General features: G+C 49.9%; 2 protein-coding genes across 2 annotated transcripts; one reads left to right on the top strand and one right to left on the bottom strand.

Annotated features, from left to right (window-relative positions):
• Nucleotides 1–7,935: 7,935 nt before the first annotated feature.
• Nucleotides 7,936–12,077, bottom strand: LOC116943233 (putative transcription factor Ovo-like 1). Its single transcript, XM_032955929.2, has 2 exons — nt 11,813–12,077; nt 7,936–9,644 (listed from the first exon to the last, which is right to left on the bottom strand). The coding sequence occupies exons 1-2, from the start codon at nt 11,925–11,927 to the stop codon at nt 9,256–9,258; spliced, it is 504 nt and encodes a 167-aa protein (XP_032811820.2). The 5' UTR covers nt 11,928–12,077; the 3' UTR covers nt 7,936–9,255.
• A 17,515-nt stretch (nt 12,078–29,592) lies between these two features.
• Nucleotides 29,593–65,069, top strand: LOC116943235 (protein transport protein Sec23A-like). The gene is made up of 20 exons (XM_032955930.2): nt 29,593–29,760; nt 33,038–33,290; nt 33,974–34,031; nt 34,795–34,881; nt 36,274–36,510; nt 36,975–37,060; nt 37,200–37,344; nt 37,676–37,834; nt 38,252–38,367; nt 39,076–39,199; nt 40,568–40,648; nt 41,240–41,329; nt 54,092–54,198; nt 55,940–56,093; nt 57,621–57,698; nt 58,682–58,843; nt 59,402–59,488; nt 60,735–60,890; nt 62,347–62,412; nt 63,904–65,069. Exons 2-20 carry the CDS (start codon nt 33,070–33,072, stop codon nt 63,991–63,993), a joined length of 2,304 nt encoding a protein of 767 aa, XP_032811821.1. The 5' UTR covers nt 29,593–29,760; nt 33,038–33,069; the 3' UTR covers nt 63,994–65,069.
• Nucleotides 65,070–71,744: the final 6,675 nt, after the last annotated feature.

Genomic DNA, 71,744 nt, shown 5'->3' with positions numbered 1-71,744 from the left:
ACCGTATATCCATCCAGGCGGAGAGCGGATGTAGGCCGTGTCCGTCACACCACATTCCAGTCGTCCGTCCGAGGGTCTCGTGGGATCCGTGAGATCTGTCGTGACTCCGGCACGGGGAGGCCTCCTTCTCCAGCGCGTCGACACGTGGACACTGCTCTGGCTGGCGCAACGAGAGCCTTCGTAGTCGAAGCGTTCCCCGGATGATGATCGGCGACGGTGTCCACAGCATGAACACTTGACAAGTCGGCTTTGGTCGCGAGTGGCTGCACGCATTCTCAGCCCAGCATCTCAGCGGTGCCAACTCGGCACTCGGACCTCTGGGCCACGTGGCCACGCTTTAATTATGATTACTAAAAATAACACATCCTGTTTCCCTCTTCGTAATTGTGGACTATGCACCTATTAAATTGAGGTTTTTTTTTCCTCCCAAGGTCAAATTGCCTGCATAGTTCCGCGTGAGATGTGTAATATATGACAATGGCGAGCAGCAACACGAAGACAGGCGGATAGTAAACACGTCCATAAACAGAGAACAATTACAACCACTTCAAGGCAATTTTGGTTTCAAAGCAAACGTATGCCTCCATTGACGTGTTTCCTTATTGATGCTGGGTATCAAACGATGAGCCACAAATGAAAGTGCCGCGCTTGGACCATGAGCATTAACCGACAGAAAATAAGAGATCAATAACAGAGTGTGGCTTTGATCAATGTTTAATAGCAACAGGAGCAGCAGCAGCGGCGGCAGCGGTCATGATGAATCCACTGCTGGATACATACCTCCCCAAGGCACCGCTAACTCTCACGATCCTCGCGATGCAACAATTCACCCGGGATGCAACCGTCTCTACGCAACAAAAGGCGTACTGAGGTTGGCGTTCACTCCAAAGTTTAACGGAATGTCAACGTTTGGCATCGGCCAAGTTTGTCACACTCTCGCGGGCCGCACGGCGAGGTTACTCCGTCATCTAGGTGTATTCTTCAAGAGACAATTGTGCCCGAGCGTGGTCAGTTGATGGGGTTGCTTCATGGGGTCAGGACACGTTAACAATCTCAGGTATGTGAATTGGTGAACCCCAGCGGACGGATGTGTACACAACGAATGATGGTGGCGGTGGTGGTGGTGGTGGTGACGGTGGTGGTGATCGCGCCACCAACACAGCACAATCTCCTCCGTTCGCTCCCGGCCACGGAGATGCGTTAATTGGACTCCAGCTCATTGCCCGAGTGCGCGCGGATCTTGTCGAACGATAATCTTGCAGCGTAATGCATGGCTCTCCGGTCAAGGTGGAAAATGCAAGCGCCGGTGTTCATGATGAGCGCGGTGTTCGAGACGGCGTAATGTTAACTCCGTCGCCTGGTATGCAGGACGTCGTGTGGGTTCGATCCCGACCCTGACGCCTGCTGTATATTTGGAGTTTCCATGTTCGCTTCTCATACTCGTGTGGATTTTTCTCCGGGTTCTCTGTTTTTTTTCTTTCCCATCGACATTTAAATACATGAACTTCGAGTATGCGGCCTCTATAAACCTCCACGTGATGATAAGCCACTTCGTTGAGCTATCGTTTGTGACCAGATCGCGTCTGAAAAGAGCGACATTGCTCATTGTGGATTTCCTGGTAAAATACAAAAAAAATGTCTAGTTTTAGTAGTTTATAAAATGTCACGATCATTGTAACTTATCCTTCTGTTGACTTCGCTATACCATGCCCCGCATTGTGCTTGCGTTTGTTCGCTTGGGATATTTTTCAATACTGACCGTTGTATTTTCTGCGCAGATATACTTACGTATTCATTCTCTGTTTTCAGTGTGTGTTCTCAACAGTTCCATCTGTCTATAACCGGTGAAGATATTTTACTACTTTTCAACTCTTTGCCTACAAATGGTTGTTTCCAAATGTCCTTGATGTTTGCAATCCATCCGCAACGCCCCCTTGATTTTCCGTGGGTGCCACAGTCCGATTGATCGGTGAACAACCTCACCCATTCCAGAACGTGGGCAGCATAGAGAGAGCATTGGTTCCTCAAGAGGAATCAGGAACCTTTGACAACATTTGTGTCCGTTTGTTTGCAAGTGTCAATCCACTGCTGGATGAGGGCCTCCCCAAACCACCGTGCTGTTCGCGGAGGCTTTAAGACCAAATACCTCGCCACGCCGATAGGCACCGGTGTGCGTAGGCGGGCAGCGCAGACATGGACGCATAGAAGAACAGCATAACACTGGATGTTGCCACATTGGCCACACACGTAGGCACGCAGCCCCCACTATGCTTGACGATCACCCCATCCAAGCGATGTCCAGGCTCAACCCCGCTTAGCTTCCGACACCGAAGACAATCGCGTGGGTGCTGGGTGATTGGGTCATCGGCGTGTTTTACTTGCTCGGTGTACATTGCGATGAGATTTAATCCGGCAATAATGAAGCATATCCATTGTCCCGTCATCAATATTCCCAAGGCCGTGAGGGTGTCTGCTGTGGCTATTAAGAGAGCAGCTGCTTCAGCATTGCTAAAATGTAACTACAACACGATGTACGGTGGGTTTCTTTTTTTTCTTTTGGTACCTTAGAGAAATCGTGCCGACCGTGGCATTATTAAAATTTTATAACCGTTGGAAATGGCCAAGTTCCGTTATTGGCTGCATCGGGAGACGTGAAGTGGTAACTCGTTGAAATATTTAACGTGATAAAAAAACACACACACTTTCGTGCGTGCCGTGGTTTTAATGTAAACGTTTGAGTATTTGGTAATGGTAATATTTAATCTTAATTACGTCAGAAGAATACATATTTCATGATGCTTTACAATTGCCTTCTTTTCAAGCCATATATCCACACACCATGGTAGTGCAGGGCGATGCGGGCAGCAATATCCATTGCGGCACTGTACTTCTGTGCTGCAACGTTTGCGCTCGCAAGCCTTCATCAACCCGTACTGTCACCGCGTGGTGCAGTACGGTCAAATCGCCCCCCCCCATGACCGATAAATACAGCGTGGGGAGGCCCCTCATCCAGCAGTGGATTGTCGAAGGGCTGTACGTGTATACACATGTACACGCATCATAGTGCAGTGGCACGTAATTCTTAAATGCGTTATCGCATGGGCATTTCGCTCTTACACAGAGGGCATCGTTGAGAGTTACTGAGCCCAAGTCTGTTGAATTCTCATCAGCACCATGGGGAGTGGCACGTCGTTTAAGGGCCTTTCCTTTCGGATTTGTAAAGCATTATAGAAATGTAAGTATGATCATAATCACAGTAAATCACAGCCACAAGAGCATCACGCCAGCAAGCCATTCCGGTTGGCTACGTACGGCGCAAAAGATGTTCAACAATAATTGTTGGTTGGCATTGGCATTTCTAAAGTATTAAGACGCGTGTGCCGCCCTCTGGTGGCTGGCGACTGATATGGCATGGCATACAATGTCGCTCAAAGCTTCGTGTTTGACTATCCAGCCTCGTAGATGAATAACGTTTTCTTTAAATGAGACGTAAATGTTACCTCCATCACCCTGAGCAGCACGCGGTTAAAGCAGCATTTTACTTAAGAAATAAATGCCGTACACATTCATACCTCCCGCTGTGTCCTGCACACTGATCATACCGTATGTTCCAGATGATAAGACGCCCCCCCCCCCGCCCCCGACTCTGTTTTAAATCATACGTTCGTGCGGTGCGTCTGATGGCTGTATGCGCTAGTAGGTCTCCCGACTCAATTGAGAGGTGCAGGCTTGCCAATGGGGCGGCAGCAGTCGCTGAAGCAAAAGCCCCCGGGCGTGGGAGGAGTTTGGAGAGGCCATGGAGAGGGACCACCGGGCAGCCTCAAAGATATTCTGGAAAACCATCCGACGCCTTAGGAGGGGGTCGACGGGACGTGGCCCAGGGTGTTCTCAATAAGGGTGGTGGCGTAACGTTGAACTCAACCAAGGAGAGAGAGAGAGTCGAGAGGTGGAAGACCACTTTGAGGAGGTTCTCAACCCCGTGAACATGCCCTCGTCTCAGGACCTGGGGGCGTCAGATCGATCGCGTCTGCTGCAGTCGCTGAGGCGGTCGAGGGTCTTCGTAGCGGCAAAGCTGCTGGGGTGGACGAGATTCGCCCAGAGTTACTGAAAGCGCTGGACAGCGTATGGGTGTCGTGGTTAACACGCCTTTTCGATGTTGCATGGAAGGGGGGTACAGTAATTCTAGATTGGCAAAATGGGGTCGCGGTCCCCATTTTAAAGAAAGGGAACCAGAGGATGTGCTCCAACTACAGAGGGATCACTCTCCTCAGCGTCCCAGGTAAAGCCTATCCCAGAGTGCTGGAGAGGCGGCTGCGCCTGGTGATCGAGCCTCAGATTCAGGAGGAACAATTCCGATTCCGTCAGGGTCGTGGAACATTGAACCAGCTCTTTTCTCTCTCACAAATATTTGAGGGGTCATGGGAGTATGCTTCTCCAGTCTACATCTGCTTCATAGACTTGTAGAAGGCACGTGACCGTGTTCCCCAGAATGTCTTTGTGGGAGGTGCTGCGGGAGTATGATGCACCAGTGCCGCTTTTGTGTGCAATCCGGCCCTTTAATTCCTAGAGTGAGAGCTGTGTCGGTATTCTTGGTATTAAATCAAAGTCGATCACTGTGGGTGTTGGACTCTGCCAAAGGTGTGTCTTGTCACCACTCCTGTTTGTGATTTTCACGGACAGGATATCAAGGCGCAGCCGAGGTATGGAGAGTATCCAGGACGGGGACATGGAGGTGGCGTCGCTGCTTTATGCAGACAACGTCGTCCTCTTTGCCTCGTCAGTCTGTGGTCTCTAGCGTGCGCTTGGACAGGTTGATGCCGAGTGTGCAGCGGCTGGAAAGAGGATCAGCACCGGCAAATCTGAGGTCATGGTTGACTCCCGGGAGACGGCGTAGTGTGCTCTCCAGATGAGGAGGGAACAGCTGCCCTTAGCGGAGGAGTTTAGGTACCTCGGGGTCTCTTTCGCGAGTTTTGATACGTGAGAGTGGGAGATCGGCTGTCGGATCGGTGCGCCGTCCGCAGCGTCGCGGGTTCTGAACCGTTCTGTGGTCGTGAAAGCGGGAGCTGAGTTCTCGAACAAAGCTCTCTGTTTATAGGTCGATCTACGTTCACCACTCTCACCTATGGTCATGAGCTTTGGGTAATGACCGAAAGGATGAGGTCGCGGGTACAATGGGCCGAAATGAGGTTTCTCCGCAGGGTTCCTGGGCTCACCACTCTCGTTGTGACCGGGTGAGGAGCTCGGGAACCCGGGAGAGCCTCGGAGTCGAGCCGCTGCTGCTCCTCCGGATGGAAAGAAGCCAAGTTGGGGTGACTCTTACGACTCGTGCGCCTTTCGGCCACGCTTTCATGCGCGCGTGTCAGACGAGCGTCAGAGTGCACGTGTCTGTTCATTCGCCCGCTTGCCACGTGCAATGAGTAGAGAGCAAGGCTGGCGAACTACTTGATGGCTGTCAATGATGGTGAAGCATCATTCACATCATCTCCCCGTTCGCTTGCATGTATTATAACATCTATGACAATGTGAGGGACTCTGTGTTGTAGTGATATCGTAGTAGAAGTAGTATTTTATTGTGCAATTGTATTGAGGGACTCTGTTGTATTGGTGTGGTCTGGGACTATTTTTTGCTGTTGTTTTACTCCCTTTCTTAAGCTTGGAAATTGATGAACTTGCAGAATTTAAACTTATATACTATTCATTTATGTAAGGAGCGACACGGTGACGAGTTGTCATCTTCCTCGCCTGATCTACAGGAAGTCGGTGGTTCGATCCCGACCCTGATGCCTGTATATTTGGAGTTTGCATGTTCTCCCCCTGGTCACATGGATTTTTTCCCGAGGTTCATCCGGTTTTTCGCCTCCACATTTAGAAACATGCGCTTAGATTAATTGGCTGCCGTAAATTTCCACGTGATACGCCACTTTGTTGAGCGATCATTCGTGGCCAGGCTTCTGGAACGAAGCGAATAGCTCAGTGGGCTTTACCTGCAGCTGCAAACACCTGTGCATGCACCACACACACAACAAACACAAGCAATAACAACAAGGTTTTTACCTTTTTATCTGGCACAAAAACTGACACCTTTATACAAGGACTCATGTTTGCAATAACCACAACACAAGCAGTCGAAATGCAAACAAAAAAGACAACTCTGAAAATGATATGTACTGTCCTCATTATCAGAGTTGTCTTTTTTGTTTGCATTTCGACTGCTTGTGTTGTGGTTATTGCAAACATGATTCCTTGTATAAAGGTGTCAGTTTTTGTGCCAGATAAAAGTGTAAAAACCTATTACTATATCTTGTTAGTGGCAAAGGAGGTCTCATAAAATAACAACAAGCTCAATATACCCGTCAGTAACCCAGCCTCCAAAAGGAAAGACATAAAACAGGGCGACGTTTCGGGTTATGACCGTTCTGCGTCGTTTCTTTGTTGGTTTATTCTTGTGCGCCACTGCCAATGCAACGTCAACCAAAAGGTTCGTTTAATTTTCGACCGCAGAAATCAATGACTGATTTCGAATAGTGAGCAAGGATCGTGACCTGTAATTTTATCCGATCGCGTTGGATGTCGAACACGAGTCGCTGGCATCGTTTCACGTGGACTTACGTGAATAGAGCTTGTGGCATCGGTTGGAATGTATGCCACGAATTGCATTCTGTAACAAACTGTATCGATCTGCATGATGATGATGATGAGTGGATAGCCGATAGAGTCGATCACGACACCACTTTGGAGAGAAGGAACCATGGTGCAAGAAGCGTTATAAAACCCTGCAGTTCATTCCATGCCCCCAAAACCCTGGCACGTTTTTCTCACTCGGAATGTCAGCCAATCACGTCACGAGCCCTGGAGGAAATCGTTGAATCTAGATTCTTAGATAACTGCACGAACGCATGATGCGCCTGTGATCGATGCACCTGAAACGCGCCCGATCTTGTCGGACCTCGAAAGCCATGCAGGGATTTTGAGCCTGGATAAAGCTTGTGTGGGTGATCGCGCCGTACATCAGATTGTGTTTTATATTTATATATACAGTAATATATTAGATATTGTCGGGCATCAGAACCGTCCCGAGGGCACGGCGAATCGGTGCGACCGCCCCGAGCCCACGTTTTGGGGGGCCCGAACTTTGACGTAAACGTGCCAGATGTTAAACTTTCGGTTTAGTTTGCAGGCGTCAGGATGCCCCACACGGTGGGATTCGCCCCGTGCCCCGCACCATAAATCACCCCCCCCACTCCCCCATGGGCGACCCTATCCACTCCTGGTTTAATATCTTATGTTTCACGGTCATGCGATTTAACAATCACATCTATCTCCACGCCTGCCTGACGTCCTCTCGGGCATATTCACTCTTTTGGTAGTCACTCCGTTGTTAGTCTCGACCACCGGCCATCACCCCCCGTCTAGCGTGTCCTTCCCAAACCCCCTGTTCCTGACTCTCAATATGATGTCTCAAGCTCTATGTCTCTAACTTGCGCATGTCATCATCCGGTGCACGTATCCCCTATCCCGTCTCAGCGTGATTCGAACGAGACACACTTTTCGCAAAACTTGTCGCACTTTTAAGATGTTGTTCCACTTTTTTTGTCCGTGTCTATGTTTCTGATTCGCGCCACATAGCAAGCCGACAGCTAAACTAATTAAACGCAGCAACATAGCCATGTGCCAATCATTACGTAAGTTATAGATGGACGAAAATGCTGAAGTAAAAAAAAAACAAATAAAATAAATGCGCGCGCGCGTGTGTTACATACTGTAACGACTTTCCCCAGCACTGCCGCGGAAAGGGCCTCCACTAGTAGCTAGTTGGCCTATTCTTCCACGTTGGTTAGACGTAGGAGTACCCACATTACCCCCCACCACACGTGTCGTGTAACTCGATTATGTGATGTACACCCTTATCCTGCTGGGTGGACAGAAGCGGGGGGGGGGGGGGGGATTCCCAAAACGTGCCCCATTGTTTTTGCCACACCGTGGAATTTAATTATCTATAATCCAAATATTTACTTTTGGCCTCGTGACGTTATTAGCTGACTTAGTATTATTTGCACTGACATTCCACTGATTTGACATCTCTAATATACGAGTCGCGTGAGATGTGGTAAGGGTGCTTGTTCATCATCGGATCACCTGGAATGCGCCGGATCTCGTCAAAAGCTAAGCAGGTTGAGGCTGGATAGTGATTGGGCGGATGAACACCATGCGTTACACGCGGGGCTACGTTATGGGCAGTGAAGATCATTACAGGGAAGAAAAAAAATCCATTGTTGTACTGTACTATGCCCCCACGTCTCTGCTCAGTTCCTGCCAGTAGTGTGTTGACACTTGTAAGCACGTGCATTGTGTATCTCCTATGTAATACACTACCATTTGTATTTACATAGCATCTACGATGAACAGCATGACATTAAATAGGATGGCGCGGTGGCACTGTAAAGCCGGCTCCCTGAGTTCCATTGCTGACCACGGCTACCATCGGTGGTGAGTGATATCCGAGCCGATTATGGGCACCACTGCACCCAACCCGTGCTGTCCAGCGTTCTGAAGTATAGTCGAGGATCACCCACGAACCCACACCGTGTAGAGAAGCAGGCAGGCCGTCATCCAGCAGTGGACTGGCGTACACCGACACACACGTGTGCCTTCCTTGTTCGCCAGCTGATGACACAGTCACTCCCGCACAGGTTTCCGAACGCGCGCAATTATTTCACCCGAAATAAAACCAACCGGCAAACAAGCTTCGTTAGTGTTATTTTTAGTCAGCATCGGTTTTTTTTGTTTTGCAAATATATTTTAGTCATAGCCTTGGTTTGCCGGGCGGCAGTGGCTACGTCGCACGTGGCCTGTAATCCAGCACTGTGGAGGCAGCAGCATGCAACCAGGGTTGGTGGATCACACACAGATGCTGCGAAATTCCCGTCCCGTGGGCGTCGAGGAGCCACTATCCCGCAGCTTGTCAGGAGAAAGCGGTTACAGCAGAGCGCGCGGCCTCATATCATCTGTCCCGTCTGTGTGGGATAGAGCGTTTCCCCCTCGCACGCGTGGGGTTTTCTCCGCGTGTGATAAAGTGTGCACCACTTTGTGGGAAAGTCAACAGTGGTTGCTCGGATGCAGCAACTCACTCCCACCCACCATAGCAAACGTGGAATTTCTACCACCGGCTCGGGGGGCTGTGAACGGGACATGGGAAAAAATATCATCACTCTTGACTTTTCACTTTTTGAACTTCGTTCGCTGCTATGAACACCGTCACTTCCCAGCCTGCGCGCCGGTGTACTCTGCAGCCAGGGCAGCGGTGACGGTGGTGGAAGAGGAGGAGGGGGGCGAGGGGGAGGCGGCGGCGGTGGTGGTGGTGGTGGATGACAAGGAGGAGGAAGGGGAGTCGCTGGCGGTGATAATTGCCCTGCGTCGATGCTTACGCAGCGCGGCGCTGTCGGGATGCAGCAGGCGAAGGTGGTCGTGGTAAGATTCCGGGTCGCTGGCCGTGAAGCCACAGATCTCGCACACGAACAGCTTGGAGCGGCGCTCCTTGAACGAGTAGAGCTGCCGCAAGCTGTGAATCTTGTGCAGGTGCGACTCGAGCGAGCACCGCTGCGTGAACGCCTTGTCGCACGCCTGGCACTTGTAGGGGCGCACACCTGCACATCCGGGGGTGGTGGGTGGTGGTCAGTAGCGTCACGAGGGTAGGAGCAGGGAGTGCTTTGGCCCCCCCCCCTGTTGGCCAAAGCGACGAGTTGGGGCCCCCTTAACAAGCACCGTGAGATATGTTTTCAACAACAATGTCAAGGAACAAACACTTATTACGTGAAGACAGAGCGCCCCTGCAGCGTTAAGTGTTCGAGACCGTGAACGTGACGATGTGATTAGACAAGAGAAGAAAATAGCCTCTAGGTGCGACCGTGCGATACAAATCAAATATTGGGGGGGCCCCACCTGACCGATTGCCGTACCACCTGAGCTGAAAATGTCGTCACTGCGCCACTGGTGGTCACAGCGTCGGTGATTCTCGAAATGATTTAAGTTGATTTTGTCTAACCAGGTGAGACCTCAAGAGATCACGGAATGTATATCTCATTTTGCAAGCATTTACACTGGCGACGCATGTGCACGTGTGCTCGTGTGCAATACATTGGGGCGCAGTGATGATGGTGAATTTAACTCTGCACGTGGTCTACGTTGGGTGTGAATGGGTGGAACGATTCCCCCACTGACCATGAATCCAGGGTCACTATTCGGCTCAAGTGTTGATTCATTTTTTTCAGCAGCGCCTCTGGTGGCTGTAGCGTGAACCCCGCTGCATGTTTTAAATGTATTGTGCTTATCCAGGTGATAACTGATTTTGCAACAGTGACCTGGGGCTTAAGTATTCCAGTAGGGGGCGATGTATCATCCCAATCGAGTAATTTGTGGGGTTGTTTCGAATTTCGCAAATTTGGCACGTAATGACGTCACTGAAGCAGACGGCGCGTAGTGTTGCCATGGTTACTACACCGGAAGTACTAATCAGGGCGGCCGCTGGAAACCGAACCGTGAACCTCTTGCATGCGACCTTTGTAGAGACACAGAGTATGCAGTTGTCGATCGCCATCCTGCCACATTAACTAATATGGCCACAATGTGTACTCTGTTGAGTTTGTGGGATAAAACAAAGCTATGAAAGGCACGAGTATAATTATACACGCGGTATGGTAGGGTGATGTACAGAGATTTATTTCTCAATCGATATTTCCTTTCAAAACGCTGCTAGGCTGACTTGCAGTCGGCACTATTAACGTTAGGTAATACCATTGGAGTATCCTTCACGACGCCCCCTCTTCCCTCCCTGTGCTCAGTTGCGTTTCCGCTCCTCTTCCCTCCTGGCTGTCCTCCATTGGCATAAACTCCCACTCCACATCAAACAGGCACCTTCACGTAAGATTTTCCGTTCCTCCCTTAAGACTCATTGCTTTTCAATAGCCTATCCCTCTCCTACATCCTGTCATCTTCCTTAAAACCTTAACCCCCCCCTTCCCCTCCCTAACCTCGCCACCGTCTCTTTCCCATCATCAACCCTTCCTTGCCATGCCTTCCCCTCCCCAACACTCAAACCCCATCCATTTCCCCCATCAGCCAACACTAGTGTACCATTTATAATTCTTGTAAAGCGCTTTGACAAAGGCGCTACATACAATCTTACAACAGACAAGTACACGGCCCACAATAATCCTATATTCCTGTAATGAACATGTTTTTTTTTAAATCATAAACCCTCACAGGATGGATAAGGCGCTCCTAACATCACAAGTAGTCACTTGAGGCTGAGTCGACCATGGGCCAGGACCGTTTTCAAATAATCGTCGCTGGTGTTCGCCGTGAGCGGGAATCTAACTCGGTCCGCTGGTATCGTAACACCGTGCGCTAAACCACGACACTGCCGCTCCCCAACCGATGCTACGGTCGCAGTACACACACACACACATATACACAGCTGCCTAGAAATCACCTCTTTCGTGTGTTAGATAGCATATACACTCGTAGAAATGACAGCATCTGTCAGTGCGTCAGCATCCGTCAATCCACCTCCGATTAGCACGGTTGGCTACGTACGGTGCGAAAGAAGCTCAACGTACACACGTGCAATGGGTAAGGAAGGCCTCTTCACGCCAAAGGCGTGAGTGGGTGGGTGGGTGGCGGGCGGCTCCGCGCGTGGTCGACTTTACACACACACACATATATATACAAATTATTGACGTCCAAAAAAACAACATTGTCGCGACCATACTCCACCGCGCCGGCGCCGTGCCCTTGCCGCTGCACTCCTCCTCACCCGTGTGGGTGCGCACGTGCCGCTTCAGGTCGAAGGTGTCGTTGAAGCCCTTGGCGCAGAAGGGGCACACGTGTCGCTTGACGCCGCTGTGGCACTTGACGTGGCGGTTGAGCATGCGCTGCAGGTCGAAGTGCTTGCCGCACACGGGGCACGAGAGGAGGCCCGCCTGGCCGCTCGCCGCGCCGTTCACCTGCCCGGGCACGGAGCGACAAGGCCTAGAGGTCTGTATGCAATGCACGGTGACACCACCACCACCACCACCCCCCCCCCCGTTGTACGTCGCTTCGCAAGTACGTCGCCCGCTTTTTTGTGTGTTACTTTTAATACCGCCACTTGGTTTGCGCCGCCTCAAATCCCTTCACCCGCCCACCGTCCCACTTGCGTCGCTCGGAGGGCTTTGGTGCGTCGTGCCCGGTACTCGTGAGTGTCTTGCGCTGTCAGGCCTCACTCCGTTGTCAGCCCAACCAACGTTCGGGAAAATATTGAGGTGAGAAATTACGACCGAGGTCGGTGACACGCCATATATTTCTCGTTGCAGTAATACCCCCGATATACGTCTGCCCCTTTCTACGTCGTTTCGCAAATACGTCGTCGCTTTATCTTATGAAGGCCGCTACCTGATGTGCTGCCGCCTCAACCCACCCACACTTACGTCGCTGACGGCATCATCCGTCTTTTTTTGTATCCGTCGCCTCCACCACCTGTTACCCTGTAAATCGCTTCGATTTTACGTCGTTTCGATATTCGTCGTGGCACCTTTCAGGAACGCATCCCCGACATGAACCGGGGTATTGCTGTGTATAGATGTAATAGTATTGGACTCGCAGCCCGCACGTCCTGAAGACGTGACCGTCTGTGCCTCTCTCCCTCCCTCCAGACCTGACGTCCTGCCTGCCCTCCAGCCAGCCAGTCGGCAAAACTTTGGTTTCTCTTACTATAGTATGAAGCATGATTATTGGTGAGGTTTCAAGCAAAGGCTTGAAACCTCACCTTGAAACCTCACCTTGAAACCTCACGCATAATAGGCGACGTTTCGGAGAATGGCCCTTCAACTATGGTTAGCGACGTCCTGGTAAATTACTCTGCATATATAATAGGCGACGTATCATGCGATGGTCCTTATTCATTGCAGAAATATCATCTCGCCTCACTTGGCCGAGAGATAATATCTAATGAAAGGGATATGAAGAAGGGACATTGTCCGAAACGTCACCTGTCGTTTTTCTCTCTTCGTGCCAGTGTTATTGACGAGTTTGTTGAGTTTTTGTTCGGTTGCGAACCATTGCTTCTAGAGCATCGCATGATTGTTTTAACCATTCATGTTCCGTTTAGTTGTGTGTCTGTTTCCCACCATTCACCCCTCATTCTGCTATCGGCATCATTTAATGAGACGAAGAATCCATTCGAATGTCGCGCAGAGCACGCAGTGTACAGCTTCGTGTTCGAGAACGCCCCGCAGAGGCGGACACCACGGAGCTACTCCTGAGCGCCTATCGAGTGAGCTGTGATGTTTGCTAAAAAATAAAGTGCCGAAGTAAAATTTAGCAACATTGTTATAGAAGGGAAAATTAGCGCAATTAAGTGCATTCATCGGTGACTGCGCTTATACCATCAGCTCGCTACTCTTGAGAACCCAATTTAATCACTGGCGGCTGAAACCTCGATTCGAACCCATGAGATTGCGATGTACAAAATCAGTGCTGTGACCTCTCAGACAACTTGATACATCGTTTGTCTCCCTGCCCCCCCGCCCTGGTGCACTCGCCGTCACGGCCGAACCTGCACCGCCAACGGTGGCCACCACCACCACCACCACCGCACCTGCAGCTGAGTGTCCCAGGCCGGTGGGCACCCGTGCGCCTCCCGTCGAGACATCATCGATACCAGGCTCTGAATGTCCCGCCACTCCGCGTGGAAATCCGCGGCGGCCGCTGCCCGCAGCTCGGCGGGCACGGGCAGCGGCGGGGGGCCACGGGACAACACGCTGCCGTGCGGGTAGGGCGGCGCGGGAAGGGCCGCACGGGTAGGGCCGTGCGGGTAGGGCCGCGCGAGGAAGGGCCGCTGAGATGCTTCCGCGGACGAAAAGCGGACGGGCGGAGGCAGGAGGGAGAATCTCCGCAGGGACTCGAACGGACTCGCCGGGTACTGCGGCCGCGTCGGCGGCGCTAGCGGCGGTGGCGGGGCAGGGTCGGTGGGAGACGGGGACCGCGTGCCGAGGGATGGGTTCCCCATCGAGGAGCAAGGGGAGGACACCCGCACGGTGAGGTCGAGCGGCAGCTCCTCCGATGATTGCGGCAGCTCCTCGATGCTGCTGCTACCCGACGCTGGGAGGAAGGAGCGAGAACGGGAGAGAGGCGCGCGTGTTGATCAACCCGAGGGGCAGCGAGGCCACAGGCCGCCCGTTGCCTGTGGGGTCCGAGATAGAGCTTTGGAGGCGAGGGTTGGTGAATCACGTAGGGGAGTGGTGGTGGTTGGTTGCTTGGTGGTGGTGGTGCAATTGATTGATTATATAGACTTCCAAAGTGAAGACGGCCAATTTATCCGGGAAATCCATCGCAATCCATTGCTGTAAACGCGAATGGGCAACAGATATTTAATTCGGACTTCCATTTTTGTGCTTTTGTTCAATTATTGTGTCAGGAAATATGACGAACGTATGAGCCACGACCGATGACCATGTAACGGTATTGATAATGAAGGACTCAACTCTTTTGACGGATCATATATCCAGTGTTTACATTCAGCCGGAATAATCCGGAACGCAGTTCCAAGAATAAGTTTTGCAATACCACATTCAATTATCTCGTCTTATTTCGTCCATCTATTTTTTTCACGTGTTCATTAAAAAAAAACACACACACACATCGGGTACAATAATATCGGATTCTTATTAAGGATATCCGTACCTTGGCACTTTAGTGGCAGTGCCTAATCCCTACTCCAAGTAGTGCCTCATACACATAATCTCCACGAATCGCATATCGGGGGGGGGGGGGGGATTTTGAGTCAGAAATGAAGCCCTTCTGATATCGTGCGACAATATCGTAGTATCGCCATATCTCGGCAACCCCATTATTGACACGGGAGGTGGGAGGGTGGTGTCACCGACCTGTGGAGGGCGCGCCCTCGTCCGCACACGTCTCAGGAGAGGAGTCTTGCCAGTCGCGACACCACCTGCTGACCCAGCGCTTCTTCATCATGAAGGAGCGAGGCATGATGATGCTGCTGCTGATGATGATGATAATGCTGGTGATGTTGCTGCTGATAGTAATGATCTTGATGGTGGAGGTGGTGGTAGTAGTCGTCGTAATGATAATGCGTATTGCGGTTGTGAGGCTGACGATGTTGGTGTTGATGGTGGCGTTTGTCGACGGCGTTGTTCCTTTGGTGGTGTGAGTGGTATGTACTTATGTTGAACTTCTGTCGCACCGTACGTAGCGGTGCTGATGATGGTGGTGGTGGTTTTGCTGGTAGTATTTTTTAAAATGTTCTCAGCTCTTTGGTCAGTGCAATGACCACCAAGATAGTCTCCTTCTGCTGCTGATGCTGTTAATGTTTATGCTGCGTATTACTCTTTGGTTCTTTCGGCAAAGTATTCTTCTTCTTTTTCTTCTGATGATGATGATCACGATGTTCCTGCCACTGCTACTGCTGCTGCTGATGATGATGATGATTCTTTCCACAAGCAGAAGAGCGACTCGCATCCACGTGGGCCTCGGGCGCACGGAACTTGGGTACGCGTCTCCGTCCGTCCGTTCACGCGCACGGAGGCACGCGCACGGAGGCACGCGTACGGACGCGCGCAACGCAAAACAAGCGACCCACACCCCAGCGGTCGATTGCCAGTTGTGAAACTCGTCGCGAGCGATCTCAGGCGAGGAGACGAAGAGAGGCGCGGCCGGCCCAACCTCGAAGACCAAGACCGGGCCACCCCGGCGAACGAGAAAGACGGGATGGCACGACGCTTGGAGATCATACGACATGGTTCCCCGACATAACGGTGCCAATGCGATTGCCAAAGGGTGGCCACGCCACTACCGGTTACACCGGTTCATCATATTGGTTCGTTGCATCGCCCGGAGCGATTGCACACACACACGCACACACACACACAACTACAACGCATAACTTGACAGAACAGGTATAAAGTGTTGTTATTTACATTTTTGTATTCCTTCTCCCTGAAGTTCGCCGCTCATTATGCATGCGCAATCCTGAACGTCTACGTGTAACGATCACTCACGCGTGCACTGGATATTGTTAGGATAAAGTGTCGTCGTCTCAAGGCAAAACACATTACATTCATTTGTTCTGAGTCACGAGTGGCCAAAATATGAGAACGTGTTTACGCGAATTATGAGGTCCACTCCGGCTCCGTTCTTGCCCCAATAATGTGAATGCTTCCATTAAAAAAAGGTGCTTTCAGATTGCTTGGCTGCTATACATTTCCACGTGATAAGCCACTTCGTTGAGCTATCATTTTAGCCAGGTCGCTTCTGAAAAAGAGCTTTCTTCTTTTTTTGTCTCCTGATTGCTTGTGTTGCGATCGAAACGTCGTAGTTTTTGTAAAAAAAAAAATGGTCTACGTGACTTTACCGAAAGACCCAAAGAATAAGAGCTATACAGCTTAGCAGGCATATTAGTTGTATCTATATTAGTTGTATGTATTTATGTTGAACTTCTTTCGCATTGTATGTAGCCAACCGTGTTAATCGGAGGTCCGGGGGACGGACAACAAACTAAACATAAAAAAGCCGTTCCAAAGGAATTCGTTTTCAACCTAGTTAGTAATTAGTTGTTCGGGTCCGTATTTTTTTAAGCCACCTTATGAGCAGAGCACCCGAAGTGAGCCCTATCTCTGTCACATCCCACAAACTCGACAGGCGTGAGCCTGCGCAGACCTTGTAAGGTCGACGTGTTGCCAGCGGGCTGCAGAACCGACGTGGTGGGACATCAGGATGCAGTGCAGCCAATTCGATTGTTGTATTGTACTTCAATGCTTCCAGGCAAGACTGTTCCTGGGGGGGGGGGTGCGGGTTCCCGGGGCAAATCCCACTGTGCCCCCCCCCCCCCACCCTACAACGCATTCAAACTAAATCGGAAGTATGACATCTGACACCGTGACGTCGAAGCTCGGAGGCTCCCCCAAAGCACAGGGCCCGGGACGGTCGCTCCGATTCGCCGTACCCGAGGGACACCTCTGCTCCCAAGTCCTTCTTCACCAACTCGCATTGACCAGAGCGGGTGACAGCCGTACGGTAAAATAACCCTCCCCCCCCATCCCTCCCCCACCATGCATCGCATAGCTTGGAAATGCGCTCATCCAACAGTATGGGTTCACAAAACGTGTGCGCACGTAATATGCTTGTTTTGCATATGATTTTACAGAGGTGTATTCTTCGAGAAGAGGCGTGGGCTTCTGGGATTTTTACGGCATGCTTTTGGCCGAGGCGGGTAAACGTCAGGACGGGGAAGATGGGGAATCGGATGCGTGGTGGATTCCACGGAGCCATTCAGCCCAAAACTCAGGATTTTGTTGGATATCGAGTGTGCCAAATGAGACGTATTTGAGGAATTGGTGTCTTTTTTTTTCTATCCGGCCAGGTGGCTCAGCGGTAGAAGGAGGGAGGTTTCGAGTTCAAATCTCGATCGGGGTGGGGTGGGGTGACTCATCCCATCATCCCTCAGGGGTCGAAATAAAACACGCCACTTTGTGGCGATGTGGAATTACCACCACTGGCTCAGGGCTGTAAAACAGGAGGCGAGCTGCAATGTCTCATAACTCATTTGAGTTGTTTGCTCGCTTTTGAGTTGCATGGTCATTAACGTTTGCTGCTGGTTCCGTTTCTCACGACAGTGATCACGTCGTTTCAGAGTCAGCATCAGCGCGATGCGACCGCGATTACCGCATTCTCCGTATAATAAGACGCAACTTGTTATTGTATTGTGTTTTAAATCAATAAAATGGGGTGGGAGGAGGAGGTGCGTCTCATAATCCGATATGTGTGCGTCTGCGTCAGAGAGATCCGATGTGTGTAACTTAATTGACGTCGGGCGCAGGTGTGTGGTGCGTCTAACTTTTTTTTAAACCGGAGAATACGGTAGTCGAGGATGATATGGGTTCGACTTTAACCGTCTCCCACTTTGATGAGCACGTGACGTGTTGATGTAAGGGCGCTCGTTTACCGTTGACGGTCTCCATGTGAACGAGGAGTGAATGGCTTAAAGCGAGCACGTGCGTTGCATTCAAACGCATCAGAGAGGAAATCCGTCCACCAGGGAGACGGAGCGATGAAATCACCTCGTGCACGGGAGCTAAATGGAGTATTGACATCGCGGGGACGTCAGGGATGGTGGCCGCTTGGGGAGGCCTTCATCCAGCAGTGGATTGACCATGGCTGATGATGATGATGATGATAAGGACGTGCATCATCCATGTGACGAGGAAAGAGCGTTGTCTGCAATAACTCAAGCGAGCGTGGATAGGTGATCGCTTCCCGTTCACAGCCCTAAACCAGTTTTAGAAATGTCACATTCGCGGGCAAGTCCATCCAAAGAACAACCGTTGATGATTTGTACGTACTATGCATGTATGTTGAACTTATTTCGCACCAAGACGTAGCCAACTGCGTTAATCGGGGTTGCGGGGGAAGGACAACAAACTAAACACAAAAAGCAGTTCTAAAGAGATTCAGTTTTCAAACGAGCCTCCTCCACACAATGGTACCCATTTCATTGTCCACAGAGGAATGACTCCTGGCCACAGCTGCAATCAGTGGCGAGTGATATCTGAATCAGTCCTTGGCACCAAACCTCTGCTAGTCCGTACTGACCAGCGTGGTGAAGTATGGTCCAACAACCACCAAAACTGAAATGGTGTAAAGGAGGCCCTTTATCCAGCAGTGGCTTGACTAAAGTGGCTGTTATATTATTCATTACGAGAGCATCGCTGTTATAATACAAGCTTGTGCAGTGTCGCATGCATGTCGCAGTGGGCTCGGACAGTGATTCATTCATAGGTGCTCTGCCAAACTTTTAATTCACATTTTATAATATTCTTTAATCTGCAGTCAGTCAACGAGCTTTCTCAAAATGTCACATTTGATGCCAGCCTTGGCTCTGAGTGACGCCAGATCACTGCTGTTCTGAAATGCGTAATGGGCATGGCATTGGTCGTTGGCCAATGACATGCTTAAGCAAATAACTTTGCTAATCTCCGTGCCACACGAAAAAAGGAGAATATAAATGAGACATTACACAACACTAACGCTAACGACAGTTATTGACAACGATTGAAATTACCTGGATAAGCAAATGCAACTCGTAGTTGATTAGGTTAACAGTTTCAAAGGGATGGCGTGGTGGAGGTGCAGTTGTTGCTGCACTGCGCTTATGACCGTGTCCGCCTGAGTTTGATTCCCGGCCACGGCTAATGTCAGTGGCGAGCGCGCTCCCCCCCCCCCCCTTTCCCTCGATCCCACCTTCACCAACACACTCACCAGCGTGGTGAAGTATGGTCAAACTCTCATTATTAACATGGCACGGAGGATGTGTGTGGGGGGGGGGGGGGTTCATCGAACAGTAGATTGACAATGAGCTGTACATTCTTCTAATAAAATAAAAACGTTGATAATAATGAATCATAAAAAAAACACTCATACGTTTGCTTAAATAATTAATGACTTCATATCACGCTAGTAGTCAAGTAGACATTATGTTCAGCTGGCCCAGCCTGTCCACGTCTCCATGCGGGACACTGCTTTGCGGCACAGACCCTGGAGACAACAAAAACGTCGCCGATTTATTAATAGGCACCTCGGCAGATGCCACTTGGAAACAGCGCTCAGAACGGGTCGGGCAGCTATGTTTTCCAGTTTGTATTATTCATCACCGTACAGTGCTTGATGTGCGAGCACTGAGTGCACACCTTCGGTGTGGTGTCGACTGGAAGCTCTTGCGAATTTAACTCAGAGCAGCGATTGCTATCTCCTCCTCCGACACCGATGGACAATTCAGAATAGCCCTACAGAGCGACTGCGATCGCTGGTCTCAAATCATGGACCACATCATTCGCAGACAGAATTTAAGACGTTCGCCAAGTGTGAGTGTGTGTCTTGACTCCGCTTTGGGAGTTTATGGGTCTCTATGTGAGTATATGGGTGTCTACGTAAGTCTATAGCTGAAACCATAGACCACATAGTAACACCACTCACTGGCTTAATTTCAGATATTCACCAAGTGTGTGTGGCTCTCTATGTGAATCTATGGGTGTATATACAGTGAGGGAAAAAAGTATTTGATCCCCTGCTGATTTTGTACGTTTGCCCACTGACACAGAAATGATCAGTCTATAACTTTAATGGAAGGTTTATTTAAAACAGTGAGAGACGGAATAACAACACAATCCAGAAAAAAGCATTTTAAAAATGTTATAAATTGATTTGCATTTTAATGAGGGAAATAAGTATTTGACCTCTCTGCAAAATATGACTTAGTACTGGGTGGCAAAACCCTTGTTGGCAATCACAGAGGTCAGACGTTTCTTTTAGTTGGCCACCAGGTTTGCACACATCTCAGGAGGGATTTTGTCCCACTCCTCTTTGCAGATCTTCTCCAAGTCATTAAGGTTTCGAGGCTGACGTTTGGCAACTCGAACCTTCAGCTCCCTCCACAGATTCTCTATGGGATTAAGGTCTGGAGACTGGCTAGGCCACTCCAGGACCTTAATGTGCTTCTTCTTGAGCCACTCCTTTGTTGCCTTGGCCGTGTGTTTTGGGTCATTGTCATGCTGGAATACCCATCCACGACCCATTTTCAATGCCCTGGCTAAGGGAAGGAGGTTCTCACCCAATATTTGACGGTACATGGCCCCGTCCATCGTCCCTTTGATGCGGTGAAGTTGTCCTGTCCCCTTAGCAGAAAAACACCCCAAAGCATAATGTTTCCACCTCCATGTTTGACGGTGGGGATGGTGTTCTTGGGGTCATAGGCAGCATTCCTCCTCCTCCTCCAAACACGGCGAGTTGAGGTGATGCCAACGAGCTCCATTTTGGTCTCATCTGACCACAACACTTTCATCCAGTTGTCCTCTGAATCATTCAGATGCTCATTGGCAAACTTCAGACGGGCATGTATATGTGCTTTCTTGAGCAGGGGGACCTTGCGGGCGCTGCAGGATTTCAGTCCTTCACGGCGTAGTGTGTTACCAATTGTTTTCTTGGTGACTATGGTCGCAGCTGCCTTGAGATCATTGACAAGATCCTCCCGTGTAGTTCTGGGCTGATTCCTCACCATTCTCATGATCATTGCAACTCCACGAGGTGAGATCTTGCATGGAGCCCCAAGCCGAAGGAGATTGACAGTTCTTTTGTGTTTCTTCCATTTGCGAATAATCGCACCAACTGTTGTCACCTTCTCACCAAGCTGCTTGGCAATGGTCTTGTAGCCCATTCTAGCCTTTTGTAGGTCTACAATCTTGTCCCTGACATCCTTGGAGAGCTCTTTGGTCTTGGCCATGGTGGAGAGTTTGGAATCTGATTGATTGATTGCTTCTGTGGACAGGTGTCTTTTATACAGGTAACGAGCTGAGATTAGGAGCACTCCCTTTAGGAGTGTGCAGGTGTCTTTTATACAGGTAACGAGCTGAGATTAGGAGCACTCCCTTTAGGAGTGTGCTCCCTTTAGGAGTGTGCTCCTAATCTCAGCTCGTTACCTGTATAAAAGACACCTGGGAGCCAGAAATCTTTCTGATTGAGAGGGGGTTAAATACTTATTTCCCTCATTAAAATGCAAATCAATTTATAACATTTTTGACATGCGTTTTCTGCATTTTTTTGTTGTTATTCTGTCACTCACTGTTGAAATAAACCTACCATTAAAATTATAGACTGATAATTTCTTTGTCAGTGGGCAAACGTACAAAATCAGCAGGGGATCAAATACTTTTTTCCCTCACTGTAGATATAAAAAAACTATACCGCGATGCCGCCCCAGTAATTACAGTGATTAACGTGCAACTGTAATGCTCACGATATGTACGTAGTACAAGCGCAAGACGGGACAAAGAAACCCCCAAAACACTCGTTCTCGATGGCGTAACGCACGACACTGTCACACCCGCGGGCTGGCACGTTACGCGCCGGGCATCATTGCCGCTGGACAATAGCCGGCGTTCATATCACCGCACGAAGCATAACGAGGGCGACGTGCGCGTGTGATTCCTGTTACACAACACGAGCGCGCGTTGCGGAAAGAAAGCGTTTTGCTGTTCGTCTCGAAGTCAATTCCGCGCGCGTTGTGCGTGCGCACGCGGACCCGGCGTCCCTGTCTATCCGACCACTCGAGGGATCGAGAGTGTCGGACGCATGGCTGGCAGAGATGCCAGGCCAAAGGCGTGCCAGGGATGGGGAGGGAGGGAGGCTGGCTGGCAGGGAAAATCAGGCAGAGAATTGTTCATTTGTTTTGCTACGCGGTGGCAATGGCTCGTGCCTCACAGCAATGCGGACCAGGGTTCGGTTCCAGAATCGGGCGGACTTTATATGTTCTCCCTCTGTTCTGCAGTGTACGTGTGTGAGAGAGAGTGTGTGACTGAGTGTATGAGTAATTGTGGGTTTGAAGTTTGTGTGTTCTCCACCTGGTGTGCAGTATACGTGTTTGTGTGAGTGTGTGAGTGATGATTTCATAGGTGCTCGCTAACAGCACTTGCCCAAAACAGTCTGTTACAGGCTATGCGGGGGATCTTTGTCTTTATCATTATTTTATTTACTTAAAATCGCACGATAAAACGTTTACAAATGTGTTGGAATAAAGACACGCCGACACAATATGAAGCAGAATTCTGTTAAATGTAGGTTCCTAAGGCAAGTGTAATCATTGTAGCGGTGGCCTGGAATTCATAGTGCAATGTGAAAACTACTTCCCCCCAATCCCCCATCAAAACAAAGATAAAATATCCTCATAGCCTTTAACAGGCTGTTGGGGCAAGTGCTGTCAGCGAGCACCTATGAAGGCAGGCACAGCACACGAGAGAGAGGGTGGCCAGAACCAACACACGACCGCTTGTATCTCCTCAGTGGTGATGTTTACACATCCCACCAGGTACTCATTTGAGGCTGAGTCAACCTAGGGGAGGTCTAGGACAGGTTCGGATAATCGTCGCTGGTGTTAGCCGTGAGCGGTAATCGAACTCAGGTCGCCAGGTTCGGAGCGCAGCACAGTAACAACTGCACTACCCCTCCCCAAAGACAAAGGCAAAGATGCCCCTATAGCATTAAAATACTGTTGGGGCAAGTGCTGTTAGCGAACACCTATGAAGGCAGGCATGATACACGAGTGACACCACACCCGGCCGCCTTTGTCTCCCGAGTGGCGATGTGGAAACATCGCACCAGGTACTCATTTGAGCCTGCGTCGACACCGCTCCCCACAACAAAGGCAAAGATCCCCCGTATAGCCTTAACAGACTGTTGGGGCAAGTGCTGTTAGCGAGCACCTATGAAGGCCGGCTCGCACACGAGGGGGTGGGTGGCCAGCACCACGCCCGACCGCCTTTGTCTCCTCCGCGGCGATGTTTACTACACTCAGCACCAGGTACTCATTTGGTGCGCTCCCCACACCCACGCACAGATCTAAAAGCGATCACACGAGTTTCACCACCCGTGGGAAGCTGGCTGCGGGGCTGTGACGCTGTGCGCAGTGAAATCGCCCGGGGAATGGGAGCGGAGGTTTCGTCTCTGCCCAAAGGCACGACGGTGAATTTAAACTGCATTATATTTCACGTTACTGACACACTGTGTTGCTCCGGGTGAAACGGCTCGCAACACGAGTTCTAAACGTTGGGCGAGTTGATTAAATGTGCCGTTGCCAGGGATAAAACCCATTTCGCCGGGCTCGTATAGGGCCCACAGCTCCACCCCCAACTTAATGTTTACGGTGTACAATTCCAATTACTCTTATGGCTCTTCTCAAGTTCTATCTGAAGTGTTCAAACACTGAAACTAGTAAAAGGCAACTGCACACACTTGCCCATTGCAATCCACGGAGCCCATCGCTGGGGTACGGCGATTCGTGGCGGCCGCCCTTCGACGTCACGGTGTCATATGGAATGCTTCTGGCTTCGTCTTAAGGCCCCACATGGTGGGATTTGCCCTGGACCCCGCAACCCCCCCCCCACCCCCTATGGACAGCCCTGGCCATCCACGTGTCGTGCAGCATACCATTAGACGTAACAGGTAAATTCCCACCGAGCTACGTAGCTCGCTTTCACAAGCGACCTGGCCACAAGTGGCTTAACACGTGGCAATTTATAGCAGTAGCCAAATACTCCAAAAGCGTGTTTTCTCAAAGTGGAGGTCGGGGGTGGGTGGGGGGTGGGTAAAGGGCCCGGAGTTTGACATCAGCCATACGGGAAAATAAAGTCGAGTTTAAAGTAACGTGGCTTTAAGCGCGGAATGGGTTTCACGCCGTAACAGCATATTCGATTAAACGAGCTTGTTGTTATGCGTGACAGCTACGTCTGAATTAAAATATATTGCACCTGCCACAGCATGCAAAACTGGTACACTATTCTCTTTAAGGAATAACCTTTATTATTTGACGCTTTACAGAAGTGAAATCGTTCCAATGAATTCTATACATCTTGTTTCGTATGGCAGGAGGGAAAAGCACCAGTGTTGTGACGCGTTCAGAGAGTTGACTGCTCAAAGGAGTCGACAGCAGCAGCAGCAGCAACAGCAGTCGATGCCGTGTGGATCGCAGCGACACCGCCAGGATGATGTGCCACGGATGGCTGGCCGTTTTCGTCGGCGACGATGCGTCGTCATTTGACGGGTTTGGACTTCACCGCAGTGGCTGGTCGGGGGGATCCTTTGACGATCTTCTGTGCGTGCAAGGTGACGGACGAGCATCTCCCACGTTGACTTCGAGTGCGGTGTCGCGAAATCCGTAGCTGTCGTGGGAAAGAGCAGCCCCGCACTTGATGCAAGTGTACTGCGTAGGGGATACTTGAAAGCAGGATTGTGTCTTAGGGGCCGTCCATAAATGACGTCACGCGATTTTGGAGATTTTTTTACCCCCCCCCCCTCGTCACACGGCGTCACAAAAAGTCAGACCCCCCCTCAAATATGACGTCACAAAGCTCTGCCCCCCCCCCCACCCCCAAAACCATATTTCCATTTTGAAAATAAAACATGCTTCAAATCGCTTTAAACTATTGTCATTGTAGTGCGTATTTAATGTGGCGCTGGACTCTGATGTTGTAGGAGTGTTGTTATAACAATTAGTGTTGTTATAACAATTCTATATTTGTTTAAAGTTGCGCATTTTTACATTTCTCAAACCCTCCCCCCCCCCTCGTCACACATCGTCACAAATGTCTGACCGACCCCCCCCCCCAGGTGCGTGACGTCATTTATGGACGGCCCCTTAGTCTATGAGGCAGGGTTGGTCGGTGCCACTTGGGGTGGCTAATGCTACAAGTACGGAATGTACAATTGACAAATAAACCAACATTCGTCAATAATGTTAACAGAGAAGCAAAAGACATTGGCGACATGTTTTTAGCAATGACCCTTCTTTATAGCACAGCTACGATGTGCAATGTAGAAGGGCCATTGCTCGAAACGTCGCTGCTTATAAATGTATTTTTAAGCCCCTGTTAATTACATGTTGCATTAATATTGTTTTGTTCTCCAAACGTACAATGGTAACAATCTTAAACAATTCCCTATAAAAAGCTACCGCATTGACTTCGCTATCATACAAATTTGTGATTTAGAGATACGATCGTAGGAGAGAGAAAAAAAATCGATCGCATTTTGCCACGGTGGCTTATACCAACGAGCCACTTTTGTGCCAAAGGCTCAAGGCGAATGTGAATTGCTCCGAATAATGAAACACTGCTGAAACTGGTATCATTGCGCCCTCTGGTGACACCCAATATATTGTAACAGTATTTAGTTTCAGGGTTTCACTTGACAACAGGATGTTTGAAGTATTGTTTATCTATTAAAATCGAAGTGTCTCCCTGGAAATCCACGTTCCCATGTCAAAAGCCACTGGATGCTTAAGACGACCCTGACGTTCCATATAAAGCGGAATAAGCGGTAGAATTGAGATTGCATTAACACAGTGGGGTCAGACCAGGAGCCACCCTTGAGGCAAAGGTATTCAAAGCGGCATTCGATGTTTTCAGGGGAAAAAAAATAATCGGTGAAACTAATGCAGACGGAGAGAATGTGAGCATTCTGAATTTTTTTGTAAATTGTTATAATTCAATACTTAGTATTTATTACAGAAACCAACAGAATGTATATGAAGTTAACATTAAAATGTTCCTATTATTATTGATCGCACAGCATATTTTTACTCTTACTGCTCGGTATGAAACCAGTTTCTGAACACTGACGACAAATCGGAATGAAAATCGAAGACGAAATTCTCAACAACAACGACAAAGACAACACCCTACCAAACTAACCGCGCTTATTTCTCAATGAAAAAAAAATAACCAAAGGGTGCGACTTATATAAGTGACGGCACGGGCAGGGGTGGGGGGCGTGCTTATGAGTCACCACGCGTCAATACCGGTCCCACGGGGACTGGACGGGGACTTTAATCCACGTGGCAGGTCGGGTCGTGGTGACGTACCCACCCCAAAACGCCATCTGACACACAATTGTATTTCGCAGTTCACTTCGGCGGTAACCGTATTGTCCATATTGAACGCGACGTTCCGTAAAAGTCGGAATCTGTGGGGGGTGGTTTTGCTTGGGGCTGGAGGAATTCGATGAGCTGTGAAGCTCTTTCTCACGGATGTCCAGTAACGGGGGCACGGGGTCATAAAGTTACAACAAACAATACGACGACACAATGGGAGTGCAAAGTATAGGAAAGGTTAGCGAATCATGAAAAAAATGTTTATTTTACCAGGTAAAGCCCACTGAGTTATTAGATTATTTTTCAGACGCGACCTGGCCACAAATGATAGCGCAACGAAGTGGCTGACCATCACGTGGAAATGTACAGCAGACAAATAATCTAAACGGCAAGCTGCTTCTTAATGTGGAGGGAAAAACTGGAGGACCCGGAGAAGAACACATCCACGGGAAGAGAGAGAGGGAGAGGGGCATACAAACTCCAAATATACAGCAGCAGGCGTCAGGGTCTGGATCGGGATCGAACCCACACGCTCTCATGCAAACCAGGCGAGGTAGTCCACATCACTCCACCCCAAATTGTACCCGGTGTCAACATCTCGTCTGATACACAACTTCCCGGAACTTATCGATGCACACCCCCCCCACGCCCGCAACATTTGCTTACCAAAAAAAAAACCCAGTATACAAAAGGGGGAAATGTGCGTCTTTAAAATCTTGAGCGTGCGGTTAAGAGTCCGGGGCCCGCATTCGACAGCGCTCGGCCATCTTACTAAGGGGTGGCACCACTCGAGAGTCGAGTGGTGCCACAGGCGACGTGAGGGTCCAATTCCGCTCTTAAGGCCACGTTGCGTTAAACTTCTTCGTTCTTTCCACCCCCCCCCCCCCCGTATGGCTGATGTCAAACTCCGGGACCTTTAGCCACCCCCTCCCCTCTCTCCACTTTGAGCAAACACGCGTTTCGAGTACAGAATTTGGCTACCACTGTAAATTGCCACGTGTTAAGAAGTCACTTGTGGCCAGGTGGCTTCTGAAAACGAGCTACGTAGCTCAGTGGGCATTTGTACCTGGTTAGATTTTTTGAAATATATATTTAAATAGATATCCGCACCTGCCATGGTTTGTGCAATGGATGCGGTTTAGGGGCAGTCCATAAATGACGTCACGCGATCTTGGACGATTTTTGACCCCCCCCCCCCACTTGTCACACGGCGTCACAAAAAGTGAGACCCCCCCCCGCCCTCAAATATGACGTCACAAAGCTCTGCACCCCCCCCCCCAAAAAAAACGCTTCAAATCGCTTTAAACTATTGTCATTGTAGTGCGTATTTAATGTGCCGCTGCACTCTGATGTGCCTGCCACCCAACCCTTCGTGTGCCACAGTGCCGGCCTTCACAGGTGCTCGCTAACAGCACTTGCCCCAACAGTCTGTTAAGGTCTTCTTTGGTTCTTTCGGTAAAGTCACGTAGAATGAGAATAAAATAATAAAATAACACAATAAAATTCTCACGACGTTTCGGCCACAACACAAGCGGCCTTCTTCAGGTGAAAGGAACAGACCCGTCGGAACGACAGAGCTTTAATGAACGTTGTTATTTTATTTTATTATTTTATTCTCATTCTACGTGACTTTACCGAAAGAACCAAAGAAGATGAATCCTTGCAGTCACGAAAGCTTTAAATCGAAAAGTCTGTTAAGGCTATACGGGGGATCTTTGTTTCGTTTGTACTCGAGTGTGGTTGGGTGTTCGTGTGGCTGGGTGTTAGTGTGTGGCTGGGTGGATGTGTGAGTGTGTGTTAGTGTGTGTGTGGCTGGGTGTGTGTGTGGCTGGGTGTGTGAGTGTGTGGCTGTGTGGGTGTGTGGGTGTGAGTGTGTGGCTGGGTGTGTGTGGCTGTGTGTATAAGTGTGTGTGGCTGTGTGTTAGTGTGTGTGAGTGTGTGTGTGGCTGTGTGTGTAAGTGTGTGTGAGTGTGTGGCTGTGTGTGTGTGTGTGGCTGTGTGTAAGTGTGTGTGGCTGTGTGTGAGTGTGTGTGGCTGTGTGTTAGTGTGTGTGGCTGTGTGTGTAAGTGTGTGTGGCTGTGTGTTAGTGTGTGTGTGAGTGTGTGTGTGGCTGTGTGTGTGTGTGGCTGTGTGTTAGTGTATGTGTGAGTGTGTGTGTGGCTGTGTAAGTGTGTGTGGCTGTGTGTTAGTGTGTGTGGCTGTGTGTTAGTGTGTGTGGCTGTGTGTTAGTGTGTGTGGCTGTGTGTTAGTGTGTGTGAGTGTGTGGCTGTGTGTGTAAGTGTGTGTGGCTGTGTGTGTGTGGCTGTGTGTAAGTGTGTGTGGCTGTGTGTGAGTGTGTGTGGCTGTGTGTGTTAGTGTGTGTGGCTGTGTGTGTAAGTGTGTGGCTGTGTGTAAGTGTGTGTGGCTGTGTGTTAGTGTGTGTGGCTGTGTGTTAGTGTGTGTGAGTGTGTGTGTGGCTGTGTGTGAGTGTGTGTGTGGCTGTGTGTGTGTGTGGCTGTGTGTAAGTGTATGTGGCTGTGTGTGAGTGTGTGTGGCTGTGTGTGTTAGTGTGTGTGGCTGTGTGTGTAAGTGTGTGGCTGTGTGTAAGTGTGTGTGGCTGTCTGTTAGTGTGTGTGTGAGTGTGTGTGTGGCTGTGTGTTAGTGTGTGTGTGAGTGTGTGCGTGGCTGTGTGTGAGTGGCTGTGTGTAAGTGTGTGTGGCTGTGTGTGAGAGTGTGTGGCTGTGTGTTAGTTTGTGTGTGAGTGTGTGTGTGGCTGTGTGTAAGTGTGTGTGGCTGTGTGTAAGTGTGTGTGGCTGTGTGTAAGTGTGTGTGGCTGTGTGTTAGTGTGTGTGTTAGTGTGTGTGGCTGTGTGTTAGTGTGTGTGTGTGTGGCTGTGTGTGTAAGTGTGTGGCTGTGTGTGTAAGTGTGTGGCTGTGTGTAAGTGTGTGTGGCTGTGTGTTAGTGTGTGTGAGTGTGTGTGGCTGGGTGTGTAAATGTGTGTGTTGGTGTGTGTGGCTGTGTGTTAGTGTGTGTGAGTGTGTGTGGCTGGGTGTGTAAATGTGTGTGTGAGTGTGTGTGGCTGTGTGTTAGTGTGTCTGTGTATTTACCCTACGCAAGGTGGCCGGCTAAACCCCAACCCCCAGTGACGCTCTTGACAACTTCGCCCCGCCCCCTTCCCCAGGCCTATCCGCTGTAGTGATTTTGTGTGGGCGCCGGCAGCCAGGCAGACTTCTCTCACGCTCAGCCGCAGCCCTCGCTCGTCAAGCCGCAAGTCGAGACGACGGCGAACAGCGGGACAGCCGTGTCGACTTAGGGTAAGAGGAGGAGGGGGGCAATCATCGGCGTGTGCGGTGATCGTTCGCGTGGCGGTCAGCTACGACCCCGGGCGACCCGAGCTCGATTCCTGCCCAACGGGCCCAACCCCGGTGACGATTGCCCGAACCGGTAACCTGGGGCCCACCTCGGCCTCGGTACGGGTACGTTGTTGCGGCGTTGTCAACGTCGCCACTGGGGGAGACAAAGGCGGCCCCCGGGCGTGGTGTAATGCCCAACAGTCTGTCGAGGCTATACGGAGCGGGCTAGAGGGGGGTGGGGTGGGGGTGTCTTTGACTTCGTGGTTAAAGTTAAAACAGACGGGGGGAGGGAGGAGGGCCCCCCCTCTGAATGGGGGGGGGGCCCTCTGAAAGGGGGGGGCAACTAAAGTCCCAAGTCGCCGGTATACCCTAGTAGTCCCGTAGTGTCACACATCCACTTGTGGTCTAAAGGGTATCCATCACGCGACGTCGGTCCCGGTTGGAGGTGGGGAGACGTGGGGGGGGGGGGTTGACCATACTTCACCACGCTGGACTGTGTAGGATGCGGTGGGGCCGTTTGGAGACATCGCTCGCCGCACTCATTGTTAGCCGTGGCTCGTGGATTGAACCCTGGCCGTCATATTCGAGCGACGAGCGATGATTAACCCCCCCCCCCGACTCTGCCTTGCCTTTTGTTCTTAATTGTGCTGCCTTGTTAATACGCCCGCTGAATTAAACGGCGCTCATTACATCCAAGGCACGTCTCGCCGTTAAGTAAAAACAGCAACAACATTGGGTTGCTGACGTTCTGCCGGGTTAATGCTGGAAAGTCGTGCGAGCAGACTGCCGCATCATTATCGAACGTTTACCAGCTATTGCCAACGCGACCGAAACGTGTCCCAGCAGCTGTTTCTCTACTTCTATGCGCTCCTCCCTGTCAGTCCGCCTTCACCAAACCCACACTGACCAGCGTGGTGAAGTATGGTCAAAGAACCCCACCATGCCCGCCACGGCTTTGGGTTCGGAGGCCTTGGTCCAGCAACGGATTGACAAAAGGGCCGTTCGTTTACCTCTTACAGCTGTTACGAGTCAGCGGTTCAAGAATGTAGATGTATTCCAGCTTTTGAGAATGGGATTTGTAATACTTACTTGTCCACCTACCTCGGATTCTGTATTGGCCCTAGAAATACGTTGGCATATCTCAGCAGTCAGCCCATTTCTGTGATAGCTTATATATAGCTTATATGAGATTACAACTCCCAGTTTATATTCCATGTATGAACATGTAATAGTGTAATACGTTCAGCGTTTTGCTTGAATATTTGTTTTTTACATTCGTTGAATCAGTAACGTGGCTCATCCAAGCGGGTTACACATTGCTGCGTTTCGCACCTCCGATTAGCACGGTTGGCTCGGTACGGCACGAAAGAAGTTGAACGTACATACGTTTCTCCTGCCATGAATTAGACCAAAAATTATTAGACAGTGCACAGGTTATAGACGTAATTATTTTGACTTAAGAACGTTGAAGTGGGGTTTGGGCAGGGTAACATGACTATGAAGTCTGCTCGCGTGCCAGGTGTTGGGGTTGATTGTTAACATCGCTGGGACCCTGAGAGGTGGCGGCGATTTAGGTGGACGCCTTCATCAAGCAGTGGATAGATCCTGGCTACTGGTGATTAAGATCCTGCCCCTTATGCTGCATTACAGCCTATCAATCATCTCCCCTCCCCCAGAGTTACTCCCTTTAAGTTGTGACGCAAGTGTTCCCAACTGTTGACGTAACGACAAGCGGAACTGCAAACACAAACGCGACAGTAATAGCCCATCTTTTTGGTTCTTTCGGTGAAGTCACGTTGAGTGGAAACAAAATAATAAAGATAATAATAAAACATAATAAATATAATAAAATTAAACGTAATAAAATATGTTTTATTATTTTTATCTTTATTGTTTTGTTTCCACTCTACGTGACTTCACCGAAACAACCAAGAAGATGAATCCCTGCAGTCACGAAAGCTTTAAATCGAAAAATAATAGCCCAGTTTACGTGAATGAACACGCACCAGTTTGGCACCATCATTTAAGCCACGATATTTCAAAAATATGAAATTCCTGTACCTGCTTCAGGTGGGTTTTAACTTACAAGAATAATTAATACTCAACAGACAAGCATCTGTTTCACCACATAAAACCAACATTTTTTCCCCTGTGAATTTGTTGACCATTAATCAAAATTTTCTTCTTACAGCAAACACACTCTGGACCGGTTTCCTAATGCTGCTGAATTGCAGGGTGCTATAGGCAAGAATCAGACCTAAAACATTTGGTTCGGTAGATAAACTTTGTATCAAAATCTAACACCTCTTTGTGGAATATCAGTAATGTACATTTTGAAAACTACACTTCATGCCTTAACATCGTGTTAAGTTAACAGATTTGTCATATTTCTGCACAAAATGAGTGAATGATTTAATTGATATTTTATTAATGTGCAAAGGGATGAATTATTTAACGAAGGTATAATGAGCTTACGCTGTTCAAACACTCGAGCAGATATCCTGCATGTCTTCTGCGGTTGGCCCTCTATTGCAAAGTAAAGTTGAGCCTGGTTACTACAGTACTGGCTGGGCGACTGCCTGGGAGTGTCGTAGGCTTGGGTTGCGAGGTAACATGGAGATGGCTGTACAGCAGTAGATTTTAAATGCATCGGTGCGGAGTTTTGAGTATGTTCCTCTCCTTGTATGCGTGGGTTATTTTTTTTAGCTTTCTCCCACACGCCAAACACTCAAGTGTCTTGAGATCCATTTATATTAAGACACTTCATGAAATCAAATATATCTGTTACGTTAGAGAACGTGCACAAGTTATAGACATCGTCTTGACTGTTGTGCAAAGTTAGTGGGTTTGGGCAGAACACAGCACTAGGAAGGGATGATGGGCGGTTAATGAGACTAATGATGGAGTGACAGACAAAGGAGGAAGGGAACGTGCTTGAGAAGGCATCCAGCACCAAGGTCGTACACCATCGCAGGTCTGTGAGAGATGGTGACGGCTAAGGAAGGCTTTCATCCAGAAATGTACTATTAATGACTGATGATAACGATGATCATCTACAACAAAGATGGGGGGGGGGGGGAGGATCCTTTCTTGACTAGGGGCCAAATAGAACTTTCTAATGATCTTGCTGGGCCAAACTTTAACGCACGTATGTCTGTATGTTGGACATCCTTCATACTTACCCAAACCGTGCTAATCGGAGGTGCAAAAAACACTTCAGTTAGTTCTGTCACCGCAGAAGCCGGAGGAGACACCCGCCGACGGTCAGCCATGGCCACGTACCAGGAGTTCATCTCCCAGGGCGAGGAGCGCGACGGCGTGCGCTTCAGCTGGAACGTGTGGCCCTCGAGCCGCATCGAGGCCACCAAGCTGGTGGTGCCCCTCGGTGGGCTCTACACGCCGCTCAAGGAGCGGCCCGACCTCCCGCCCGTGCAGTACGAGCCGGTGCTGTGCAGCCGCGCAACGTGCCGTGCCGTCCTCAACCCGCTGTGGTGTGTAGCGCTGGCAGGGCTTCCACACCCACCCGACCGCCCCACGCCCCCCAACCCCTTGGAGTGATGACGAGTCTGACCTCTGACCCAGCAGCAACCGACTTTGTTCGGGGGACGTTAATGAGATGGGATTCAGCCAGGCGTGGTCGCCTCGGAGATTGTAGGGGATTGTGCAGACTTGATTTTTTAAGTTATAATCTGGTTGTCTCCCCCCCCTCCCCAATTGCATTACAATTGTGCTGCCGGTGTGACTTTGTGAGACGGATAAAACCTGTGGGGAAATCTCGCAGAGCAGTGCAGTCGTCCCTTGCACGTTCAAGAACGGCCCCACAGAAGTAGATTTTGCTGTGTGTGAGACGCATATCCCCCAGGGCAATGAGGTGATTAGGAGGGGATGATACAATACTCATACAAAATCTTTGCTGATGCTGCACTGGCAGTGGTGCACAAAGTTAATCAATATATTAGTTAGGTTGCTGACCAGTTAGCGTCAATTTATTTAGTTATCCCATCATGTGGTCCCATATCACACTATGTAAGGAATTGCCCGAAATATCGTGATTCTGGACTGTACTAAGCCTCATCAATGCTTTCCTGGATAAAAAAAAAAATGACTTTTACAATTATGTCTAGCCTTGAGCTGATCATCGCCGTCATTCGTAAAATCTTTTTTTTATTCACAGTCAGGTGGATTACAACGCAAAGCTGTGGGCATGCAACTTTTGCCTTCAAAGAAATCCGGTTGGTATTTTTTTGCTTTTTGCCACAAACGTTTAATTACAGGTTCACATAAATCCACATAGGCATTGAATTAATTATAGAGAGACTCCTCAACTTACGAACATTCAACTTACAAACTTTCAGAGATATGAAGAAACCTGTCCGTATGACCAGCTGCCTGTTCGGACCAAGAGCCGTAAAGTTCAACCGCCGCGCAATAAATGGCGATGGTGGCATCTACATCTGCAGAACATGAAGAACCAGTGGCACCTACATCTACAAGAGATAATATAACTTTTAAAACCATTCCCCCGTGTTTGGTCTACATGCCGCACAACATGTTTGGAATGGACAGGAGTAAGGTTTCGATTTAAAGCTTTCGTGACTGCAAGGATTCATCTTCTTTGCTTCTTTCGGTAAAGTCACGTAGAATTAGAATAAAATAATAAATTGATAAAATAAAATAACACAATAATATTCTCACGACGTTTCGGCCACAATACAAGCGGCCTTCATCAGGTGAAGGAAGCGCTGTCCTCCAGACAGTCTCGTCCCTTCACCTGATGAAGGCCGCTTGTGTTGTGGCCGAAACGTCGTGTGTTATTTTATCAATTTATTATTTTATTCTCATTCTACGTGAGTTTACCGAAAGAACCAAAGAAGAGGAGTGAAGTTGTACTTACGAACAAATCAACTGACGAACAGACCTCTGGAACCTAACTTATTCGTAAGTAAAGGAGTCCCTGTAAACATGCACCTGTGTGGTTTGCGCACTGTTTGACAGTTTCCGCCTACGTACGCTGGGATTTCAGAAGTGAACCAGCCTGCAGAACTCGTACCTCACTTCTCCACCATTGAATACATCGTACAGGTAAGAACGCTTCCCGTAAGATATCCCAACAGTTCTAGATTCGAAGCTTTCGTGATTGCAAGGATCCATACTCTTTGGTTCTATTCGGTAAAGTCACGTAGGTAAAAATAAAATAACAAAAACAAAAAATCACGACATTTCGGCCACAACACAAGTGGCCTTCATCAGGTGAAGGGACTGGGCTGTCCAGAGCTCCAGCGCTGTCCTCTGGACAGTCCGGTCCCTTCACCTGATGAAGGCCACTTGTGTTGTGGCCGAAATGTCGTGATTTTTTTTGTTATTTTATTTTTACCTACGTGACTTTACCGAATTGAACCAAAGAGTATATCCCAACAGTGTTTTAGTTTACCATCGCCAAATTGACTTCGCCTACATCCACGGCCCTTTGTCGGTCCGCTGCTGGATGAGAGCTCCCCATGTTGAGCGGTTCCAGGAGGGGTTATTCGACAGTACGGGTGGTCCCCGCTTTTACGACGTTGCGACGCGTTCCTGGAAACCCCGTCTTCATATATCTAGGACCCTGTTTTCCCACAGACAGTAGAGACGGTTAAAACATCAGCCATGTTTTAACAGGGTTTAATAGGTAAAAATCTACAAAAACATTTGAGAATAACAAAAGTCACACCAGAAACCTGACTGACCCTGTTCAGATGTGTTCGGAGTCATGTCGGAAGATGCGTCGTGAATCTATCCATGGTGGCATGAAATATAAATGTCGTGAATGTGGATCGTCGTAAACTGGAGACCGCCTGTACTCCATTGTGGTCAGTGCGGATTGTTTAAGGTGGCCAGCATAGACATGAGATCTTAGAAGCGCAGTACAACTTTGGATTTTGCTGCAATTCCCTCTGCTGACGACCATGTAGACCCACTTGCCGATGACAACCCGCTGTAAATTTAATGAAAATATGATAATGGGTTAAATGAAATTCGTGTCCCAATTCGGCACTTCATATGGTTGTCAGCAGGTGGCGCTAGCGTGAAGAGCTGCGCTCAAGAGAAGAAATGCCTGTCTTGGCGTGTGTTTGCATGATTGCATGTGTAGCTGTACGTATGTCGAAATTCTTTCACACCGTACCTAGCTAACCGCGCTAATCGGAGGTGCGGGGGAAGAATAACAAACTAAACACAAAAAAGCAGTTCTAAAGAAGTGAGTTTTCAATCTGGATTTAAAAGTGCATAGCTCCAGTGGCTTACAATAGCAATAAAGACCGATCGTGCGCTCAATCGATTGTCGCATCGAATCACTATGAAAGTTCGCGACGGCTTTGGGGGGTGGGGGGGCGGGGGAGACCTTCAATCAGAAGTGAATTGACGATGGCCCACGACGATGACGATAACAGTAACGACGATAACGACGCGCGTCGCTGTCTGGCCCCTTCTCGCCCACAGCGCGGCACCACCCTGCCGCCCATCTTCCTCTACGTGGTGGACACGTGCCTGGAGGACGACGACCTACAGGCGCTCAAGGAGTCGCTGCAGATGTCGCTGAGCCTGCTGCCGCCCGCCGCCCTCGTCGGCCTCATCACGTTCGGCCGCATGGTCCAGGTGCACGAGCTGGGCGCCGAGGGCATCGCCAAGAGCTTCGTGTTCCGCGGGAGCAAGGACCTGGCGGCCAAGCAGATCCAGGTGCCTCCCCCCACCCCACCCCGACCAAGATCACAACTGTCTTGTGTCCTGTAACGTGTGCGGATGTACCACCTTGTCCCCTGGATATGATGAGTGGGTTTGGGGGTGGGTGGGTGGATGGGGAAGGGTTTAAATGCTTAAAGGGCCCACACTGGAGGATGCTCTGGAGTGTATTTTTTATTAATTTTCCATGCTGGCCAGACATATTGGAAGAGGTGGGATTACCCACAGTTTAACCCACCACACGCGACCTGCCAATGGACTGACAGTGTTGTGCCCATTTATACCGGTTTCAACTGCTGAGCCGGGACATCAAATCAAACCACCGAACTCTGGGTTGCAAAACCAGTGCTCGCTCACCATTAAAACATGGTAACATCCCGACTCAATAATAATGGAAAATATTTATTACAATCCAGTATTTTGTTACAATATTAATGGGTTTCTTTGTTTGTTGTGAACAGGATATGCTGGGGCTGATGAGACCAGTTGCTGCCCAAGGTGGTCAGGCTCAGCCAGTCCAGCCTCAGCATTCTCCAGTTCACAACCGGTAAAAGGCTTCTCCTCGGTGGTGACATCCGACGACAACAACAACAACAACAGCAGCAACAACAAAAGACGACGCAGTCCAGCCCTTTGACTTGCGACGCACGCTCACAACGCTCGCCTTTCTCCGCCAACGTCTGCAGGTTTCTTCAGCCAGTGCAGAACATCGACATGGCCATGACGGACCTGCTGGGTGAGCTGCAGAGGGACCCGTGGCCCGTGCAGCAGGGCAAGAGGGCCCTGCGATCCACCGGCACTGCCCTCTCCATTGCCGTGGGATTGCTGGAGGTAAAGAAATTCACAGTGTTGCTCGCAGCAATTTGTGTCGGGGGGGGGGGGTCTCTCCGACGCGTCTTCAGGAGCCGAGTTCGGTTCGTGAAGTGAAAAACAAAACGGCTCCCGGCACGTGGAGCGAAACATCGGACATTGTGCCTAACAATACGCGGTGCGACCTGAAAAACGCCGTCGGCAGAGCTGTACAGCACGACCGAGAAGACCTACGCAGCTGTCTTTTTTGTGTTGGCAGTTGTTTATTTCTTTGTGCTGATTTGCAGTTTTGTTTTGCCTCCCCCACCCACTAACAAACTCCTGTTGTTGGTGACGCCCTTGAACCCGACAGTGCACTTTTCCCAACGCGGGTGCCCGGATCATGCTGTTCACGGGCGGGCCCCCAACGCAAGGGCCTGGCATGGTCGTTGGCGAGGAGCTGAAGACGCCCATCCGTTCCTGGCACGACATTGAGAAGGACAATGTCAAACACATGAAGAAAGCAACCAAGGTTGGCATGCTGTCAATTCACAAATTTGCTCGGGCTCATTCCAATTTCCTCCACCTCATCTTGGTGTTTCTTACACCCTAATTGACAAGGCTAGGTTTGTGCCAACCTTGGAAGGAGATTCTTTATTTGTTTTGTTTTTTCCTCTGTTTGAGTGTCACGCAAGAAATTGGTCCTTTGCACAATGAGAACGATTTCTTTGGTGCGTGACACACTTTCTTGGTAGTTGACACTGTCCTTCTCAAGAGGGTTTGTATCCCTGTCTTGGTTTGAGGTTTGTGAGTGGCGCCTCGCATCGCTTTGCACCACTGGAGCGTTGGGATGTCGCGTAAGACTGCATCGTTGGAGCGCTTGCGCGTTTTTTTGCACAACGCTCTCCTTTGCCTTCCCATCCCACCCCCGACCTCCGTGCATGGTCAGCACTTTGAAGCTTTGGCAAACCGTGCCACGGTCAACGGCCATGCCATTGACATCTACGCCTGTGCGCTGGACCAGACCGGTCTGCTGGAGATGAAGTGCTGCCCCAACCTCACTGGGTACACCACCTGCACCACGCACACGTGTTCCCAGATGCTATCTCCCTCGCCTGGTGTGCAGAAGGTCGTGGGTTCGGTCCCGACCCTGACCCCTGCTGTATATTTGAAGTTTGCATGTTCTCCCCGTCGTGGTGGACGCACCATCACCTTATGAGCTCTTCTGGTCTTTATAAACGCTCACTGAGAGCTCTTGCCCCGGCAACCGATGCAGCCTACACGGGAGATCTTTGTACGTATGTGTATTTGGTTTGGTCTAGCTTATGACCCCAATGCATTGATTGGAATGCAGTGTGTCATTATCTAATCTGTGCATAGCGTTATTATCTAAATCAAACCCAACACTATCCATGGATTTTGGAATGTGACCTAATTTGTCCTGTTTAGTGGATCAGATCTTTGTGGCAAGGTGCATAAATACTGAGATAACTCGGACTTATCCTACCCCGTATGCTGTAGAGGTGATAGCTGTTGGGAATCTACTTTTAACGCTTTCAAGTAATTGTCTTCAGATTGTTCTGTTGGTTGATCATTCCCATCCGATGAAAGTTGTTTCGGATCCCATCGATGAAAGTGTAAAAGTGTCCCTTTTGTATTTTTTGTAAGCGCGTAGGCAAATGCGACGACCAAATAAAAAATTGTCTCCGCTTGCGAATGTCTGGCTTGCGAATCGACGCAGTCGCTGTGACGTTGTCGAGTTTTGTTCTCCAGCGGCTACATGGTGATGGGCGATTCCTTCAACACGTCGCTCTTCAAGCAGACGTTCCAGCGAGTGTTTGGCAGGGACTTCCAGGGAAACCTGCGCATGGCTTTCGGAGCCGTCCTCGAAGTCAAGGTGAGCATAGCAGCTTGCAATGTGAAACCCCTACTTGTGTGTTATTTTCCCGAATATGCACTTAACAGTAAAGTGTGGTCCAGATGTCTTGTGACCCCCCCCCCCCCATTTGCTTCTCTAAAACTTCATCTTTTTTGAAGTAACGTTTATTTAAAAACGTAAATTAATATGCAAAGGAAAATAAATAGGGCTCAATTAATTGGAGGTCACAAGGCATCTGGACCAACCTGTATGATAATACACATTTACATTTGTAAGGCACGTTTCATCCGTATATCCCAATGCGCCACCGTGTATGGAAAGCAGCGAATAAACATAACCTGCAGGGTAAACGGCCAGAACTAGGGGGTAGTAGAGGCCTATTTAAAGAGGTGAGTTTTTGAACAATTCTGATTTGTCCTATGAGCAATGGCAAAGTATTCCAAAGCCTGGAAGCAGAAACTGGCAAAAGCCCGATCACCCAAGGAAATTCGGCTTGACCTCGGAGCCATTAGAAGAAGTCGATCCGAAGATCTCGGCAACCTCGTTGGACCATGAAAATGAATCGGTTCCTGTAAATATTACGGGACTAACCCATTGAGTTCCTTGTAGGGTTTATCCAATATTGTTGCACATTTCCAGAAATATTGAGCGATGAAATCGGCAGTTCTGCGGGTGCGTGGTGGATTACTACAGCGCAGCATTGTGAGAGATGCCGATGGCTTGGGGAGGCATTCATTGAGCAGTGGATGGATCATGGCTGATGGTGATGATGCGGGGTTTGGCAGTTTCATTGCGGCGTTTGTGAACGCAATCCACGTGTGAGTCAATTATACCCCTTGCATAAATTATTCAAAAGTCATTTGTTTGACATTCATTTTTATGCCCGTGACAGCAGTAATAATAAGTCATAGTGCTTTGTTAATCCACTGCCGGATGGAGGCTTCCCCATTCTGTGTTGGTCATAGAGGTTTTTTTGACCATACTTCACCAGCGCGGATCGGTGAAGGGATGCTCATGATGCATGCGCCGAGCGAATCGTGCGCTTGGGAGCTTAGATATCCCTCCCAACAATGTGTTTCGCTGCTGACCACCACCTAGCACAGCCCCGCAGCAGCCTATGACAACCCGGAGTGCATGATGGCGACCCACCCAAGCACTATCCGGGCTTAAGCCTGCTGAGATTCAAAAGATCTGACAATTTTGGTCAGAGGTGAATCTCCATTAGCTTTGCATAACCGATGTAATCTGACAGTGGACGCCTTGATTCTGTTAGACCACGATAGATACATTCAGCACCCGTGCGCGCACAGCTTCTGGGAAGGGGGAGTGTCCATCGTGCCAAGTGTAAATAATCTTTCGTGCTCTTCATTTGTATGGTAATTTCAGACAACGCGAGAGCTAAAGGTGGCTGGAGCCATCGGTCCTTGCGTCTCGCTGAACACCAAGGGGCCCTGCGTGTCTGAGAACGTAAGTCGCCCGCGTGACGATTAAGCCGCCTTCCCCGTTGCAACCCGGCCGTTCTGGACGATAACCGTATAATTACACGTCGCTTTGATAAACCTGCATTAACTCGATGAATTACTCGCTGTTTATTAGACTTGATTAGGTTAATGTTTTCGCGACAATCGCAGCACGACACTTGTAATTAGCTCAGCTGGCCACAGTAGGGGTGTAATTACATGGGGCGTTCATTGTTTGAAGGCACTGACAACAGAAAGTGCAATCAAGGGCTTTGTTGAAACAGCTTATTTCTTTCCACTGCTCTCAACACTTGAACGTTTTCAGAATGCCACGTTAAAGGCGAGTGAGTTTTTTTCAGGTTAAATAAATATTTTTTAAACGGGCGAGTGCGATTATGATTAAAGTCGCCCGCGCAGGCCGCTTAATTAAAGTGACGATGCGCTTTGAGAATCCGCCGCGAGTGGTTGTTGCGGCTCTCGGACATGTGAACGTTTTCCGGGATGCGCTTCGCGATGCTCGCCGCTGACCTCTGCGCGAACACCGATAGCCGTGCGCCTCGCCGTTGAATTCTGCCGACAATCGTGATCCTCGCCGCAGGAGATGGGCATCGGCGGTACGTGCCAGTGGAAGATCTGCTCGCTGGATTCCAGCACCACCCTGGCCATCTACTTTGACATTGTCAACCAGGTGAGGGCCACCTAAACGCACCTAATCGCACCTTGACCCACTATTATATATATGTATGATGCAGTTGATGAGCACAGGTTCAAAGGCCTGACGTGTCCGTTGGCCAGCAATAAACACATCACAATCAACGTTATCGAAAGAGGTGGCACATTCCTCGGATTTGAGCAAGGTTAATTTATTATGAGAGATTGCTAAAGAGAGACAATGGGATGGAATTTCAGAGTCGAGCAGCGTGAGGAAAGGAGCAGAACGCGAAGTGTTGCAACCTGCAGTGTGGGTCGGTGGATAGATGGATGGCTGGGTGGGCGGGTGAGTTGGCGGGCGGGTGGGTGGGCGGGTGAGTTGGTCGGTGGGAGGGTGAGTGGATGTCGTTGTGACCTGTAGTACGGTACCGATGAGACAGAACGGTCAGTCTGGTTGAGCGAGTCCTCAAGATGAGTGGAGGAATCCAATGATTGAGATTCATGGGACCAGTAACCATGCTAGTAGCAATGGAAGTGTTGATGAGGTGGCACGTGACCATCAGCGAGAAAGTAAAGGGAGTTAATCAGTAAGTGCTTGGACGGCTGCCACGGGAGTGGAGGGTATGATGAGCAGTGGGGATGGGTTGAGTGTGCACCTCGTGCTGTGTCCTTGGACATGCGCAATGCCAGGCTGGTGTATGTATGTGAACCTGGCCTGAGCCACGCTTGGGTCACGGAGGCATCGGTTCATCAATTCAATTTATTCTCAAGGCTCACGATTCGTGTGCAGAATTGCGTGGTAGAATCGGTGTGGTTTAAACAATAAAATGTATGTGCATGATATGCAAATGGTGTGTTGTTACACTGATGCTAATGGGGCGATTTCAAATATGCAAACGGGATGGAAAATAAGATACATTTTACAACGAAGATTGTAAAAACGAGACAACAATAATCTGAATTTCTTGCATTGAATCGGCGTCCTGATTTTATGGGGAAGTCAATCGCTACATCTCCACATATTATCTACATATACATGTAAAGGTGCATCGAAGTGTGTGCATAAGAGCCGATTATGTTAGATTTATGTTCATTATATGTTAACGATACATTTCGGAAATTAGAACGATCGAGACACAACGAGCCGTACAAATGAAACGGAGAAGCGAGAAATACACGTGACGTAAAACGGGATAACAACAATAATAATGCATTTCTTAATGAAAACGGCATTCCGAATGTTGAGCCGTGGTCGAATCTTGGTTGGGTGCACCTTTAGATAGTTATTAAATACAGCTGACATGCAGATTGTCCAACTTGATTTGCGCAAACTTTCGTGAAAAGGGGCTCGTGGGGACAACAAGTGTTGACACTTTCAGAATGTACGTATGGTACATCGTTTCTGCATTAACCACATATACACGTAGTGAACAAGCAAATGACAACGTGCTCTGGTAGCATATGAATTGTCTGTGAAACTGATTAATCCACACCAGAGACAGCTTCCTTTAGAGCCTAGTCTCACACAGTGTTAAACCAGAGGGGACGTCAAAAGGTGAACAGCACAAAGCTCTCAATGTCCTGATAGTGGCATTGTTTGTGTGCTGTTCGACTTTTGGCGTTCTCTGGTCTCATATTGTTTGAGACTAGGCTCTAAATAAAGCTGTCTCTGGTGTGGACCAATTAGTTTCAAAGACAATTCATATACTAACAGAGCACGTTTTCGTTTGCTTGTTCACCACAGGTATATGTGGTTATTGCAGACATGATTCCTTGCAAAAAGGTTTCAGTTTGGTATTTTAATATCTTAACACCACCTGTTTTATTGCCAGAAAGGGTAAAAACTATTCTTATACGTACGGTACATTGACATACGTGCGGAGGAAGGGCAACAAACTAAACACGCAGAACAGTTTTAAATACATTAGTTTTGAACGAAAGTGAACCATCACCACCTTCTTACTTTCAGCTCCCTGTTTAAGATTTTTTTTTATTTTTGTTTAAATAGATTGACTTCACTCCGCCGTGCTGGGTAGCGAGTGCTGCCTCGCGGATGGCTGGGCGCTCGGCTCACTGTGTCCTCCTTTGTCCCGCTCCGCCCGCTCGTCGCTCGAGTCCCGTGCGCAGCACGGCCATTGCTTCCAGCGCTGCGTCATCGCCTTGCGAAATTTTCTGTTCGGGGGTCCACCGGCAATGCCACGCGCAAAGATAAACGTCTCCCGCGTAGCCCGTGAAAGCCGTTGGGGGGGCTAGCAGCACGCGGCCCCCACCGCCTTTGTCTCCCCAGAGTGTCGATGTTCACACACCGCACCGGGTACTCATTTAAGGCTGAGTTGACCCAGGCGAGGCACGGCACCGGTTCGAATATTCGTCACTGAATGCTACCGTGAAGTGGGATTTTCGAACGTGGGTTCATGGGTTCGAGGCACAGTGTGCTAATCGTAAGATTCCAAAGCACGCACAACACGTAGATAAGATGTGTTCGTTTCCTTAATGGCCAGTGCAGCACACGCCACTTAATGTCATTGCTCGCTAGTTTTATGGCAAAAAATATTGAAGGTTTAAAGGAGGGGCGGGGGAACCTTTTTTCTGCCAAGGGCAATTTGGATATTTATAACATCATTCGCGGGCCATACAAAATTATCAACTTAAAAATTGGCCTGTTATATTTTGTCAAACATTTAATTAACTCACCCCTAATGTGATGGCTGGAACTGCTTCTCTTTGGTGAGGCGTGTGATGATGTTAGCTGGTATTGATGATGTTGCTACTCGCAACTGTTTTTCCAGGTTTGCGCCTAGATTTATTGAATTTCGAGTTCCGCCTGCGGTTGCCTCGGCAGGGCCAGACCAAATGATTTCGCGGGCCTTATACGGCCTGCGGGCTAGACGTTCCCCACCCCTGGTTTAAAGCATTGGCAATAGGCGCCTCTGACCAAATCAACTGCAGTGTGCTCGATCTCGTCATGGCTCAGAAGCTCAACAGCTTTAAGCCTGGATCACTAGTGCGCCGATGGCCATGCACAAGTAGGTTGTCGTGGGGCTTGCGGTGCTACGTTGTGGGCAGCAGAGGGCAGTGCAGCAACATTCATTGCTGCACTCCGCTTCTTTTCTTCCATGTGGTACGCACCCAGCATTCACCAACCCGCACTAACCACAGCCCACTCAAGTGTTGATGGAAGTGCCCGTCCTGCAGTGGGCTAACAAAAGGGCTGAGCCACGTACCCATTTACATTAGCTGGTTTTAGGTCCCTGTGGTAGCAACAATCCACAGTGATGACGCAACAGCTGATAATGTGCATGCAAGTAGACGCACCTCTGTGAGAGGGAGTTGGCCCAGGGGTTGAGGGCGGAGGGCAGGCTGAGCATCCAGGAGGCGATGGCTTGAGCCATCCAGGGAGCGGGTTTGCCCGTGAAGGAAATGTAGAAGCTGATGGTCATGTGGGGCAGCCAGCAGGTCAGCAGCGTGGCTGCAATAACACGAGAAAGACGAAGACGTTGGATTTTAATTTGGTTAGGCGGGTGGCTCGGAGGTGTGAACGCTGAGCTGCCGCTGCGGAGGCCCTGAGTTTGAATCTAGGCGGCCGCATGGGATTAAACTGGATTCTCAATCGCCGTGTGTTGGATGGTCTCTCAGCTCGGTCACCAATGACTACAGAAAATAATTATCCCATTTAAATGTGGTTATGCCCTTGATTAGGCCGTGAGCGTTATGATTATCAGTATGACTCTAGACCCACAAACTTTACTCTCGGTGGCAGGGTGGACGACAAAGTGCTGCTGCCCAATACTGTGTGGGCAAGTTGTTCTGCGACATCCGCTTCTGGATTGCAAGCCCAGTTCGCCGCTTAAATAATCGCGAAACGCGGCCCTTAGTGGATGCGCAGTTTCCTGCGAGCGGCCGCGGCTCTGACCCACGGCGGTGATGAGCATGACGGTGCACTTGAGGTAGCGGTTGGCCGGCACGTAGCGGCAGTTCTCCTCGTCGCACATGAAGGTGCCGCGCTTGGCCTGCCTGCACGCCGCGTGCACCACGTACGCGTACATGCCGCACAGCACCGCGATGGGGGCCGCCACGCCGCCCCCCAGTGCCAGCGAGCAGTACGCGCCGGAGCCCTCCTGCCGCACAAACGGGAGGCCACCACCTTTGCCGTGTGACCGTCGCGCTCCCGAATACGGCGAGTCCCTCGCTCAACGCGTGGTGTTGGCGCAACGCGTTCTAGCTGTCGCGCGGTACTTCCACCATTATAACGCAGTGTCTGAGCTGTCTACGGCAAACTACTTTCTTGAGATGCGCGGCTGATACAACGCGCGGAATGCTACAGTAACGTGGTGGTGTACCCCAAGTTATTTGCCCCGCCATCTCACTGTGTGTGTACATCGTACTTTGCCAAACATTATCGATACTCGGGTCTTTTCGGGAAAGATCTATTGCGCTTAACGAGGACTTGGTGTACGGACAAAATCTGATGTCTGCTCGCCCTACTGGGCAACTGGTACACCACCTTCCAAGCAGGTCGCTGACAGAGGTCACGTGGATATCCAAGGTTGTGTGCTGCTTGGACCATGCATTGCCATCATACACACGTTTTAACAAACTCTGTTTTCCTTGGCTGGACAGAACTCTGACACTTTTCCCTAGGTTAGCCTAACATCCTGATCCTATGAGCCGCAAAAGCAAGATCTTCATTGGCTGAGAGCCACAAGACGCTGAGCAGAGTGGTGACGTGGGATGGTCATGCGGCTTATTGGCTCGCACCGCTTGCCTGTGAGAGTTTTGAATTTAGAAATTTGCGGGAGAAACCCTCTCGGGGGGAGTGCTAATGTCCGAGTGCCCTGGGCCGTTCCTGCTTCCACAGATTTCTTTCTCTTTGAAATTTAATACTATTGAAAGGTTCAGAATTGGGCTGCCCGGGAGTCACATTCAGCTCGTGAGCCGCTGTTCTGGTCACCGCTGCTCTATTCCGTTGCCGTAGCAAGTTGCCGTAGCAAGTTGCCGTAACTGCTCAACATGAATTCGTTGGCAACAACTGTCACCGGCAACGATTGCCCTGCAAAATTGCCCGAGTCGACCGGGACAAAGCGTTGCATGCAGTCGTCTATGAAATGCCACAACATCTCAAATTTGACTTCTGGATACAATGGGTCGAGAGCTGACTGCGGTGGTTTGGTCACACACATGCAGGAAGGAAGTCTTAAGGAAGATATTGTGAGGGAGGTGTGGGAGAGGAAGGGCAAATGGGAGGAGGCCCACCGCAGGCGGCCAGTCAAGAGGTGGATGGATTGCGTGAGTGAGGGCCTAAGAGACCTGAGTACAATGCAATCTGGATGTATAGTGTCTAAATTAATCCCCGTTTCAAGATGCTGCGTAGAACAGTGGGACGTTGGTATCCTGTGGAAATGGAGCATGTTTATTTATTTTATAGAGGGAAAGAGGCGTTCAGTAATAGGCAGAAAAAACGAGGGGGAGGTCTTGAACCTGGACTTAAACAGAGGGGGGGGGGGCGGGCTGTCCACAGGACAGCTCGCAACGACATTGGATTAATCGATTTTCTTTTCTTAAACCACTTCTCAAGCTCGCGATGCGCTCAAGGCAGATTCTCTAGAGCAGGGGTCACCAAACTTTTTTCACAGCGGGCCAGATAACTGAGAGAATGACGAGCGCGGGCCGCATAATCATTCTGTTCAATACTTGGGTGGGGAAAGATGCGTATTTGTGTGTGTTGCCATGGAAACCATGGTAACGTCAGAGCATAGGCTCTGACGGCGGGCCTGATGGACTGACGTCGCGGGCCGGATCCGGCCCGCGGGCCGTAGTTTGGTGACCCCTGCTCTAGAGCAATGCTTCTCAACTTTTTTTGGCCACTGTTACCCCATATTGAATTTGGTTTCAACCGCGAGTACTCCCTTGCCCTGACCCAACATGGTTCCGAGAAATGAATATGTGAATGATGAACATCACTATTTTAACCATTTGTCCATTTCTTGAGGTGTCCTAACTAGCTAAGTAACTGCAAGCGAATAAAACATATATTCAACGGACGCTCTTCATGCATGGCGTGCTCTGTTTGCGCTCGCTGGTTGCTCTTGGAAACCCGCATTGTTTACGATGAGTACGTGTAAAAAGGTCTTCTTGAAATCGTTCGAGGTTCCCATATGGATTCAAATTGTATCGTAGTTATTTTACATTGGCCGATTCATACGCGATTATTCACCAAATGACTCTCACGAACGATATTATTTAAAACATTTATACGTCACCTCATGTACCCCGTCCTGGGACATTGACATGTGAACCCCCAGGGGGCAGGGCCCGCGCCTTTCTCCCGCCTTACCTCGAAGAGCGGCGTGCACATCCCCGCGTTGGCGTTGTAGCCGTAGCGGCCGAGCCCCGCGAAGGGGAGGCCCGCGATGAGCGCCGCGTACGTCCACACGGCGGCCATCGCCACGCCCGAGCGTGCGGGCGTCAGCACCTTGGGTCGTCGTTGTCGCCATCGAGCGTCCGTTAGGCGCGTAACGAGAACCGCGAACCGCGCGCCCGCCGGTCAACGGGATTTAGGCGCCCTACGGGATTTTAAATCTCGTAGGGCGCCACGGTGGCGACTTGTTAACTACCTCACCTGGTTATGATGACGATGATGATACGAATTACGTGCAGTCATTTTCATCCCTTTAATTACGCGTATCGCCAATCACGATGACAGGGATTGCATCGCCATGCCGTGGCGGCGAGATATTAACGGACTACCTCGCCTGGTATACAGGAAGTGGTGGTTTCGATCTCGACCCTGACGCCTGCATATTTGGAGTTTGCACATTCTCTCCGTGGTCGCGTTGATTTTTCTCTGGCTCCCTCCGGTTTTTCTCTCTACATCTAGAAACACGCGTTTCGAGTATTTGGCTGCTTTAATTTTCCACGTGATCAGCCACTTTGTGGCCAGGTCGCTTCTGAAAAAGAGCTATATATACACACACACACCAATATATCTGGTATAAAAAAATATATGTTTGTAGTTTAAATCCAGGGCTATGCGGAGGCACAGCCGAGGGATGGTACAGAAATGTTTACAGCAACTGATCCATCTTTATACACCAACGAGCTCACCGAGATGTTCGGATCGCCTTCTTTATATAAGTACTCCGAGGTCAAGGTTCTGTTCCTAGGGTGATCGGGCTTTTTGCCAGTGCGGCTCCCAATCTTTGAAACTCCTTCCCTTTGCTAATAAGACATTGAGCATCGTTAGAGATATTTAAGTCCATCTTGAAAACTCACCTCTTGAAACTGGCCTTGAAACCTAGTGCTGGTCGTTTACCCTGCAGGTTCTGTTTATTTCCTGCTTTTCATACATGGTGGCGCATTGGGAATCCACGGATGTAATGGGCCTTGAAGATGTAAATGATTATTATGAATTTACATTGCTGTACCATGCTTCCATGTTCTCATGTCGAAAGAAGTTCAACATACGTACATGTCACTGATCTCCGCCTTCAATAATCTACACTGACCAGCATCATTACATAGCCCCGATGACCCCCCCACAGTGTGGGGGGGGGGGGCTCATCCAGCAGTGGATTTTTAAAAGGGCTCGAACTTGTGCAATGGGTACGAGGTCGCGTTTTAAAGTGACGGGCGGGCGTGTGCAACGATAAGTAAATAAATAAACTGAACAATTTTTATTTTACCTGCTAATGCCCACTGAGCTATTAGTTCTGTTTTCAGAAGCGACACCTGGCCACAAATGATTGCTCAACGAAATGTATTATCGCGTAGAAATTGATAGTAGCCAAATAATCTAAACGCACGTTTCTATCGGGCAAGATACGACCCGCTACTTAATTTTCATCCGGTCCTTGGTCACATGAGGCCCACCACTTCGAAACGGCCCGCAAATGATATTTATCCGTCACTGACAGCGTCGTAGGCGGCCGTCTCCTTCCCACCTGTGACCCCTGACACCCAGCGTGTTATCTCGTGAAAAGCAGCCGCCGGTATTGCATTCGGTGAGCTTGAATTTATTGGTTGCGTTTATTATTCGATATCACGTTGACGTGTGTTGATGCAAGGCCCCCCCCCCCCCCCCTTCAAAGATGTGTGAAAGTCCGAGTCGATGCTCGGTTACGAATCGGTTCCACACTCCCCCAACGCTAGACTATTGCCAGGCAACCCTGAAGCGCCTGTAGCGTGACCTTGATTAAACAGAGGTCAAAAGCTAAACAGAATGAGCAACGACACCTCATGCTCTTGTCTATGGTGCCTTCTGCTTCAGATCTCGCCCCCTACGTACGTGAGCAACGGCTGCGCCAACAATTCTTTTGACCTGACTTCAGGAATTTAGAAGGGGGTCTGAGGATGGGGATCGTCAGGGGGGGTGGGGCGTGGGGGGGATTGGTGTGGATTTCCCAAGGAGCTGCGGGGGAGGGGGGGGGTTTGTGAGGTTGCGGGGCCCCACCTGTGTGTGCGTGAGGGAGAGGCGGATCTCGAGAAAGCGGCCGATGCTCAGCCAGGCGATGGAGTGCACGGCCATCACCTGCAGCTGCACGAGGACAAAGGTCGCCGCGCGGCACGCCTCGTCCCCCAGCAGCCCGGCTTGCCGCGGCCGTGGCGACGGGGGTGCGGGAAGAGCGGCGGGGAGGCAGGGTGGTCGGGAGGGGAGCCGTTAATGATCAGACACTAATTATATTTATTTATTTTACATCACAAGTTACCGTGCACACGGAGGCACCGAGGACTTAAAGTGCCATGCGGCCAGCGTGTGTGATCGATGGGAGTGAAAAACTGAACTAACTATTGAACTTTTTTTTACTTACCAGGTAACGTCCACTGAGCTAGACAGCTCTCTGTCCGAAGTGACCTGGCCACAAATGATAGCTCAACGAAGTGGCTTACGTGGAAATTTATAGCATCCAAATACTCTAAACGCATGTCTGTAAATGTGGAGGAAAACATTGGATAACCCGGAGAAAAATCCACGTGACCACAGGGAGAGAGGTGTGCAAAGTTCAAATATACAGCAGCAGCAGCAGCAGGCGTCAGGGTCGGGATCGAACCCACGACCTCCTGCATACCAGGCGAGGCAGTTAACATCTCGCCACCCTGTTAACTCGCGTCTTGGATTGAGCAAGGTTAACGATGGAAGGGAATCCCAGGGTCGTGTGCAGCACGAGGGAAGAAGCGGGATGGGAGGTGCGTTGAGCTGCAGTGCGGCGGTTGGAGACGGTGTACGTGAGACGCGACGGCGATTCGCGTGAGTGAGAGCAAGCGACCGCCGTGCTCGGTGCTGTCGCTTGATGCCCTGTGCGCGTTTTGGGGGAGCGTTTCATTGACCACCCCCCCCCCCCCGCCTTGCAAAAGCGCCCCGCTCAGCATTTGTCATTATACTGGAAATATACGGTGGTGCAGAGAATCCCTCGGTGAGGAGGAAGTTATTGCAATGTGCATTAAAAAAATCTTGCACAGACAGCGTTCCTTTGCGGTTGTGAATTTTCAATGTAGAATGAAAACGAATTTTCTTTTTGCGTTCAGTTTGTTGTCCCCCGCCCCCGCACCTCCAATTGGCACGCTTGGCTACGTACGGTGCGAAAGAAGTTCAACGTACATACGCTTAGCAAGATGGCCGCCTGAGGCGCGCGCGCTCCCAGCAGCGGCTGGCGGGGCCGTTTGTGGGGGGGCCGGGGGGGGGCGATGGTGCCGGGGGGGGGGGGGCTGACGGAGCTTGGGGGGGGGAGGGGCGACGGAGCCGGAGGGGGGGGAGGCCGACGGAGCCGGGGGGGGGGGGGGAGCTGTTCCTTAACGCACTAACATACATGCGTACATACAATTAATGATAATAGGCTGAACTGTGCTTGAGACTGCAAAGTAAAAAAATTCACCACAGTGGCAAAATGTCTTATGATAATTTAATCAATTGAATCGCAGCATCCCGATTCGTGACACCCTGAGAGTGAGTCGCGACACGCGTTTACTTATTGGCAACAAATGCACACTTTGTAATTTTTGGCCTTTCCAGGAAAAGGCAGCGGTGACGGTGACGTGGTTAAAATTACTGGCGCATCCTTTCACCACTCATAGCTATTGTGTATCATTCAATAAACGCGTCAACATTTTATCCTGCCAGCAAATTTGTGAATACATGTTGTAGCCCATTGTAACTTAACGTACTAATTCAAGCTGATGACCAAATTGCGTGCAGTGCACCTGATTTTGTCACGTACTGGATGGCACGCAGAATTAAGTCTGGATAGTGCTTGGGTGGGCTTCCACCAGAGGCTACAGGGCTACATGTTGGACAGCAGAGGTCAGTGCAACAAAATCCATTGTTGTACTCTATGTCTGTGTCCCTTCTTCTTGGCTCCAGGTTTTCACCAACCCAACTCTGAGCCAACTTGGTGAAGTGTTTTAAATAATTATCACAACATGTACGGCGTTGAGAGAGAGACCAATCATCCAGCAGTGGATAGACAAAAGGGTTGTCGGTATACATTTTGTTAATACCCCTGTTGTATGTATGTAGAAGTTATTTCGCACCGCCGTGCTAATCGAAGGTGCGGGGGAAGGACAACAAACTAAAGACAAAGCAGTTTTTAAGAAATAATTTTCAATCTACATGATTTAAAGGTGCGTAGCGTAGCTCCAGTGGCTTCCTAATATCGCAAGGAAAAGCTTTCCAGATGGCCGCAGAAGCGCATCTCAAAGCGCCGCGCGATGCAGTGACCGTCTTTGTTGGATGGCGAGCCAAAAGCCGCTGCGACGATGACCGGAGTCTTATAGACGACGTTAACACCGGGCAGGCGGGGGGGGGGGGGTGGGTTGGGAAACGAGAGCCAAGTAACCGACACCGCCCCTACCTTGGTGCGCGGAGGCCAGCGGCAGGCCGATGAGCCCCACCAGACCGAGGGCCAGGTCGCACGCGGCCAGGTGGAGCGTAAAGGCGTTGGTGTGCGCTCGCAGGTGCCTGTACTCGGCGAGCAACAGCAGGTAGAGGCAGTTTGAAGCCACCACAAAGAGGCACGTGCATACGGCCAGCGCCGTGAACACCTGCTTGTGCACCAACTCCATTCCCGGCAGATTGCGCCACCCCCGCTTCTCCGTGAGCCGCGTACCACCCTGGGCGGTCAGGCGCCGTGCCCGTCTAGTTGTCGTTTTTGAGATAAAAGGGCTCTGCGACGCAGGTTGTTATCGCTTCAAAATTCGTTTTCCGTTTGCGTGGTCGACCCGCCTGCCGGGTGGTCTTGTGCGGTGAGTTTATAGTCGATGTGAGCACGAGCTTAAATGTCCCGCCCGCAATAGTAAATGATGGGGCTAGCTTCTCTACATTATTTCTGCGAGGTGGTCTCTTCCTTCAAATTTTGCACTGAGCGTGTGTTTAGCATTTTGCCAGAGTCATTCATTTTGTCTTGCCACACGCTTTAAAAGTACACGTCCGTATATATTTACGTGTGTGCGCCTTTATACAATATACCACAGGATCCGATGGTAGTTTTCAAGTTCCATGCGGTTAACGTGAGCAAAGCAATGGGAAGGGGAGCGTTCCTCAGGTCAGGCTCGTCCGCGTGTCACGCTCGTGTCGGGCGCGACGGTGATAGCCCTCGTACCTCTTTAACCGTGGCTCCACCTCCGCGTTGGTCCCCTTGCGCTGCTCTGCGTGTTTGTAATTGAATGTTCCTGCAGGTGGGAGCTAAATATAATCTGGGCGCTCGGGATTGACGGAGCAGCGGCATCGTATTTGGATGGGGAAAAATATTTCGCCTTGTGGTTTGCTAATTTGTAACGCAATCGTGAAGCGTTCTCGGCTCTGTTACACGAGTTTATATTTTGGATTGTTGTGTGGTCTATATTTAAGGGTATTTGTTTGACAACGATAATTTACAGCCTTTTCAAGAGCACCGCTGCATCTCGGCCGTGGGGGTTGTTTGACCTTTGACCATGCTGACCAATGCAGGTTGATGGAGGGGGGATGTCCAGGTTGAAGCAGGGGTGGGGGGGAGGAGGGGTTGGATGGAGAGGTATGAAGGTGGGGCGCAGAAGCAGTTCCGATAGCACTCGCCACTGATGTTAACCGTGGTTGGGAATCAACGTCAGGCTGCCGGATTCTTATGCTAAACCCTGCGCCACCACTCAAACCATGCACACACATTTATGCATGTTGAACGTCTTTCGCACCATACGTAGCCAGCCGTGTTAATCAGATGTGTCGTATTGTGTATATATAATTTGCTGACTCGCCCCGACTGGACATCTGTGAAAAAGAGCATGATAGCTCATCGGATTCCTCCAGTAATAAATAAAGATTCTGATTCTAAGGTATAGGCGAGCAGTGACACATTGGTTTGCACATCGTGCTAAAACCATCGCGATTTCTGCCCACAGATAATAGCAGTGCTACAAGAGGTCAACTCGGAGCTTAAATGAGTTACCTCGTTTGATGTTTCGAACATCAGCGCTAGAGAGACACAACCAGCCAGGGCAGAGGATAAAAAAAACTCCACCTCATCATGTGCTGTGCCCGCCTAAATGTGTGCTCGTGAACAGCACTCCCCTGTGAGACTATAATAGTGGGTCCGTTGTCCTTGTGCATTAACATTTATTGGCAGTATAACATCAATGAACCGTGCCAAAATTTTTTTTTCGGACAGCTGCTGGCCGAGCCGCCCTTGAAACCGCCCTTCTTTTTAGTTCATTGGGCTTTAATTCGGAGGAGATGAAACTTCCGATTCTGAAAATCTTCCGCACGCCGCGCGCGCGACACCGCCTGACGATAGGCCTGACCGCCACCCCCCCCACCCCGCCACTTGTTCCGCAGCACAACGCTCCGATCCCGCAGGGCGGGCGCGGCGCCGTGCAGTTCGTGACGCAGTACCAGCACTCGAGCGGCCAGCGCCGCGTCCGCGTCACCACCATCGCCAGGAAGTACGGTCCCCCGCCCACCACGTACCCAGCATGCTCTTGACACGTTTCACGCACACACAACACAACAACAACCGCCGTTCGCCACTAAGTGGCGCTGACATGACCGTGGCGCTTGTCAACACGAGACGGTGGTCCTTAATGAATAACTTTCACTAAACGGTCTTTCATGAGCCGCATGCGGCTCCGGAGCCGACCCCTGCCCATGGTGAACTGGACGACTTTCATGGTGAACTGGACGACTTTCATGGTGAACTGGGCGACTTTCATGGTGAACTGGACGACTTTCATGGTGAACTGGGCTTTCATGGTGAACTGGACGACTTCCATCCTGAACTGGACTTCCATAGTGAACTGGACTTCCATGGTGAACTGGACTTCCATGGTGAACTGGACAACTTCCATGGTGAACTGGACAACTTCCATCCTGAACTGGATTTCTATGATGAACTGGACGACTTCCATCCTGAACTGGATTTCCATGATGAACTGGACGACTTCCATCCTGAACTGGACGACTTCCATGGTGAACTGGACGACTTCCATCCTGAACTGGATGACTTCCATGGTGAACTGGACTTCCATGGTGAACTGGACTTCCATGGTGAACTGGACTTCAATGGTGAACTGGACGACTTCCATCCTGAACTGGACGACTTCCATCCTGAACTGGACTCCCATGGTGAACTGTGCTTCCATGGTGAACTGGACTTCCATGGTGAACTGGACTTCAATGGTGAACTGGACGACTTCCATCCTGAACTGGATGACTTCCATCCTGATACTGGACTCCCATGGTGAACTGGACTTCCATGGAGAACTGTGCTTCCATGGTGAACTGGACTTCCATGGTCATGGGTCAGCAACCCAAAATAACAAAAATACTTTTTTTTCAAATTTCAAGAGCAGCGCGGCAGTCCTTAAAGACCCGCAGGTTGCCTATCTTTGTGCTAGGTGCACTGCGCACACTACACGCACACACGCACACACGCACACACACGCACACACGCACACACACGCACACACGTGCACGCGGTAACTGGCGATCGCACCGTTACGGCAGAATGGACGATGCCGCATACAAAAGCGTTGTTTACCAGCAGATTACTTGAACACGGCAACTGCCTGATGATGCTTGTTGTAACTCTCAGCCGGTCGGTCTCCAATACAACGGTGGTGCTGCTTAATGCAGTGATAAAGTGGCACGTTTGTTCATCTCTTGGCAACTTTATTCATTGGCTGTGGGTGGGTAGAGGGGGGTGCTTAACACACATTTTACTTACGCAGTGATCTGACCCAAAAATCAATTATGAATCAAATTTCTTTGCTTTATTGCAGAAAAGAGGACATGACATTTATTTGCTGAGCTATGACTTTTACTTCTAATTTTCTAATTTAGTTGTTAAATGTCATAAGCAAATTGTAAAAAGGTAAAAGTGCAGCACTGCAACAGTTCACGCCGCTGCTCGCAAAAGGGCCTCCGCTAGAGGTCGCTTCAGAGAGCCTCCCTAGAGGCTATTTGGCCTACTCTTCCACGCCGGTCACACATTGTGGAAGAGTGGGGAGTGCCCACACTTTACCCCACCACACGCGACTTGCCCATTGACTGTGGTGTATCCACGGATGCATGGATAATGATTATATGTATGTATGTATAGATGTATGGATGGATAAATGGATAGATGGATGATAAATGGATGGATGTCTAAAGGGATGGATGCCCTCCGAACCCCCTGTGCGACAGCTGGGCGGACACGCAGACGCAGCTGCAGCACATCTCGGCGTCGTTCGACCAGGAGGCAGCAGCCGTGGTGATGGCGCGTCTGGGCGTGCACCGCGCCCACTCCGAGGAGGGCCCCGACGTGCTGCGCTGGCTCGACCGCCAGCTCATCCGCCTGGTACCCAGCGGTAGTCCGAGTGTGCGAGAGCGTGAGTGGGCGGGTGTGCGAGAGCGTGAGTGGGCGGGCGTGCGAGCGTGGAGTGATCGTGTCGCCGACGACGATTGTAAACTGGAGCTGAGAGCCGCGGTTTCGCAGTTCGTTTTTTTCTGGTTAGGCCGCGCATTGGTCCGACGGGTTTTCCTCGTGAAGACCCTCCTCCGCCACCCGACGCGGCCGAAGATATTTAAATTGTTACGCGGCCAAGCGTTTCTGACGACGCGAAATTCGTATTGTTTCAGCTCACCGAGGAATAGACGGGCAACTGGCGCAGCGAAAGTTATTTTCATCCCGGTTGCTACATTTGGTGGTAAAAAATGTTCGTCAACTAAAACCCGGTAGTGCATGGATTAGATGGCAATTGAAGAGAGCTCAGATGTAGTTCTGTGATAGTCCGCTTCTGTTGACCGTTCCCTAACGCGGGGTGATGCGCTGCTGTACGAGAGTTCTGATTTAATCCGACGTCTTGTGGCGTGGTTTCAAAAGCAGTTATCGATGGAGTTTGGTAACAAAAAACAGAGGACATTTGGTTCGTCATCGGATTAAATTAAATTAGTATTCTCATGATACATGCATGTGTAGTGGTTGATTTCACTCGGACAACTTTTGTCTTTCTTCCAACACCACTTTATTTACAGTTCTCCACATGTCCTGAATGCTCCACAGTTCCCTTGTTGCCACAGCTCGCTCGCCGTGCTTCACACAATTCGCTCGCCGCCTTTGTCGTTCCAATCTCCACTTCTCCATCAGCTCCGATGTCTCTGTGCTTCCCCCACTGCTGGCTGCTTCGTCTCTGCTCCCCGCTCTCCGCTCTCACCGTGCTCTTTCTACTGCTGGCTGCTTCACCTCTGCTCTTCGCTCTCCGCTGTCACTGTGCTCTCTCCACTGCTAACTGCTTCGTCTCTGCTCTCCGCTCTCCGCTATCACTGTGCTCTCTCCACTGCTAACTGCTTCGTCTCTGCTCTCCGCTATCACTGTGCTCTCTCCACTGCTAACTGCTTCGTCTCTGCTCTCCGCTCTTCGCTATCACTATGCTCTTTCCACTGCTGGCTACTTCTCTCTTCAGCTGCTCCACGTCCTGCCTCGTCCAGCCCCCGACTCCAACTCTCCGTTTCTTCTAACGTCTCCCCAATTTATCCCCAGTCTCATTACACTCCAATTAATTAACCCGCATCCCAACGATGCTCCGCGTGCCCGTACGCCTGTTACCTCGCCAGACTTCAAGACGCCACTTAAGCCCTGACAACAACACCAGCCAATCACAGCCGTCCTTGGCTCCCCAGCTTAATTGGCCCAATCATTACCTCATCGTCCCAATATGACCCCTACTGTCCTGCTCCCGCGCAGTCTCACCAATTACCCCCATGCGCCTATTTATTCCACTACACATGTACGAAGAGCAAATCCTTGAACATTGTGCGGCGGTCGGCAGTCGACCTACCACGGGGAACGGTCGCGAATGTGCCTTCTTGCCCGTTGCTTCCGCAGTGTCAGAAGTTTGGGGAGTACAGCAAGGACGACACGAGCTCCTTCAGACTCTCGGAATCCTTCTCCCTCTTCCCGCAGGTATCTCAGCTCGTTCGGGCGGAGCCTTGTAACTCTGGCGTGTGAAAATGTCGTCGTGTCACTTCGGCGCGGTGTCTTGAAACTAATTTTTTCAAAAAGCTGAACGGCCGCACCCTTTGTAGCCAACTGTGAAGAGCACGCTCCCCCAGCACTGCTGGGGTGGGCCGATACATTGTCACAAATGTGCTGCCCTAGAGCACCTTAAAGTGCAAAACTAAGGGGGAGGGAGGGAGCATTCATTTAGGCATTTAGGCACCACCACCTTCCCCCCCCACTCCCTTTTTTCTTCTCCTACAGCGCTTCCAGAGATTAGGAAGATACCAGGGGGTTGTTGTAGAGTGTATTGACACAGTTTATTGAAACATGCGGTTTTCGACGGGTTCCCAATGCACTATAATCCGTAATATGTTTGTGCCGGTGTCCAACACCCCCTTTCATACCCTCTGTTCTGTGTGCTTGAATTGTTTTGTTAATAAAATACTTTTGGAGAAAAACCAAAAAGCTTAAACAGCCACCTTTAGAATGGTGTATGCACGTCTCACATTCCCAGTGTGTATGATAGTAAATAGTATCGATGTTGTTTACCCAGGGAATTTGCATGGCGTCTCAAGACTGCTTTTCAGGAGGGTTCCTGCATTGGGGTTTTTTTGACCAATGTCTTCAGTGAGTCTTGACTTAAAGCTTTTGAGTTTTTTTTGTAATTTTTCGTTATTTTCTTTGAACCTATCTACGTGACTTTACCGAAAGACCCAAAAATACCTTCAATGAGTGTTTGGCAATGCGGGACTAAACGGCAGAAAAACCAGAGAAAACCCTACCACTCAATCAAGGGGGTGACACTCAGATCTGCCACCTCACAGCCCCGCCCCACCTACAACACCTGGCAAGCCCTTGTAGTTACCCATCCGGGCGTCGACAGCCAGTAGGCCGCGTTCTGAGTGTGCGGTGTCTCATCGCCGTCCGCGTTCGTCTCTCCTCCGCAGTTCATTTTCCACCTGCGGAGGTCGCCCTTCCTGCAGGTGTTTAACAACAGCCCCGACGAGTCGTCCTACTATCGGCACCACTTCGTGCGCCAGGACCTGACGCAGTCGCTCATCATGATCCAGCCCATCTTGTACGCCTACTCCTTCAGCGGGCCCCCCGAGGTGCCCACGCACGCACGCACGCACGCACGTGTTGTCTGCGGTGTGTTGTTCTGCAGGCTGTCGTTTGCAGGGCGTCGTTTGCAGGGCGTCGTTTGCAGGCCGTCGTTTGCAGGCCGTCGTTTGCAGGGCGTCGTTTGCAGGCCGTCGTTTGCAGCGTGTCAGTCGCATGGCGTCGTTTGTAGAGCGTCGTCTGCATCCTGTTAGGCACGTGGGTGATTTTCCCCGCAGTGTGAGCCGATGAGTTATCAGGATATGGGGTCACCACGATTGTGACAATTTATTTGAAAGTCTATTCAGTTTTTGTCTTATTTTCAAGTGTATTTGTTTAACCGGGTGAGAACGCAAGAGAGCAGGATTGCCACATTTGTTTCTACCATCTGGGCCTGCACTCTCCGTCTCTTATGTACCATCGGACTCGTTTTGTAGGGTCGTCTGCGTGCCATTTGTCTCATTTGTACCGCTTGCCCCGATTGTTCTGTCCTTTTCATCTGTGTTGTCTAGCTTGGGGAACTATTCATCGAGCAGTGGATTGATCATGTTGTCTTCCACCCCACACAGCCCGTTCTGTTGGACAGCAACAGCATTCTGCCAGACCGCATCCTCCTGATGGACACGTTCTTCCAGATTCTCATCTACCACGGGGAGGTGCGTATGCCTGCACATGAGCAACCGCCAATACCACTCACGCATCGCTGCCTCGCCGCCTCGCCGCACTCATTCGTTCAAGTGTGAATCTATTAACACTCGGTAATTGACTGAAACAGTCCGATTGTATAGATGACTGCAGATCTTGGGCAATTGTTGGTAGCGCCGGCCTACTGCCTGGCTGCCTTCTCCATGGCTTCTCAGCGATTATAAGTTGCAATCTGCATGAACGAAGCAAAATAAAATAAACGATATTATTTTTTTGCGTTGTATGTATAAATGTATAGGGTAGCAGTGGTACAAATCCACTAAACGTACTTTGATTCCCGGTGTCGGTTGACATCTTGACGCTTGTTTATCACAACGGGCTCTGGGCTTCCCCTTGGATAACTCGACCTTAAACGGGCACATGGTGTGGCATGTACACATCAGCACTGGGAGATGAGACAAAACTGACAGGGCGTGGTGTGGACCAAAACCACTCTTGCCTATTCCCCATTAACCTTAATAGGTGCTCGCTAACTGCACATGTCCCAACACTATAGATGGGTAAATGTGGGATATATGTGGATAGACCAAGCGAATAAGAAGAAGCAGTGGCGTCTTTTTTTTTCATACCAGGTTCTTTATACTACAAGGTGACATAGGCTTATACAATTAATAGACAAAATGTATAATTAACTGCATATATGTTTGCATATTATGGAATAGAAAATGCACAGTCCATGTGTACATGTTTTTGTGAATGCCATTTTTATTCAAGCTATCGGTGACCTCGCTATAACGTCTGTACCAAACTAAGTTCACTTTAAGATAACGCAATTGCTTTGCAATTCCTTGACACTCGTACGTAGCCAAATAAAATATTTCCACACACGGACACAATGAATGTATTTTTGGATCCTGTTATTTTAAAGTTACATCTTGCCGATCATGTTATATATATAAATATATATATACGTGTGTGTGTCTAGAGAGCGGTAATGTGGTGGTTAGCACACTGCGCTACGAACCCGACTACCCGAGTTCGCTTCTCGCTCACGGCCAACGCCACTGATGATCATCAGAATCAGAATATTTATGCTGGAGGAATCCGATGAGCTATGAAGCTATCTGAACCGATCCTGGGCCTCGCATAGGTCGACTCGCATGGTTCTGTCCACCCACCTAACTGTGTGCCATGCCGGCACTTGCCCCAAAGTCTGTTGAGACTATATGAAGGTCCTTTGTCATTGTTTGTCTCCAGACGATCGCACAGTGGCGGAAGGCAGCCTACCAGGACCAGCCCGAGTACGAGAACTTCCGGCAGCTGCTGAAGGCTCCCCTGGATGACGCCCAGGACATCCTGCAGACGCGCTTCCCCATGCCACGCTACATCGACACGGAGCACGGGGGCAGCCAGGCACGCACACGTGCACACACACACGCACACACAAGCAGGCGCACAGACTCCGGACACAGATGCACACACAGACGCGCCCGTGCAGTGTGCACAGATGCGCCAACACCGAGAGACAGGGAAGCCGCACGCCGACACGCACACTCGGACACAGACGTGCATGCAGATGCACGCACAGATGCACACATGCATACAGATGCACACATGCACACAGATGCACATAGTCAGATACGCAGACCCGCGCGCAGACCTGCACACAGACACGCAGATGCGCGCACGCCTGCAGGCGCACAGACGGATGTGCACTCAGACAGATGCACACAGAGATATGCGCATACACGCAAAGACAAAGCTTTCCCGTTATAGCCTTTAACAGCCTGTTGGAGCAAGTGCTGTTCACAAGCTTTTGTCTTTCCAGTATTACACACAGACACGCACACAGAGACACACACACACACCCAATGATCGTGTGCGTAGCGCAACAGTTTATTTCCTGTCTTTAGTTTTTTTTAATTCACAGAAAGTGTTGAAAGAATTGGGTTATTGTTGCACGGAGGAAGTGCCACACTGCCCCCCACAAGTGGCCAGAGAGGGTGTATCCACAGAGGCGTGTTCTAGGGACAGATTTGGATACGCTGATGTTATCCTAAGGTTGGAAATAACGCTTGGGTCGCTGGATCGTAGTGCAGCGCACTAACCACTTCGCCACCGCTCTCAACACACGCACGTGAAGAGACATGCACGCATGCACTCACACTCTTCAACTTAACATTCGGAGGACAGTGTAACATCTTTCAACAAATTATCTGAAGCCTTACCACTTTGAGATGTTTAAATTGATTAAGTTAATGTACGTTTGAAGATTACACTTTCGTATATACTGTATAATTTGCTTTTGTTATATTCAGCTGTCCACTTTTCCAGACTGGTAGAAATGATTCCAGTAATGACTCCCTCTTTAGCAGCGGACTTTTAACTTGTGTTATCATGTTCTTGGGTCTTTCGGTAAAGTCACGTAGAAGGGAAACAATAAAATAATAAAAATATAAAACAATACAATTCTCACGACGTTTCGACTGCAACACAAGCAATCATCATCAGGTGTGAAAACCACAGCAAGAAAATTTGAAAAAAAGTGGCGGTTTTTTTCCTAACGTTAGCACCACGGAGAGCGATTTGGCTGTTATTCAGATGGACGCAAAAACCGCCACTTTTTTCAAATTTTCTTGCTGTGGTTTTCACACCTGATGATGATTGCTTGTGTTGCAGTCGAAACGTCGTGAGAATTTTATTGTTTTATATTTTTATTATTGTATTGTTTCCCTTCTACGTGACTTTACCGAAAGAACCAAGAATATGAATCCCTGCAGTCACGAAAGCTTTAAATCAAAATTTGTGTCATCATGTTCTTTGTCACGCCACGAGGTTTTCACACTTTTTCTCTTTTTTACGTCTCCAGGCCCGGTTCCTGCTGTCAAAAGTTAACCCTTCACAGACACACAACAACATGTACGGCTGGGGACAGGTATGGATTGATTCACGTTTTTTACTTAATAAATCGTGTACTTTTTTTCACGAAAAAAGTTCACAACTTGGGCACATTTTCCCAGCAGCTCTGCGACGATTTTCGACGTCTGTTGGGCACGATGCGCAACATTTGTTCGCTCCCAACGCGCGGGAGAAGCTCTCCTCCGGCACGTGGAGCGAAATGCCGGGCGTCGTACCGAAGACCGCGTGGCACGACCTGAACGTGACGCGTCGGGGAGAGCGGCGCAGCGGCACGACCACGGAGACTTGCGCGCTTGTGTTCTCACACCCGTGTCCGTTTGAGCTTTGCGTTTTACGCGGGCATTAGTTCTGGCGGCTCTTTGGAGTAGCTGTCTCGCCACCGTGCCATGTGCACAGGGAGCCACGTAGCGCCGAGGCCCTTCCCCCCTGCTACTTTTATTTCTCGGGTTAAAAGTGGAACGATGGATAAGCGGCCATCAGTACACCAATAAAGTAGTCGGATGATGACGATTTATTTGCTCAGTTCCCACGGCTAGACAGGTACATCGCAGTACCGATGGCGACGGCTTGGGGAGGCCTTTATCTAGCGGTAGATTGTTTGCGGCTGATGATGGCGATGATGATCGTGAAAGCCAAGATAATTCAAGAAGTCGTTACTAGTTGAATGATTTGAAAAACATCGTAATGTAGGCAGCGAGCAGTCGACCTGTCACTTGAAGTTTTTGCCCACTCTACGGGTCAGGTGATGTGACATATATATAAAAAAATTTGCATTGTGGAAAAGGATTTTGTTGAACGGTTTTTGGTGGCTCGCCCCATCCTCGTCCAGCTTTCTACATTTCCACTTACAAGTGGAACGACAACGGTGGCTTTACTACACGCGCTTAAAAAAAAAAAGGAAAAAAAAAAACCTCTTCATCTGCCGTCTCTTGAGATGCGGTCCCTTGATGAGGCCTATCGCTCCAAATGGGCAGTGCCCAATGAAGGTGTTACAAGCGCTTAATTGTGTGCGGAAGAGCGTCCGTCTGGGGCGCAGCCAGCTGTCTCGTGAGGACGCAGCCAGCGATAACGAGTACAATTGGCATTTGAGTAATGTCTTATAGCGCACAGCCTCTCGCCAAGAACGGTATATGTAAGCTTTGCAGAACATTTCCTGCCCGAGGCTTCTGCAGGACTCGCTGGCGGTGAGTGACAAATCCCAGACAGTAACCGGCAGTGAGTTTCACATAGGCATGCGAGAAACTTCATAAGTATGCCGGTGAGTTTGGTGAGTGAGCGGATGAGTGGGGGTAGGTGAGCGAGTGTGTGGGTAAGTAGACTTAGCAAAACTGCTCTGGGTCCTTCTCTCTTGCCGTCTTGGGGTGTAAGCTGATCCAGTTGCCCGTGTGCTGCCGACCGGAGGTTGGACGATGATTTGTGTCGGCAGAAATACTGGCACCGTGCACTTACCAGCCAAGATCTCATCAACGCTACCTCCCCCGCCTTGTCGTGGTGTGTGCTAACGCAGGAGTCTGGCGCGCCCATCCTCACAGACGACGTCAGCCTGCAGGTCTTCATGGACCACCTCAAGCGCCTGGCCGTATCCAGTGCCAACTAGGATGCGTGCAAATAACGGAGCCTGCGGACTCGCGCTCGACGCTAGGGTTGTCACCTGTGCGGTATATATATATAAAAACGAAACAAACGCGACATATCTTTGGAAGAAGAATCTCACAAGATCGTTATAAAGAAGGAAGAGCCACGCTTGAGTGCAATTGTGTTCAGGGTTTTAATTGTCGATGGGGCTGCGCTCCAGAAAGTATTTTCCCCCCAGCATGCCACAGGGGGTTTTGGCGACCACCGAAAAATATATCCACGAGTAATGAAACCCTGGATGTATTATAATAATAATTGTTATTATGCATCTGAAGAGAATTGGGGACTTTTGATGTCTCGGGTAAGACTTAGCAGGTTGCCGAATTCCCACAGATTTTACCGGGACGTGCTGAGGTCGATTCTGAGGGGGGGGGGGGGCGGGGGGGGTAACCAGGCACAGGTGGCAAACCCAAGCCAAGACTCGCGGACGATTCGCGTCGATGTGAATCATTGGGGGGGGGGGAGGGGCAGGGGCTGTCTGCTTGTGACTACTTTGGTTAAAACAATGGTGGTTTTCATCGTTAACGTTTTTTCCACACTGTACTTAGCGGTGGCGCTGCTTTGCTTCTTTTTTTCTAAAGAAGCCAGGGTATGAAAGGTTGCGGTCACCTCTCTCCCGGGCGCACGCCGCGATTCCCCAGTGCCATCCGAATTACGGTTTTTCTTGCGGACAGTTGTCTGTACGACGGAGCAATACTGGCTGCACACTGACCAAGCACACGCCAGGGTGACCAAACGCCCGCTTACAGAAACGTGTCTTTCCATGTAGTTTATTTAAATGTAACTTAATACTGTAATAGGGACAGTATTTAATTGTTAAGTCAACGATAGCGCACACTTGTCTTAGCACCGGATGGAAAAAAAAATATTTTATTTTTTTGGAAATGTTCATAAGAGTATCGTGATTTTTTTTAGATGTTTTAAATTACAGGGAAATTATTATTATTATTATTTGAAATGGCCTTCAGCATTTTAAATGTTTTACCGTTTCTATGTAGTGTGAGGGTCATCAGACAAAATAAACCGAATGAAAGGGAACGTGCTTCTCGGTGGTTTCCTTCACAATAACGTCTTTAAATCATCGGCCATGGTCAATCCTCTGCTAGATTAATTCCTCTGTAAAAGGTCGACATCACCAATCCACCCAGCACCTGCACGCACGCACACACACACACACACGAGTCGATGTCATAGCTCTGTCTCATCGGTCGAGGTTCCCTTGGACGCCTTCCGTGCCTTGCCTTGCCTTGCACTCCGTCACTCTCCTTGTCTTTCCCCCGCACCTCCGATTAACACTGTTGGCTACGTACGGTGCGAAAGATGTTCAACGTACATTCATACTTGACCATCATCCGGCGTCGGTCGATCCCTTCTAACCAAGTGCCCGGCCCAAACCTTAATTTCTTAACCATCTGAACGATGTGTTTTTAAAATGTATTTCTTTTTACCAATGGACTGTTGTAATGCCACCACAGGGAGGAGGAGTGGCATGACGAATCTAGCAAGCAGAGCATTCTCATGCACGGCTAACGTCAGTGGCGAATTACATTTGAACCAGTTCTTGGGGTACTCCCTTCGCCAAACCCGCAACTGACCGGCGCGTTGAAGCACGGTGAAACAACCCTCCGCTGCTGGATGGAGGCTGTGTACTGACAATGACCCGTACACTCTTAGGTAATATAATTACCCCCCCCCATCCACACCTTTGCACAACTCTGAAGCTAGGCATTTAATTTCGCATCGATTTAAAAAAAAAAGTGAACTTGTCAAGACATGTTTACATTCAGCCCCTCCCGGCGGGTCCCTCGTTAACATGATGGCGATGATGATGATGATGAGATAGAAGGTGTTGACGGTGTGTGGCCAAAATTGTGACGCAAACTGTTAAGGTTTTGCAGTCACACAATTAACGGGTGTGTCCCCCCCCCCCCCCGGCCCGGCCCTCTTGAGAGTAGGCCTCATTAGGCTGATAAACGTCCAAGCACATGAGTGCAGCTACTATTTAAAGCTGCCCACCAGTCTGAACAATTGCTTAAGAGCCATGACCTGCCATCCACTTTTCATTGGAATAAATTTTTCCTCTTTGATCCCCGATGTGAGATGGCGCATAATGATATTAAAGAGCTGTCGGTTCCGTCTCCCAGCTCAGCAGCTAAAAACGAAACAATTTTTTATGTTACCAGGTAACGGCCCACTGAGCTATGTGGCTCTTTTTCAGAAGCGACCTGGCCACAAATGATAGCTCAACGAAGTGGCTTATCACGTATGTAAATTTATAGCGGACAAATAAACGCGTGATGTTGATTCTGAACGTGGAGGGAAAAACCCCGGAGGTCCCGGAGAAAAAATTCACCCGACCACGAGGAAAATATGCAAGCTCCAAATATATAGAGCAGGCATCAGGGTCGGGATCGAACCCACGGCCTCCTCCACCCATGGCGAGGTAGTGAACATCTTGCCACCGTGGCGCCACAGAAGCAAGGGGTAAGTTTATCAATTACCCCCTGCCACCGTCCACCCAGCAGATCGTATTACATTTGTCGATCGGCAGGTCGCGTGTGGTGGGGTAAGTAATTGTGGAGTCCTTCCGACTTCTTTCAAGACGTCTGGTCCGCGTGGAAGAGGAGGCCAAGTACCCTCTTCGGAGGGAGCTCTGTGGAGCTCCGTCGATTTAAAGATCTCTCAGCCAGCAGTGGCGTGAGCAAGACTGTGCCTTTACCCTGGTTTGCTCGACTTTCAGCGATAAAACACGAGTCTCCTCGGTTCACGAGATTGACTCAAGGTGGCGTTAAACTACTGATCACTTGAAACAAAACAAAGCCGTTCTCACGAGCTGTGAAGATTATGAAGGTTGACCTCTTGCAGGATTCACGTTTAAGGCAATGCTCTTAAGCGTTTTCAATGACCTTCACAATGGATCCGCGCGAAGCGACTTTCTCACTCCAGCAGCGGACAATGCACCTGAATGGCAGCGGCGCTGACGGATCTAGCACCGTGGAGGCAGCGAGGGTTGGTGGATGGCGCAAGTGTTGCGAAACTCCCCGTGGCTTGCCACGAGAACGCGGTTAAAGTAACAATGCCAATGCGAAATCCACCTGTTCCATGTTTTTCGGGATGTGAGCTTGCACCCCCCCTCCCCCCCACTCGCCCGCGTGGGTTTTCTCCGGTCGCTCCGGTTTCCTCCCACAGGCGAACGCTCATTCATTCGCCGTTCACATCTTGATACACAGAGGACCGCAGAGCTTGGCGCGCGGATTACCTGCCTGGTCACTGTGGTTCCTCCACAGTCGTGCTCTCGCTTCGTGAGCGAGTGAATAACCGCGCGCGTTGAAAGTTGAAATTATAAGTATTGTTACACGATGACTTATTAATTACGATTTCAGCTTCTTAAGATAATTATGATAACTATTATTGTGGGAGCCGTGATGACTCTGTCCCTGAGTGAGTGATCATTGGTTATTCAAAAACAGCCAAAGAACACCCTATAGCCTGCACAAGCTGTTGGAGCAAGTGCTGTTTGCAACCTGTTAGCCATCACGGGGCCCGTCACGGTGGTGTGGCGAGGAAGACGTATTACATGCCCAGCCGCCTTTGTCTCCCCGGTGTTGATGTATGCACACCGCATCCGGTACTCATTTACAAAGCCGAGTCTCGACCCTGGTGGAGACCCGGGACCGGTTCAGATATCACTCGATCGCTCCTGAAGTTAGCCCGTGGGTGGGATTCGAACTCGGTTAGCCGGCTTCGTAGCAGACCGCGCTCACCACTGCACCACCGCTCTAAGCAAATTATTGCGCACAAACACAGGCGTCGTTGAAACCTCCTTGCAAATGGAAGAGGGAAAGCGTGAGAATGAGGTATATATGTATAGTTGAAGGCTTACCGAATCAGTCTGGCACAATCTCAGATCCAACACAAGCTAAAGTGCCCCAGCATATATTTATCTATTCAGGAGGAATCCGAGGAGCTATAAAGCTCGTTTTCATAGATGTCCAGTAGGGGCGGGTAAAAACGTTACAACAACAAATAATACAGAAAACACGACAGAACTGCTAAGTATAGGAAACAAATAACTGAAAAATATACAAATAAAACTAAATAATTGGTTATTTAACCCAGGTAAAGCCCACAAAGGTATTCGCTTATTTTTTCAGAAGCGAACTGGCCACAAATGAGAGCTCCACAAAGTGGCTTATCACGTGGAAATGTATAGCAGCAAAATATTCTAATCACTATCAATGCATACTTATAAACGTGGAGGGTAAAACCGCAGGACCCGGAGAGAAAAAAAAAATTCGACCAGACGTGCAACCTCCAAATATACAGCAGGCGTCAGGGTCGGATCGAACCCCCGACCTCGTGCGTACCAAGCGAGGAAAATAACATCACACCACCGTAGCACCCCTTAAAGCAGGGATGGGGAATTTCCGGCCCGCGGGCCGTATAAGGCACCGCAAAATCATTAGGTCTGGCCCTGCCAAGGCAACCGCAGGCGGGACTCGAAATTCAATAAATCTAGGAGCAAACCTGGAAAAGCAGTTGCGAGTAGCAACATCATCAATACCAGCTAACATCATCACACGCCTCACCAAAGAGAAGCAGTTCCAGCCATCACATTAGGGGTGAGTTAATTAAATGTTTGACCAAATATAACGGGCTAATTTTTAAGTTGATAATTTTGTATGGCGCGCGAATGATGTTATATAAATATCCAAATGGACCTTGGCAGAAAAAAAGGTTCCCCACCCCTGCGGGCTTAAATAGATAAGTGATGTGCGTTCAAATTGCATGATCAATTATGAAGCTTGGGAAAGGCATGTAATAGGCGTGATCATTCCGCGCCGACACTGCTCGCCATCCTTTGACGGAGATGCCATGGTTCATGGCTTAATCATGGCGAATAATGCCACGTTGTGAATTTCCAATTAGTGTCACGTGCCGGGAAAACATCTATTGTTCTCAGCTGGCCCGGGTGTTGGGTGAAACGAATCATCGCTTCCGTTCATAGAGTTACAGACTCGGTCTGCCATTCTCTGGTCTTTCCGAAATAAATTTGTTAGAAGGAAATTAAAGTGATGTTTTTTTTTTAACAAGCTGCACGCGCCTGATAGTTACTCCAGTTGCGTCCCACGTGACGTATAGAGGGCGCTGATTGCTATTATTTTAAGAATGAGAGTGCGCTCTCTACGCCACGTGTGGCACGCGTTCACACGATCTTTGTGAAGACAGAGACCCCCAGTATAGCCTTAACAGACTGTTGGGTCAAGTGGTATTTGCGAGCACCTATGCAGGTCGGCACGGCACAGAACGGGGTGGGTGGCCAACACGACACTCGGCCGTATTTGTCTCCCTCGTCGCAATATTTACACACCGCACCAGGTACTCATTTGAGGCAAAGTTGACCTAGAGGAGGCCCTGGACCGGTTCAAAATTTCGCCACCGTTATTGACCCTGACCGCTAACCACTGCGCCGTCACTACCCACACTCAGGATGCACACGTACTTACACACATCATGCCTGAGTTAATTGAAATCGCAGTGCTTTTGCGTAACGTGGGGCATTTCTCGTGAAAAGATTTTCCGATCGGAACAAAATCTTCGCGTAACATTGTATTGCTTGCCATTAAGGACTTGGGCTCGAATGCGAACCGAACAAATGAATGAAAAGCTTGCCCACATTTTGGATACCCAAACCAGAGCCAAACGGACATTTGCGAATATGCAAACGCGTGTTGCTATGACTCAACTACTTGTCTCTCTGATGACGTGGTTGCTGGGAGAACAACAACAAACCGTCACACTGTTGCAGAATCCATGCGTGTGCACGATTTTTCTTGCATGCTTTGAACCGCGTCTCAATTGATCCGAGTACGCGAGCTTCGTGTTTGGGGGGGGGGGGGCGGGAAACCGGATCGGCGAGTTGCACAGTCGCCGGCGAGGATGGGATCCTGCAATCTCACGATCAGGGTTTGCTGTCAATCCACGCCGTCGAGGCGTACCACATCTGTCCCACGACATCTCGTCGTGAGTTCACACACACACAAGACACACACACAAACCTGCTGAGTTGTCACATCCATGTGTGTACTGTATGTTGAACTTCTTTCGCGCCGTACGTAGCCAACCGTGCTAATCGGAGGTGCGGGAAATGCTGTCGTGCAGCCGTTAGCGCGCTGCGCAACGAACTCGGCTGACCCAAGTTCGATTCCCTCTCACGGTCACCACCGGTGACAATTACCTGCACCGGTCTTGGGCCTTCCCCGAGGTCGACTCGGCCTCATATGAGCACTCGGTGCGATGTGTTAACAGCGCCATCGGGGAGACAAAGGCGGCCGGGCGTGGTGCTTGGCCGCCAACCCCCATCGTGTGCCTTGCCGGGTTCGTCGCGCGGCGTGCTCCCCGTTCCCGCGCAAGGTCGAACCGCACGGCGTGGGGAACCGGGCATCGAAAAAAAAAGTTTACGGACAGCAAGGGTTGGTGGGGGGGGGGTGTAGCTGAGACGAGCCCCCCCCCGTGAGAGACGTGAACTTATTTTACGCTCCCGTTCGCGTGAGATCGCGAGCGGGTCCCAGCACAATATGAGTGTGAGCCATCGGCGTGTTAATAACTTTCCGCCTAATTCATTTTAATGGAAGTGTACCGCAGTGAAAAATGTTGTGGACCAAGGGGGGACTTGCCCCCCCCCCAACTTTTGGCATTGACCGGCTGAGCCACGTGCAGCGCCCATTACGCAATCCAGTGGCGTAGTGACGACATTATCAGCTCAGAGGGTGCGGCAATCGGTCAGGTGGGGGCCCCCAATATTTGATTTGTCTCACACGGTCGCACCTCGAGCCGAATTTTTCTATCGCCGCTCCTCTTTGCCTAATCGCATCATGAAGCATTTGAACAAAATGAATTTAAACCGCGTTTTAAATAATTGTTTTGTTATTCCACGCTGTTGTTCATTACATATGCCATGGTGGTTGCCACTAGAGCACAGGGGGGGGGGGATGTCACCCCCTGCCTGCCCCCCTCCATCATTGCATCGCGAAACTCAGACGGCGGCAGCTTCTCGTGGAGGCCTTCATTCAGCTGTGGATAGACCATGACTGCTGCTGCTGCTGCTTCTGCACACTGCTGCACACTCTGGAGTCAACCCGGATGTCCCCCAAGTCAAGATCGCTCACCCTTGTTTCTGCAGTGAGATGCAACCACTGTGGCGGGGTGAGTGTGTGGAGAAGCCTTCATCCAGGAGCCGATAGGCCATGGCTGACCATAACGATAAACTATTGTTGTAAGCCACGCAGTGATGTATCGGTTCGTCAATAATATCTCGCATCAAAACGTCAGGATAGACCCTCGTCGATGCCGATGGTGCTGCTGCTGATGATGATGTCGTCACTAAGCCCCTTCCTCCATTCACCTTCACGTCCAGCGGCACACGTGGGCTCAGAGCTGAAACCTTTTTTTTGTCTCGTGTCTCCGTCTTATCCGATTAGTTGAATAATCGAAACGATAATCGGCAGAGTTCATCGACCACCACCAGGGTAATCGGATATCCCAACTCCCGTGTTAGCTCCCCCCCCTCACCCTCTCGGCACCCCCCCCCCCCCCCATTCGTGACCTCTCCTTCCCCGATGACGAGCCAAGGGCTCCAAAAGTTATGTTCCTGATGATTCTATTTAACAATGCCACTGGAAGCCTGACGATGTATTGTCTTCAAGAGAAAGA

This window comes from Petromyzon marinus, chromosome 17 (genome assembly GCF_048934315.1).
Source record: "Petromyzon marinus isolate PM22_M1 ecotype Great Lakes invasive population chromosome 17, UKy_Petmar_22M1.pri1.0, whole genome shotgun sequence".
Lineage (NCBI taxonomy): Eukaryota > Metazoa > Chordata > Hyperoartia > Petromyzontiformes > Petromyzontidae > Petromyzon > Petromyzon marinus.
The sequence above is the reverse complement of the archived record's forward strand: the minus strand, read 5'-3'. Positions and strand labels throughout refer to the sequence as shown.

Coding starts and splice junctions, on each gene's coding strand:
- LOC116943233 (XM_032955929.2), bottom strand. CDS start 11,927: ATGCTCAACCGCCACGTCAAGTGCCACAGCGGCGTCAAGCGACACGTG. Junction 9,645..11,812: donor GCACGTGCGCACCCACACGG/GTGAGGAGGAGT, acceptor CCGGATGTGCAG/GTGTGCGCCCCTACAAGTGC.
- LOC116943235 (XM_032955930.2), top strand. CDS start 33,070: ATGGCCACGTACCAGGAGTTCATCTCCCAGGGCGAGGAGCGCGACGGC. Junction 41,330..54,091: donor ACTTTGACATTGTCAACCAG/GTGAGGGCCACC, acceptor CTTGTTCCGCAG/CACAACGCTCCGATCCCGCA. Junction 58,844..59,401: donor CCTTCAGCGGGCCCCCCGAG/GTGCCCACGCAC, acceptor CACCCCACACAG/CCCGTTCTGTTGGACAGCAA.